Raw genomic sequence first — 69,446 nt, 5'->3', positions numbered from 1 at the left:
AAGTGCAGCGTTTATTGCAGGGCACCAAGCAAGGAATCCAGGGCCGCTCGCTAGTGCTTAAAAGACCTGAACTCCCCGAAGGTTTTCAGGGAAAGGTTTTTAAAGACAGCGTGAGGGAGGAGGATTGTGGTGTGTGTGATCAGCTCATGGACATTCCTCTGATGGGTTGGTGGGAGTGGATATCTTCAACCTTCTGGTTCCAACCGGTCTGGGGTCTATGTTCTTGTGGGTGGCATATAGTTAACTCCTTCCACGAAGAAGAAGTTTCAGTATCTGCAAAACAGCTCAAAGGACCTGGCTCAGAATATTACCTATTGCTCTTGAGCCGGAACTAAAGGTCCTTGACTTTCTTTGTCTTGCTTGACTGTTTTTCTTTCTTTCTGCATTTTCTCACCTCTCTGATAAAATTTATTCTTTGACTAGTTTTTCTACAGACGAAAGGCAGGCAGAGGACGTGGGGGGAAAGAGGGGGAGTCCTGTTCTGGGAAGGCCCCATAGGGTCCTGCTCACTTACATTTTATCCAGGAGGGAAACTGAAGTGGCTGGTGGGAAACATGCTGTCGTCTACTCTGTGATTTGGGCGGCCATACAAAACTCGCCTGTTCAAATATATTTTCCTTTTGTGTGAAATCCCCACTCTTTGGGATGAAGTGCTGTCCAATAAAAGGCACATTTTACAACCACGTACCAAGTTGGTACTATGTGCCAGGCACCGTGTTAAGCATGTTCCACGTTTGTCTCCTTTAATCCTCACAGCAATCCCAGAGGAACAGGTGCAATAAGAATTATTATACATTTGGCAGGTGAAAAAAATGGCCTCTGAGAAACAACAGAAACTCACCTTGGGTGACACGGCTCAAAAAATGGCAAAGCCAGGACTCAAACCCAGGTCAGGATACTAGAATCCGTACTCTTAACTGTCCCTTACACTCCCTTTCATACTTAAGCCTCAGGTGTCTAGATATCTTTTCCTCGTGCTTCTTGAGAGTGGAAGGGGCCATCAGCGGCAACAACTTCTTCCTTTTAGCAACAATAGTTACTTTACTAGGAGAGTCCTGATCGGGGAAATATCACTCGTTAACGCAAGCGCCTGGAGGATACTAAGTTTGTCCCAGGTGGGAAGGGAAATCTAAGCAGGGCCCTGACTTGCTGGCGTCAAGGAGTCCCTCCTCTGGCTGGACGGCGCTGGCTTCCGGCAATCCGAGGGGCCCAGGACCCCGCACTCGCCCACCTGCTCCCGGCTCCGCTCTAGCAGGCTGGTGCTCGGGGCTCCCCCGCGGCCGTCTGTCCATCCGCCCATCCACTGGCCAGGGGCCCAGGGGCGCCAGGGGCTGCCCAGAGCCGGAAGAGGGGAGTGGGCAAATTCCTGCTGGCGAGCCGAGCCCTGAGCTCGCCTGAGCCGCTCTCCCCGCGAAACTGACTCAGCCGGAAACTGCTCTGGGCTGCCCTAAGGGGAAGGAGCCTGTCCTCACCTTTATCCTGAACAGAGACTTCGAGGCGGGGAGAGTCCCACCCTCACCGACCTACCGCAGGAACCAGTATTCCTGCTTGCTGGGCGGGGCAGGGTAGGAGGGCTCGGAGGTGGCTTGGGGGCACCAGGTCTGCCCTCTTCTGGGTCTTAGCAGAGGGGTCTGTCTTTGAGACCCCTCTGGGTCCAGACTGTCCTCGTGGAGGGGCCTCCAGCAGGCAAATGGTCCCAGAGCCCAGTGAGGCCGCTGCTCCACCTTCCTGAAGATGGCCACACAGCTACCCGCGCCCTAGGGAGCCCCCCAAACCTGCGTGGGCCAGAATCATAAATCCCTGTAGGGTGGCAGAGTCCTGTCAAACTCCTGTCCCCTGTCCAGCACACCATCCTCCCCTCCCCCTCTCCAACACACATCAGAGGAGTCAGGCTGTGTGTGACAGGTGTCTGCCTGCACTCTGTAGGGACCTGGCTGCAGCAGGGAAATGAGTGGGCAGGAAGGAGGTGAAAGGTCCTCCTAAGCCTCCACCTGCACCCATGAGGTCAGCAAAGCTGGGCTAGGCAGGCAAGGTCAGAGTGACTCTTTCCAAAAGCTGGGAAGGGCATAGGTCTTTCCTGCCTACAAGTAGGTCAAGGACTGAGCAGCCAGGCCTGAAGCCTTCAGTGGCTTCTCAGAAGCACTGTCTCCTTGGGGACCATTTCTATCCTGACTGATTTTGCTTATAATTTTTTTTTTTAAAAGATGGTGAGTTTGGTGTTTTACAAAAGTGCTGAGGTGTGTGTTTTAGGTGCTTGGAGTCGAGGATGGGGTGGACATCTGAACTGGCCCAGGACATCATGCCAGGAGCTACCACGTGGACATGAGTTAGCGAGCATGTTGAGATTGGCTGTTCTGACAACACCAAACCTTCTGCCTTGCACAACCTGGGAACTTCAAAGGTTTAAATAGAATAAGCCAAGTCCTTTCCTCAGCTGTCGTCAGAATGCTGGCATCCAACCCTCTGCTACTTTTGTAAATATCACCTTTGCCACCTTTCCCTGTGTTTAAGTTTCTGATAGGAGCAATGAGATGTCTCCAGGCCTCTCAAGCTCAGAATGGGTGCAGTGCCACCTTGCTTTGTCCCCTCACTTCTTCTTTTTTTTTTTTTTTTTTTTGCGGTACGCGGGCCTCTCACTGTTATGGCCTCTCCTGTTGCGGAGCACAGGCTCCAGACGCGCAGGCTCAGTGGCCATGGCTCACGGGCCCAGCCGCTCTGTGGCATGTGGGATCTTCCCAGACTAGGGCACAAACCCGTGTCCCCTGCATCGGCAGGCGGACTCTCAACCACTGCGCCACCAGGGAAGCCCTGTCCCCTCACTTCTGACCCACTGCCTCTGGAAGCTGAGGGGTGAATAAATACAAGCCCTGCCTGAGGCTGGAACTCTCTCATCAGGGCTGCCAGAATGCAAAGCATGTCCATAGCTAGGACACATGAGAACCAAGACTCAAACCAGGCCTGCCATCAACGTAGGATGCCAGCCTGGGATCATGAGAGTCTTAAGGAGGTGGTGTCCAGACGTGGCAAGATAGGGAAGGTTAATGTGGGGCTCCTACTCTCGTGGTATGTAGGTTTCCTCACATACACACACCCTCCCCACATCAGCGGAGACTCTTTGCACGTGGTGGGAGTTCAGTAAATAGTTGTTACATGAAAATTTTGCCTGGATTTGGACTTGAAAAGACTCAAAAGCAGGTCATAACCATGTCCCAACCCTTTGCACAATTGTAGGCACCTAATTCCCACTATGCTTTTCTATCCCTGGACCTTATCCTGTGTACTCCTGCTTTCTATACCTGGAATGCTCCCCACCTTTTTCACTTGGCTAACTCCTTTTCATCCTTTAAGTTTCAGTCTAGATCTCACTTCTTCCAGGAAGTCTTTGCTGATTCTCTAAGTCTGGATTCTGTCCCTCTTATGTACCCCCATATGCCTATACTTCCTTCCTGTATTAGCGTATATCACATGGGATTTGTAATTACCTGTTTCCTCGTTTGTGTCCTTTAGACCATAAGCCTTGAGGGCAGTGACTGCACTTTGTTCATGCCCATGCCCCTGTGCCTACCACATAGTAGATGCTCACTAGATATGTATGAGATGAATGTGTTTGGGACACTGATTCTTCTTTCACTTCCTCCCCAGAAGCTGACCTGAAGTTTAACCACCTGCCAGGTAAGACATAAGATTTACAGAGAGAGTTCTATTTTATAAAAAGCCTTCAAGCCCAAAGAAATAATATCGAAAGGTGAAGGCTCAGGTACCTTGGCTGGTTGTAGGGTTTTCCTCCTGTGAGTAACATGTTGGGAAGGTGGTCATCTGTTCAGGGGCTGACGCTGCTAAGAACCAATGGCGGGCGAGTGTGTGTTGAGATGAAATGGAAGATGTTTTTAGGTCCTGAGCAGCCCTTTGGTCCAGCGTCATGTACAGTGATATACTGGGCAACTGGAGAGGCAGAGTGGCATGGATCTGAGTCTGCATGATACTGTGGGGCTGGCAGAGGATCTCTCCATAGCAGTAGCTATTCATGGAGGCCATGTGGAGAAAGGGGAGTGAGTTCAAGAACTTTATTTGCTTCATTGTTCTGTCAGTTTATTTTGTGCTGATTTAATCGCCGAGGTGCTGTGGTTATAGGTATATATGTGTGTATATACAATGTGCTTGAGGTTGACGATTGGGCACAGGCAGATGGTTAGATTACATGTGTGTGTTTCACACCTCTGTGGACACTGGTGTGTCCCTCTGCCTCCAGGTCTGTCATGGAAGTGAGGAGGGAAGAAAGGGAAAGAACATTTATTGAGTACCAGTTCTATACCAGATGCTTTATGATTTTTATCTTGTTTAATCCTCACAACAACTGTAGTGTAGATGTTGCTATCCCCATTTTACAGATGAGGAAACTGAGGCTCAGGACATTCTGTAACTTGCCAAAGAACATGGTAATAATTTGTGGTCCTGATAGTAATGTTCAATTTATGTCTGTTCTACCATTTCTAGGCTGACTCCTAACTCAGTGTTTAAGGTTCGGCATCTAGGACAGGACACAGAAATAAAGCACTGACTGAGCCCAGTTAAGAGGAGAGGTTATGGACTTCCCTGGTGGCGCAGTGGTTAAGGCTCCACGCTCCCAATGCAGGGGGCCTGGGTTCAATCCCTGGTCAAAGGAACTAGATCCCACATGCATGCCGCAACTAAGAGTTAGCATGCAACAACTAAGGAGCCCACATGCCACAACTAAGACTCGGAGAAACCAAATAAATAAATAAGTAAATATTTTTTTTACAAAGAGGAGAGGTTAAGTGTTCAGGCTCTGCGTCAGTTCAGACTGACCAAATTCAAATCCTCCCTCTGCGTCTTCACTGTGTGACTTTGACATTAGAGTGGATGCCCTTGGTGTGTCAGTGCCTTTTTTCCCAAATGCCACAAATTTCCCTTTATTAAGTAGTCAGGTCCGAACAACTTAATAAATATTTTTGTCCTAACAGCATAGCCATTTGAAAAAAATGACACAAAAGTTGAAAGAGAAAATATTTTAATTCATTCTTAAATTACCACAGTTACTAATGGGATATCTATGACTCTTGGGCATTGCCTTGCTTCTCTAACTTTGGAATCAGAGTGACCACCACCAGACTCATTTCCTGTTTCACACTGATTTCATGTTGAAAAATCCAGTTTTGCAAAAAAAGTGACGTCATTGGAAGGCACGTAGCGCCATCTACTGTAGAATCGGTGAGTTGCCTTCAGCTAAGTAGTGCACATGATGCCTAGCAGATGACGAGTAATTTATCCCTGAAATTTTTCAAATAACTTGTGGAACCTCACTGTGACAACTTGGAGCACGGTGACACACAGTTTGGGGATTGTGGTAATAGGGAATATCCAAGGTGAGTTGGGCAACTGACTTATCCTTTCTGTGCCTTGGTTTCCTCACCTATAACGTGGGTAACACTACCTAGCTGATGGGATTGTAATGAGGTTTAAATGAGGTGTTTATAAAGTACCTACACAATGGCGCCTGACACTCTACATTGGAGTCACCTGGGAGAGTTAATGAAACTCATGGATGCCTGGAACCCTACCCACAGAGTCTGATGTATTTGGTTGGGGTGGTGCCCAGGCATGGGAATTACTTTTTAAAGTAGCCCAGGGGATTTTAACGTTCAGCCGAAGCTGAGAATCACTGACCTGTCACATCGCAAATAGGCTATTTTAAAAATAAAAGTAATATTTTTATTATGGTTAGGCAGAAAGAACACAAGCCTAGGTAACCAAAGTCCTGGATTCTAGAACTTTTTCCCATTTAGGGGTAGTGTGGTCTTAGGCAAATCACTTGCTGTCTCTTAACCTCTGTTCTTCTATGTAAAATGACAAAAACTTTTGTCCAGTCTTAATTCACAGGGTTATGACGTGTGAAGTAAAGTGCGTGAAACTGCTCTTTAAACTGTACAGCACTATACTGATGTATCGTGGGGAAGTAGAAAATGTGATCGCTTTCTTCAACGAGTAACAAAACCCCAGGAAACTTGAGGGCCACTGTGTCTGCTGTTCTGTGTCGCATGGAGAGACCTTTAGACCCACAGCTGAAATGATAGAAACACATGGGCCCCTTCTCAGCTGGGGTGGAAGGCCCACAGCCTGCCTCTTTAAGGAATCATTACAGTATTGGAAAATTCCAGAAGGGGGCAGCCTTGTCTCAGCCCCAGATGGGTTTGAGTATAACCATCAGACAGACCCATTTTGTTTTGAAAAAGTTGAAGTGAATGTTCACTGGTTTTATTTATTTTTATTAGCCACTATACCATAATACATAAAGTTTCAGTAATTACAAACTCGAAAATTAAAACCTGAACAGAAATGTAAAGACTGTAAAAGACACGAAAGCTAATTTTTACTTGCTTAAGGCTCTTTGGCAGTAGATCTTAGAAAAAGTTTCTCTAGATTTCTTTTTAATCACCATTTGAACTTTTGCTAATTACATCTCTATTCACATGGGGCTTATATATCAGCCATGCAAATTAGGTGTGCACATGTAATGAAAACAATAACAGTGAAATAGTTATTTCAATAGTTAGGAGACAAAGCACTAGTTTTCACCAATTAACAATAATACTGCATCCTTTCACTCTAAGCATACCCCAAGGTCAAGGGAAATCAAGTCCCAGGCTGCTAGAACTCACTCACAGCAGTCTGACTGAAAATGCACAGAGCTTCTATTTAGCTCTAAGTATCATGGTGATAATAGCTACCTTTAATTAAGCAAATACTATGTGCCAGATGCTTCATTTACAAACTATTCCTCATAGCATGTTAACAGAGGTCATGATCTTCCTCATTTTCCAGATGAAGAAACAACTCAGAGAATTTCTGCTCATGGGCACACAGCTGACGTGGGGGGAATGAGGGAGGCCTTATGTCTGCCCAGCTCACCATAATTCACGTGAGCTGCTCTAGTACGCATACTCAGCTGTTCTAATTCTGGTAGCTTTGGCTTGGAGACTGTCTAAGGTCTAGTCCAAGGACTTAGGCAGGACCATGTAGAGGAGGTATCCTTCCCCACAGCTCCCTGCTCTAGCCCACCTGAGCTGCCCTATAGCTTTATGGCCCTGAGGCTCAGAGGGTACCTGGCAGCTACTCTCAGAATGAAGGGCCTTGCCCATAGTCACAAATCAAGGGGACTTAGGGAGTGGCTGGAATAACAATATGAATCTGAGAAACAAAGTAAGGGGCTGAAGGGTTGGATTCTCAGTCCACTGCTGGGCCTTAATGGAAACTATGTTTATAAGCCATGTGGGCTCTTCCTGAATCCAGGGAAAATATTAGCAGGAGGGCCTGCCTGTGTAGTGGCAGGGCCTCTGCACCCAGCCAAGGCTCTCTGAGGCAACTGTGAAAAGCATGTTGAAAATCTTGGATAAGACTAACCTTTAGAATAAGGCGATGCTTTATATGAACCCCTTTTCATTTAGCGTTACCTTGCATCTTCTGAATGATCAACAATGATCTACAATACATATAGTAGGTATTAAAGCTGTTCACCAAATTTTTCCTCTTCTCTGCCTTCTGACCACATGCCAGGATGGCATTGCCTGGTCCCTGGTCCCTAGTGATTGGGGGTGGCCATAGACTAGGTATGGCCAATCTGGTGGAAGTGGAAGTGATGGTATCACTTCCAGGCTGAAGCATTTAATCGTCTCTGTGAGCCCTTCCGAGCTCTCTTCCCCTCTGCAGAGCAAGTAGTAAAGCTCCAGCTAGTGGCTGCTCCATCAGCCTGAGTTTACAGTAAGGAGGGCATGGAGTAGAGGTCCCATCTGACCCACAGAGGATATGCAGAATAAATGAGAAAGAAACCTTTGTTATTTGAAGTCACTGGGGTTTGGGTTTTGTTGTTGTTCTTACTACAGTGTGACCTAGGCTATTCTGACTGGCAGAGTGGGTTTACCAGCTACTTGCTCTGAGTCAAGGTACAGGAACTGGATTATTTAAGGAGCAGTATGTGTAGAGGAAGGGGAATGGATTTTGGAGACAGATAGATTACCATTAAATATCAGCTCTGCCACTCACTATACATACGATTTTAAGCAAATTTTAAAACCCTCTTCATACATACTTATTAAAATGGCAAAAAAAAGCAAGCAAGCAAAACCCCCTGACCATACCAAATATTGGCAAGGATACAGAGCAACTAGAACTGGGGATGCAAAATGGTATGGCTATTTTGGAAAATAGTTTAGCAGTTTCTTATAAAATTAAACAACACTCGCTGTGTGTCCCACTCCTATTTGCCGAGATGTGAAGCCTTATGTTTACATAAAAACCTGTAACCCTCATCCCTCAGTATCCTCAGGGGATTGGTTCCAGGACCCTCAGCAGATACCAAAATCCACAGATGCTCAAATCCCTTACGTAAAATGGCATAGTATTTACATGTAACCTAAAGCACATCCTCCCATATACTTTAAATCATCTCTAGATTACTTATGTTACAGAATACAATGTAAATAGTTATAAATACAATGTAAATGCCATGTAAATAGACTCCACATGGCAAATTCAAGTTTTGCTTTTGGGAACTTTCTGGAGGTTTTTTTTTTTTTCCAACCAAGCTATCTACCGTTGGTTGAATACTGTGGATACAGAAGGCCGACTGCCCGTGAATGTTTTTAGAGGTTTTATTCATAACTGCCAAACGTCCTTCAGATAAGTGGATTAACAACTTGTGGTTGAAGCAACTACTGATATAGGCAACAGTCTGGATGCATCTCAACTGCATTATGCTAAGTGAAAAAGGTCAGACTTGAAGGGCTACATATCGTATGATTCCACTTTAGGACACTCTGGGAAAAGCAAAGTTATAGAAACAGAAAACAGATTAGGGGCTGCCAGGGACCAGGGGTGGCAGGGGTACAGCTGGCTACAAAGGGGCAGCATAAAGGAATGCGGGGGCTTCCCTGGTGGCGCAGTGGTTTAGAATCTGCCTGCCAATGCAGGCGACAAGGGTTCAATCCCTGGTCCGGGAAGACCCCACATGCCACAGAGCAACTAAGCCCGTGCGCCACAACTAATGAAGCCTGAGCACCTAGAGCCCGTGCTCCGCAACAAGAGAAGCCACCACAATGAGAAGCCTGCGCACCGCAGCGAAGAGTAGCCCCCGCTCGCCGCAACTAGAGAAAAGCCCGCACGCAGCAATGAAGACCCAAAGCAGCCAAAAATAAATAAATAAATTTATTTTAAAAAAGCCCTTCCTCAGACAGTTTCCTCATCTATAAAATGAATATTTCTACCTGGTAGTTTGTCGTGTGGAATGATTTAATATAAGTATAGCATAATGTTGGATGCTCAGTGGACAGTTAGCTCCTGCCAGGATACTAGATCTGGCTGAACCCCTCCATGGGGTCTTGGGAAGACCACTTCACTGAGCCTCACGTTTTTCATCTGCAAAATGAAAGAGTTGGATCAGATGAACTCTCAGATCCCTCGGAGCCTGGCAAGGACTTACGACACTCCTTGATGGTCGGAAGCGCTAAGAATAATAACGTGTATGTGCAGCTCTTGACATTCGTCAAACCTCTTTCAAGTAACTTACTTCACTAGTTACCTCACCTTTTGTTTAATATCCTCCGTCACAATGACAGTCAAGCTTCAGAAAAACAAATGATGAATTACCGGAAGCAGAAGCCGAGGTGTGATGGGCCGGGGAGTGGACACACACGTGCAGAGAGGCCCCCGTTCAGCGTGGCCGCAGCAGCTCCCACCTGCTCGCGATGTTAGGGACACACTGCCCAGGGCTGGGGCCAGGTGCCAGGAACTCACTCCCCATGCCAGCCCCATGCCAGGGCGGCAATGGCAGAACTGCCAGTGAGCTCGGTGGTCTTGTCACAGACACCCCGCTCCAGGGTCCCTCCCCCAGCTGGCTCAGGTTTCTAGGCTGCAGGTCAGTGGTGATGTAAGCTTTCCGAACCACTTCCTAAATATGCTCTCAGTCTTGGGAGGGTTCTTTTTGTTAGCTGGAAGCTAAACAGGGCAGTATCTCCTAGCATTTTAGGACTGCAGATATAACGCCCTTTTTCCTTTCTTCAGTGTACGGAGGGAGAAGGAGCCTAGGGCATCCCAGCACGATCTCACCCTGGCCTGGGGTCCTCAGGCCCACCTCTGTACCTTTGAGGGGGAGAACTGTTGCCTCCCCACCTCACCCCCAAGCTGCCCTTCCGGGTACTTTGGTGCCTTAGCCTCCCCAGCGGCTCTGGGCTGAGGTCCAGCTGCACCTAAGGGAGGGGAAGCCAGTGCTGTGGGTACAGGGCCTGCCTGCAGGTAACCGGGTGAGGCTGAAGCCTGCAAGGGGCCCTGGGGATTTGCCAAGAGGCCCAAGTCTCCAGCAGGGAGCCTGGGCAGCCCTCACCCTGAGGACGGAGTTGGGGTCAGAGCTGGAGGACTTGGGGGCAGGGGTGGAAACAGGAGAGCAGATGATTCCTCTCCAAGCATCCCCTCATAGTGTCACAGAGTGGGTGAGTGGGGCAGGAGGGGGTACAGCCTGTGGGAGCCAGCAGGGTCTCAAGGCCTGGGAGCAGGGTGGGGTGGTGACACTCCCAGTGGTACCTGTGGACGGATTGGGCAAGTGGGAGGCTATGCCTGGGGGTGGGGGGAGGCTTGGGGAGGTGAGGTGGGCATGGGGCTACCACTCCTGTGACTGGGCCCTCCCCCTTGTCTCCCCGCCTCCCAACATCCAGGCCTTCAGTCCAAGGAGGAGGTGGAGGCCCCATTCACCTCTCTCCACTGCCCTCTGTCCCACTGCCCACTGTGACCTGGCAGGAGGCAAGAGGCAGGGACTGGCAGGCAGGGAGGGAGGGGGGCTCTTTCCAAACTTGGGAAAGTTGATCCGCAATGACCCTCCCTCCCTGGATGGGCACATCATCCCCTTCCCGCCTTCAGTTCCCTCGGAGCACCCTGGGGACTGAGAAGCACCCACAGTAGCCACTCCCCGGGCCACACCATGCAATGACCAGGGTAGGGGGCCTGCCCTGACACCCTGGGCCCAAACTGGCCCCACCAGTGCCCTGCGTCCCTCTGCTCAAGCCCCGGGCAAGAGGCAGGAGTGGGTTGGGGTGAAGGCCGGGGTTTGTTGTGGCTGTGATAATGTCAGGGCCTGCCTTCTCCCAGGCAGGAGAAAAGTGCAGTCTGCACATTGCTTACATTTTTCTTATGCAGCCAGGCTGGGAAATGGTTGGAACTAAAAGCGTGGGAAGGTGGACAGACTGTTCTCAAAGACAGGATTTTGGTGCCACCTGTGCCCCTGGGGGTGAGGGGAAGGGCATCTCTGTGGGGATCCAGTGCAGAGGATGCTGTGGGCATGGGCACAAGGAGTTGCTGTGGTCTTGGCATAGATGTTTCCTGGACCAGTGATCTCCATCACCACCCCAATCCACGCTCCACGCTCACCCATGCACCAACCCTGCATGACCAGAACCTCATCCTCACTGGAGATACAAAAGCAATCGATAACTGGGTGACACGTGGCAAAGCTATCAATCTATTTAAGCCCTGGAGGCCAGAGCTGGGGTAAGGAGGGGTGAGGGAGAAGGTTCATGATGCCGGCACCGGGGTCCCGCTTCCTCCCATGGACCCCATCCTTGGATGTGGCTGGCCGGCAGGCGTGGGAGTGAGACCCAGGTTTGGGGCTCTGCCTCCCGCAGGACCTCTCATCTAATCTCCAGCGTACTCCTTCTCCTCTGACCTCACCCCCTCCTCCTCAATGTTTAGGGCACAGGTGAATGATTCCTTGACTCTGCGAAGCCTGTAGCGGCCCCTGGCAATCCACTTGGTGCTTTCCCCAAGTCCCAGGCCCCGCATCATCTCAACTAGCCTAGAACAGCTGCCCTTTGTTCTCCTTTTCACCCTTTTCTGACCCTGTTCCCAGATGCTTTGCCTCCGGGTCTTTTCTTCCCTAAATGTACACTGGAGAGGAAAGACTCCAGGTGGTCAGAACAGACTCGGGAAGGGGGGCTTGTGATGGTTCTCCAGGACCCTGGACCCTCCCTCCTCAGATCAGCATCGGCCTTTGTCCTCACAGCACCTTGGTCTAGTCTCCTCGGAGTGTCTGAGTGGGAAACTCCTGGTTCTCCCTTTCCCTCCACCAGGTGAGATTTTCTCCCCATTTCATCTGCTCTGAAGACCTACCTAAGACCTACCTGTCCCCGCTCCTTGCCCCCCGCTTCCCCGCCCCCCCTCTCCCGGGCACGGTGACCATGTGACAGCACCACAGCCAGCCAGAAGCTGCTCTGTTTCTATTGAGCACCTGGCTGCTCTTCCCCCAGCTAGTCTGTTGACTGACTATTAATTTTGAGTTTGTGTTCTTTAGAACGTGATTCCATTTTCTACCAGCCTTTCTCTCCATTTCTGGCTTTAGAAGTGTGTGAGTGTGTGTGTGTTTAGATTTCTACAGGGTGTCCTTTCAAATAAAGGAATAGTGATCTTCCAGAGTAGGACAGCTGGATTCAGGACAGAAGGAAGCTTTTGTTTGGGTGATGCGTCTCATGGCAGATACCGGTCCAGGGTGGGACCGTGGCTCAGGTGAGGGGGACTACGGTGGAGAAAGCCCAGGGCCCGGGCAACAGGAGGACTGGCTTCTTCTCCAGCTCAGAGACCATCACAGGATCTGCTCTCAAGCTTTCTGTGCTTTGGTTTCCTCATCTGTCACCTGGAGATGTGACACCACCAGCCTGACCCAACCCCCAGACTGTGGAGTGGAGATGATGCTCCATCCAGGATGGCCTGCTCACTGTTCCAAAAACCTAGTTCACCTCACCCTCAGCACTTTCGCCCATGCAATATTCCCTCCTCAGAATGTCCCCTCTAGGCCCCCTCCCTTCCTAAATCCTAACTCCTTCAGAGACCCAGGCAAGTCCTTTTTCCTCTGTGAAATTGTCCCTGATTACTCCAGCTATAGCGTTGGGTCTCTTCTTGCAACTTCTCTAAACATAGTTGGCATTACCAACGAGAATGTAATTGCTTTATATTGGGGATTCTCAACCTCAGTGCTATTGACATTTTGAGCTGGATAATTCTTTGTTGTAAGGGGTTAGCCTGTGCATTTTAGGATTTCAGCAGCATCCCTGGTCCCTACCCACTGGATGCCCATAGCACCCCTCTGGTTGTGACAACCAAAAAAACCAATTGCGTAAGTATTATTCCAGAACATGCAGGAGCATCCCTAACCAAAAAATGTCTTCAGACATCTCAGAATGAACCCTGGGGACAAAACTGTCCCCAGCTGGGAACCATTACTTTATATTGTTATTTAGCTTTTAATATTTCATTTTCCAGGCTAGATTCCTTTGTGTGCCCTAATGTGCCTAGCACACTATTACACACCTCAAGTGCTCCATAATTATCTGTTGAACAAATCAATGCACACTTTACAAACATTAAACGTGAAGGAGAAGTTATTATGATAGCTACCTTTTGGCCTAAGTTACGCTTTTATGGGTTGGAGATATTCATATTTGCTTCTAAAAGGTCAGTCCACTTTCTTCCCACCATCAGATCTTGAGGAACAACTGTTGGCAAGGAACTTTGCTCTATCAACTGCAGAAACTTTGTTATAATAAATGGAACCCACAATAAAAATATTTCCACGCTAAACTCCACTTATTTCAAGTGATACTTAGATCAAAATCTGAATCGCAAAATAATCTGAACTATTTTTGAAGTCCCCTGCGATGGGCTACGTACCTTGTATTAGATTCTCCACTGATGGTGTCAGGTTCTGTACGAGGGAAGAGAAGGTGAGTTACTAGGAAGATATTTAAAGCCTCAGGTGTTGGAGGAAACAGGCCCAGGGCCTTTGCTGGGTCCCACCAATCATTGCTCTCTGCCTGTGGACAAGCTGCTTACCCTGCCTGAGCCTCAGTTTCCCTGACTGAAAAATAATAAATAATGGGAAGTAGGATTAATGAGAAAAGTATGCCAAGTGTCTGTCCTAGTGTCTGATGCGTATATACTCAATTAATTTTGGTCTTTGATTTGGTCTTATAGTTATCCTTGCTTTTTCCCCCCTCCTACACTGTAGGTAACTCTAGGGCAAGAGCTGTATCTAATTCCTCTTTGCACCCCTCTAACACCCAAGCACAGCACCTTGCCCATAGGTGTTCCATACATTTTTTATTTTTTGGCCGCACCGCACTGGCATGCGGGATCTTAGTTCCCTGACCAGGGATTGAACCGAACTCATGCCCCTTGTAGTGGAAGTACAGGGTCTTACCACTGGACTGCCAGGGAAGTCACATTCCATACATTTTTTTTAAAGATTTTTTTTGATGTGGACCATTTTTAAAGTCTTTATTGAATTTGTTACAATATTGCTTCTGTTTATGTTTTAGTTTTTTGGCCGTGAGGCATGTGGGATCGACCAGGGATTGAACCCGCACCCCCTACATTGGAAGGCAAAGTCTTAACCGCTGGACGGCCAGGGAAATCCCTCATTCCATACATTTTTTAAAATGTAATTTAAAAAATTTTATTTATTTTTGGCTGCGTTGGGTCTTCGTTGCTGTGTGCGGGCTTCCTCTAGTTGTGGTGAGCAGGGGCTACTCTTTGTTGCTGAGCGCAGGCTTCTCACTGTGGTGGCTTCTCTTGTTGGGAGCACGGGCTCTAGGCGTGCAGGCTTCAGTAGTTGTGGCACAGGGGCTCAGTAGTTTTGGCACACGGGCTTAGTTGCTCCGTGGCATGTGGGATCTTCCCGGACCAGGGCTCGAACCCGTGTCTCCTGCACTGGCAGGAGGATTCTTAACCACTGCTCCACCAGGGAAGCCCTCATTCCATACGTTTTTGATGAATGGATTATGCACCTGACTTCAGGAAGTCTGGAAGGTAAGGAAATGCAGACACACTAGCACCTGGACTGACCACCATCCCTCAATCTTATAGCCCCATGTTAATTGCATCCTAATCCTATAAATGTATTTGATTCATAAACTTTCAAACTGGAAAGGACTTCCTACAAGATCAAATCTAATACTCTCATTTCTCAGATGAGGAGGCCCCGTGAGGATACATAACTCTTTCACATACAAAATGCCAAAACAGTCCATTGTCCTGTGGCTTTAGGAAAATTAAGTAGTTTTTCTTTAGTTCCCGTTTCTTCAAATAGTTCCTCTGGACCAGAGTCTCTCAATATCAACTACTGACATTGGGACTGGATAATTCTTTGTTGTGAAGGGCTGTCTCATGCACTGTAGGAGTTTAGCAGCATCTCTGGCCTCTACTCACCAGACACCAGTAATATACTCCCTACCCCCCTTAGTTATGACATTCAGAAATGTCCCCAGACATCACAAATGTCCTGAGAACCACGGTCTAGAAATTACTACAGGTAAAATCCCTTCATATGACACACTGAGGCCCTCAGGTTACGTGATTGTTTTAATGAATAGTTTGCTGGTAAATCTCATTTGTAGCCAACAAACTCTGGAGAGAAGACAGAGCCACTCTGTAAGTGAGACCAGGTCTCAGTCACTGCCGGGGCCCACTCACCATGTATGTGTGTGTCATTTATTTTTCATATTCTGCCTACCTCCAGGGATCTTTGAAGTGGACCCTGACCCATTTATTTCTCAGAACAACTGGCTATGTTCTGTGTGTTGCCCAGGAGTCTGGGCTGTGTGGAGAGGGGTCCTCCCCTGTCAGAACCCTTTGCACATTGTACTCCCACTGCCTGTTTGTCTTTCTGCCCCAGGGGACGTTAAGGCCCACGGCAGCAGAGACAATGACCATCTTGTTCAGCATGCACTCCCAGTTGGCACATAGGAGGTGCCCAATGAGCATTTATTGAATGAATATGTAACAGAAATTATAATACATTGCATTTAGTTGTGGGTCAAAAGCGTAGAACTTAGCCACAGCTTACTTAGCTTAAAATAATCATTGCTTCTGTTTTTTTTTTTTTTTTTTTTTTGCGGTATGTGGGCCTCTCACTGCTGTGGCCTCTTCCGTTGCGGAGCACAGGCTCCGGACGCGCAGGCCCAGCGGCCATGGCTCACGGGCCCAGCCGCTCCACGGCATGTGGGATCCTCCCGGACCGGGACACGAACCCGTGTCCCCTGCATCGGCAGGCAGACTCCCAACCACTGCGCCACCAGGGAAGCCCTGCTTCTGTTTTTTAAGAGCCTACCGTGAGCCAGGAAGTTTACCTGTGTTATGTCACTAATGGCAAAGCAACCTTATGAGATACATATTGTAACTCCATTTGAAAGATGAGGAAACTGAGGCTCAGAGAGAGATTGTGACTTTGGTAATTATATAAGAATTATATATAATATAATATATATAAGAATTATATATAATATATGTAAGAAACACAGATTTGGACCAAGGCCCACCTAACTGCCAATCCCAGTCATCTTTGATATACTACCTCTCCTGTTTACAGTCATAAACCTGTGTTTTGGCTCTTTCTGTGTCTAGAATGATCAGTTCACAAATAGGGACCAGAAAAATGACTTCATCACTGCGTACAATTTAGATTAGTCTTAGTCTGCCCTTGCCCCTTTGCGATACCTGCAGGAACATGGTAATAATTTTTTTTTTTTTGCGGTACGCGGGCCTCTCACTGTTGTGGCCTCTCCCGTTGCAGAGCACAGGCTCCGGATGCGCAGGCTCAGCGGCCATGGCTCACGGGCCCAGCCGCTCCGCGGCATGTAGGGATATTCCCGGACCGGGGCACGAACCCGTGTCCCCTGCGTTGGCAGGCGGACTCTCAACCACTGCGCCACCAGGGAAGCCCAGAAGTGGATTTATTTAGAGAGAAACACACTCCACAGACAGTGGGCCATCTCAGAAGGTGACAGTGGCCTCAATATATGACTTTTGAGGAAACACAAACATTCAGGCTGTAGCAAAAATAATTGTCTATAATGGCATTCACGTGTGGCTGAGCTGTTAGAAAAATTGTTTTGATCTCGAATCCGGGGAGTGGATGTGTACATGTATAGGAAAAGGTACCAGGCAGGATAAAATCCAAGATCTTACCATTGCGTAAATTCAATTTCCTTTGTGAAATAGTTGCTGAAAAGTCTGATCCTTAACTCTGCCTCCTTAAAATGCATCTTAGTCCACAGTCGTTTAGTGTTTACCATTTGCTCCCTCAGATTGCCAGATTTTTGTGAAAAAATATATATAGTATGAGAATTGTCAACTGTTTATTTTCTATCTATTCTGTCTCCTTAAAGAAATTGCCCGAGGGCAAGGACTCTTACTTGCCAACTCTGCTAGGTGCTCAATCACTGTTGCTAGTCATAACAATTATGAAAGAGGAAAAAGTATGCTTTCTAGTCAGTAGATGAAGAAGTTTGAGCACCTGTGTGCTCAACCCCACTCCCTGGTTATGGGGTACCCCAGGCAAGGGAAGAGAAGGCCCTTTTCCTTAAGAAGCCTGCAGTCTTATTTGTTCTTTCCTCACGTAGTGGCAGGTAAGGGCTAAGGAAAATCTGTTTTCCTCCTGTCTAAAGGAGTGTGTTGAGCAGGCAAAGGGGGCAGTAGGCAAAGGAAGATGGATAATCTCCCCGCCTATCTTGCCCTAGCAAGGTAGGTCTGCAGCTGGCCGGTAGGAGGTGATTCAAAGGACCGTGCCTTCGTTCGCAAGAGGCAGAGGCGCCCACACAAGACGCGAAGACAACTCTGGCCTCTGATAGTACTCTGCGCTCTTTTCTGGTTTTCCTTAGAAGGGGCCAGGAGAAACTGGAAGGTCTGGACGGCGGGAAAGGGTGGAGGGCCTCTGCAGTTCCACTTCCGTCTCCCAGTATCCTGTGGCTGATCAGGGGATGGGAGAGACGGGCTGAATCTGGGCAGCCGCGTAGAGTGGCCGGTAGGAGAGCGTTGCCAGCGCGGAAAGCCCAGCGGACTCCCTCCCGCGAGCGACCAGGTCCCCGGCACTCGAGTCCCGCCCCCGGCACGCAGGCCCCGCCTCGGCGGCCCCGCCCCTTCCCCGGACCAGACTGGGCTGCGCTCACTCCCTAGCCCGGGCCGGGGAGCCTCTAGGCGGAGGGGCTCCGGCCCACCCGCCCTGAGCCGCGGCGTCCGCATGGAGGAGCCGCGCGCTCCGCCAGCCGGGTCGGGGCCGCTTCCACCGCCGCTGCAGGGAGGCGGAGCCGCCGATGTTCCGGAGCTCGGAGCCCGGCAGCACCCGGGACACGAGACGGCGGCGCAGCGGTACAGCGCCCGCCTGCTGCAGGCCGGCTACGAGCCTGAGAGGTGACGCCCAGGGCAGAGCGCGCGGGGCGCATCCGGGGCGGGCGCGGCGGCTCTGGGAACCAGGCAGCGCTGCGGGGGAGGGGAAGAGTAGGTCCCACCACCCATGCCTTCTTACCGCCTCAAGCTCTCACTTCCTGAAACCGGGCTCAGACGCCCCGCACCCAGCTTTGGTTGGGGGATGCAGGCAGGCAGTGTGGAAAAGGTTCAGTGCTGTGTTGCACCGGGGAGCAGGTCGGAAGAACGATCCCTAAAATTTTAGTCCTGGATCTGACCTCAACTACACACCCGAGCCAAGTGGCTCCAACTCCTGGGGTTCAAACCGAGCCTATTGGAGTCCATGTCCAACTTTGCTTACTCCTCCTTAGCCGTTTCCTCCTCGAACTATCTTCAGAGTCTTCCTGGCAGGTGTAGGTGTCCAGATGGAGGGCCTCCTCGGAGTCGAGTGAGGACACCGTCCCCTCCTCACCATTCACTGAGGTCTGATGAGGTGGCCAGTGCAGCTCACCCCAGGGTCTCTCCTAAGATTCAAACCCCCCTCTGCCCTTACCCTGCTGGGGTCTGTTAGGGTCACTGGAGGAAGAGTGGAGGTGTTGATCTGGGCCCCCGGGGACTGACTGAAAAGGAGACAGTGGCTAATCTCTGGATTGTATCGCAGCTTGAAATGCAATCCCACTGTCCTTCCGGTCCAGAGGATTTGGACTTCTTTCCCTGTCCCATCTGTTGGTGCTTAGCAGCTTGGGGAGGTGACCTGGAAGCTGGGTTTTGGGGGGTGGGGTGGGCGGTGGTCTGGGGGAATTAGCCCTGCAGCTCTGCCCAGGGGTTGGCCTCTTATGTAAGAACTTTTAACGGCTTAAGGGGCTGCTGGGTGAAGGCTGGCCCCTCCTGCCCCCGCAGGCTGGCTCTCTAGAATTGACAGTGGTTCTGGCAACTGTATCCTTCCTCCCATCCTAGAAATCCAGCTACTGGGGCTCAGGGTCCAGGACAGTAGAGAGAAGCTACAGGAGGTGAGAGAGTGTGCTGGGGCACACGGGACCTTGATGGAAGCAGTGCCTTGGTTGGAGAAGGTATTGCAAAAGTATCATTTCCGAACACCAGGAGCATCCCTTCTCCAGATTGTACTTCTGCACCTGTACTATCCCCACACCCCCACCAGACTCTGAAGAGTCTGTGAAAACCTGAGACCCAGCCAGGTGGTGTAATGAGATTCAAAACCTGCTGGCTAGACCTCCATCTGCCATCACTAGCTTAAAGCTGTGGGAAGAGGACAGGGTTCCATGAGAAGTCTAGGTCTGAGGCCAGAGTTATTGCTCTCTGGCTTGAACTTGGGCAAGCTCTGTCCCCTAACCCAGGTCAACAATGTTATTAGCACTCCCCCACCCCACCTCTCCCCTCAGAAGTGTTTTGAAATCTTGTCCCTTCAAATAGCCCCAGACTAGAAAGAGACCTCTGGGCTCCCTGCCTGGTTATGGGTGCCCCCCCCCCGTCCTAAGGAAGGGGCTTGAAGGGGCTTGGGTCTGTTCTGTTCCGTTGCCCTCGCAGCTGCTAGGTGTGGAGCCTCAGGGGACCAACAGCCCTTCCTCGAGCTGAGGAGGCCACTGCTTGCCTGGTGTCTCCTCCCCATGGAGGAAGCAGCGGGGGGGGGAGATCAGGAAGAGGGAGGAGGAAAGCTGGGGGGGGATTAACAGTTTCTGGAAGAGGACAGCCTAACCCAGGGCTGAGCTCAGCAGCTTACAGTAACGAGGAGCCCTGACGACACAGGTCAAAGCAGGAGGAGATGGGCGTGGGGCTGTGAGGTCTGTGGCCGCCAGGAAGAGGACTCTCCCCACAACTCAGCCTGGCAGCCTCCTGCTCTGGTTCTGAGTTCTACGCTGGGGCAGGTGTCATGCTAAGGCCAACTGAGATGGCAGGACCCAGCTGCTGTCCTGGGCCCCAGCCCTGGTGGAACCCTGAATAGTACCCTAGTTGCAGGAGATAGTGACCCAGGGCAGGTCCCTCAGAGACCCAGGGAGACCACAGGGGCAGCCCGTGTGCTGTGCCTGCAGTGCTATCCTAGCCCCATCCTTCTATGGCTAGAAAGGTGCCCAGGACAGCCCTGAGTGGCCAGGTGCTTTCTGTGGCTGGTCTCACTGCTCTGCCTCCGGGTGGCCAGTAGGAGGTCCTAGTGCTGGTCCCCTCAGGATAACCCTCCTCCCCATATGGCTCAGGCCCTCCGGATGAGTCTGTGAGTGCTGAGGGATCAAGTACGTCCCAGGCATCCCTAGCAAGTTGGCCCCAATCCCCACTCAGCAAAGAACCCCAGCAGGCCCTCTCCCCCCTTCTCAACACCAGAGGGCCTCCAGAGGCCCCCAGCAGGAGCCTCCTTGGGGCTCCCTGGGTGGAGAGGGAAGCTTGGGCGCCTGTGATTTTTCTGGTCCCCCACAGTAAGAAAGAGGGCACTGTGGACATCTGTGAGCCCCCTGCAGCACTCTCAGCCTCACAGGCCTCATCACCCCAGCTCTGTGGGAAGCCTCCCCTCCCCTCTGCACACAGATGGAACAGGCTGTGTTTTCCTGGCAGGGTCCCGGGGCGTCACTGGGGGGGCTGGGCATCCCAGGGAGTTTCCCTTGGGCCTGGCTGCCACCACACTGGTGAGAGGTAAACAAACCCAGCCTCGAGGGCTGGGGATGGAAGGAGTACCACAGACAGCCACCTTGCCAGAGAGAGGACTGTGTCCCTGGCCCAGCTTTCCCTCACTTCACCAAGAAATGAGCCGTAGGGACCATAGGAGGACAGAGGGAGGAGAGCGAGGCATTTGGGCCTGGGGCAGAGGATGTGGGGGAGGGGTGGAAATCACTTTCTGGCTTTTGGTCAGGCAGTAGCGTTAGTAGTTCTGGTCACGCAAAGGAGGAGGGTCTGCCCGCTGACACCCCACCTCCTCCCATGTGAATCAACTTGCTACCTAATCTTACTACCTTACTACCTTCTTACTACCTTCATGTAGAAATCTGGGTCTTGCTGGGCCCAGGGCCACCAAACGTCTGCTTTGGGAAATTCTCAAAACTTCCCTAGCCTTTGCCCTAATTTATATGTATACATACTTGCCTAGGCCAGGCCTGTGATCCTCCCTCACCTTCCCACCACGCTACCCTCCCAAATAAAAGCAAACTTTCCCCTCTGGGGTTAAAACCTACGGTATCCACACTACTTTTTGATCTGGGGATGAGACAGGACGTAAGACTGAAGCATTGGATCAGGGGTAGTACCTGTCTCCAACCCCTCCTGAACTGTAGGTTTTGCATCTGTAAAGCAGGGGTGGGGTGGGACACCTAATAATTGGCAATTAATAGATTGTAGAGTAAATGTGATCATTTATGAAAAACTCCTGTAAACTGCAGAGGGCTCCAAGGCCACCCAAAGGTCAGGGATTGTCATTGTTAAGGGTGCCTGACCCGTAGGACTGATGCCCGGTTGTGGGGAGCACGGGCGGGTGCACTGCCCGGAGGGTACAACCTCAAACTGCTGCGTTGGGGAGCTGTCAGCCCAAACCAGTTCCTCAGGGCTCCAGGCCCTGGTTAAAGTCTGAGCCTTAGTCTTGGGAAAGGTAAACCATGTGAAAGGTAACCCTGGGGCTGGGGAGTAGGGCCAGGGGAGACTCAGGCCGGCGGGGTCGGACGGCTTGGGGTGGCCCAGGATGCTGGCGGGCCTGCGGGAGGCGCTGCGGGGAGCCTAGGAGGCGGGACGTGGGGCGGTGGAGGGGGCGTGTCCCGGCCTGGCTCAGCCCCCTCCTCCCGTTGGGTCCACACGTCCTCCCCCGCCCCGGTCCCGAGTGGCCGCTGTGCCACTGCAGGCGGTCCTGGGCGTGCGCGCGGCGGCGGCGGCTGGGCCGGGCTCCGCGGGGCTCTTTGTGCTGTTCCGGGCGGAGGAGGCGGCGGGCTCCCGGGGGAGGGGCGGGAAGGGAGGGCGGCGCCCTGGGCCCGCCCCGCCGCTGCCGCAGCCCCCGCCCCCGGCCCTCCCTGCCCGCGGCGGCAGCGTGGCCGTGGCGCGGCGTCAGCAGTAGCAGCAGCGGCAGCAGCGGTAGCGGGGTGGCCCGCGCGGGTGTTTATGTCGGGTCGCGGCGTCTTCTGGCAGCATGGCGGACTACCTGATCAGCGGCGGCACCGGTTACGTGCCCGAGGATGGGCTCACTGCGCAGCAGCTGTTCGCCAACGCCGACGGCCTCACCTACAAGTAAGCTCTGGGGGCCTCGGCCCTACCTGGGTGCGCTCACTAACGCACCGTGATCCCCCCCCGCCCTTCCCGGCCCCGGCCCTGCACGTGCACAGCTCCCCCCTTGGTGACGCCCGCGTCCCCGGCCCGATTCGAGCGACTTGGGGGGAGGGCGGGGGGGGGGGGAGGGCTGGGCAAGGGAAGGAAGGCGGCCCGCGCCGAGAGCAGACGGACGTGGCACAGCGACATCGCGGCCCTCGGTGCCATGCCCCGTTTCTGGCTAGATCCGGGTCCGGCCTGCCCGCTTCCTCCTCTCACGGGCATCTTGGCCGCATGGAGGGGCCTTGGGGCGTGTGGGAACGCGAGATGTGGGAGTAATGGAGACTTTTCCCAGACCTTGGTCCACGACACCCTCTCAACTCCCAGCGTCACCACGAGGGCAGAGGGGGCCCTGGAGCCCAGCTAAGGCAGCTGCTTGGGTGTTGCCCCCAGGAGATGCCCAGCTGGGCAGTTGGGATGGCTCTTTTTTTCCACCGTCCAGTCCAGCCGTCTTTCCACTTGTGCCCATGGCTGCCTACAAGTTAGTACTGGTGCCCCCCCGGGCATGAGTATTCTTTGACTATCACCCACCCAAGCCCACCTCACCCAGGATTTTTGAGGAGGACAAGACCTATCCATTTGCCTCTGGCGTAACGTGCTTTTCCGTGGGCCCTGGGCCCGTTGTCCTGTTGGCTGCAGGCCTGGCACTAGCTCTTCTGTTGGCTGCAGGACTGTGATGCCAGGAAAGAGCATCAGGACCTGGGACTGGGGTGGAGTGAGGATGCTGGTGAACCAAGAGCATCCCTGCCCCGTCTCCTGCCAGTTCCTGCCTTTGCCTGTAAGCACTCCTGCTTGGCAGGCGGTTTCCCTGGACACCAGGATACCCAGTCACTCCTGAGGAGTGTCTCCTCTTCCTTGTCAGAGTAGCTGGGGTGTGGGCCAGGTGAGGGGTGTATATAATACCTAGAAAATGCCGAGAAGCCCAGACTCCAGCATTTCTTCCCTGCCTCTAAGTGAGCCACAGAGGCCTCTTCACTGTACAGAAGAAGGGCTGCCAAGGGACAGGGGCAGTGAAGATTCTTTATTTCTTTGGTGGTCTTTGATGAGAGGGGATAGAGTATCTATGATATAGTTTCCGTGGAGTCCCCTAGGGAAATTGTTCTAGGCCTTGGGGCAAATTAAAGACCCCACCCCTCCCGTCCACCCCATAGCTTTTCCTTCCTGCCCTGGGGTGCCCGATGGCTTTGCTTAGTCTGGTTGGGGGTGTTCCTGAACACCATGTGGCATTTGCTTTTGGTTGTGTCTGTCTAGGCCCTGTGATTTCAGGGAAATTGAACCCGTCAGGGCTCCTGGGCAGTGACACTGTGCTTTGCCTTACCCATGCAGGCCTGCATTCCCTTTCCGCGCTAGTGTTGGCCACTGCCATGCTTTGGCTGGGCCCCCAGCGTCCTGGTCCTAACTATAAGGCCCCTTCCTCTCCTTTCCCATCCCAGGCCATGTCTGTTGGCTGCTCCCGTCCAACTGGGCAAACCTTTAGCAATGCCTGCTCTGTCAGAACATGCCCCGCACTCAGCCCCCTGGGGTCCCTCTGTGCTGTTCTGAACCGTGTGTGACTCAGCAGCCCTGGCACTGGGCCGTGCAGCTTGTCCTGTGCTGTGTGGTGTTCATGCCATGCTGCCCTACTAAACTGTTCTCAGGTATATTCTGTGTTTATTTATTGTCTCCCCCTCTCAAGATCGAGAAGTTTTCAAGGGCAGGCACCATATCTGCTGTGTGCAGCCTTATGGGTATGTCTAGGTTCCTAGACGAACTCTGAGCCCTGAAGGCAATGGACATTTGGGGCCCACTGCCTTGGTGGCGCCCTAGGACCACAGAGCTTACGCTGCCTTTGGCTCTAGCTCTCTGGGCTAAAGTCAACAAGATGGTAGCGAGGGGCGTGAGGGTGGTTCAGTCCTGACATGGCACGGGGCTCAGAGGCTCTGCCCGTCTCCCCACCCCCATGCTGCTTCCCCTGGCGTGGCAGGCCCTGCCCTTTTCAGGGACCCCTCCTCACCCAGGAACAGTCACTTTCCTCTCTTCACAGCGATTTCCTGATTCTCCCAGGATTCATAGACTTCACAGCTGATGAGGTGGTGAGTACCTCTTCCACTGATGGGGTAGAGGGGCTGTGTATGTGGTGCCAGAGGCTGATCTCTTGCTCAAGGGCAGGGTGTGGGAGAGACTTCTTCTTTCTGCCTTTCTTCCTTCCTTTCTTCCTTTCTGTGTTGGGTCTTCATTGCTGTGCGTGCGGGCTTTCCCTAATCGCGGCAAGCAGGGGCTACTCTTCGTTGTGGTGCGTGGGCTTCTCATTGCGGTGGCTTCTCTTGTCGCAGAGCAGAAGCTCTAGGCGTGCGGGCTTCAGTAGTTGTGGCACGTGGGCTTGAGTTAGTTGTGGCTCGCAGGCTCTAGAGCGCAGGCTCAGTAGTTGTGGCGCACGGGTTTAGTTGCTCCGTGGCATGTAGGATCTTCCCGGACCGGGGCTTGAACCCGTGTCTCCTGCACTGGCAGGCAGATTCTTAACCACTGCGCCACCAGGGGAGCCCGACTTTTCTTTTTTTAAAAAGCTACACCTTGCCTCTTTTGCGGCTTGTGGGATCTTAGTTCCCCAACCAGGGATTGAACCCGGACCCTCAGCAGTGAGAGCGCAGAGTCCTAACCACTGGACCACCAGGGAATTCCCGGGAGAGACTTTTCTTGGGAATGTGGTGGATGTAACCTTCAGCGCTGTCAGAGAAACTGGCACAGTCAGTGGATTATGCCTAATGGGTTAGAGGCAGCTATGGGGATTTGGGGATATCCTGAGAGGTGGGCCTGGCCTGAGGCCAGAGGGCTCACTGACAGAGCCTGAGGTGAGGTTCAAAAAGGCCCAGAGAGGGGCTTCTCTGGTGGCGCAGTGGTTGGGGGTCCGCCTGCCGATGCAGGGGACGCGGGTTCGTGCCCTGGTCCGGGAGGATCCCACGTGCCGCAGAGCGGCTGGGCCCATGAGCCATGGCCGCTGAGCCTGCGCGTCCGGAGCCTGTGCTTTGCAACGGGAGAGGCCACAGCAGTGAGAGGCCCGCGTACCGGTTGTGGGGGGAAGGCCCAGGGAGGAGGTGGGCATGCACGTGGGTGTGGCTGCTTTATTACTTACTGGATTTTGTCTGAAGTGCTAAGCAAAGACATCATAGAAGCCAGTAAGATTATGGAGACTTTGGAAGAGGCAGACAGACTTGTTTGTGGATCCATGATATATAAGAACTGGCAAGAGGGTTTGAAGAAGTTAGATTGTGGGGCTTCCCCGGTGGCACGGTGGTTAAGAATCTGCCTGCCAATGCAGGGGACACAGATTCGAGCCCTGGTCCAGGAGGATCCCACATGCCACGGAGCAACTAAGCCCGTGCGCCACAACTACTGAGCCCGTGCACCACAACTACTGAGCCTGTGCACCACAACTGCTGAGGCCCATGTGCCTAGATCCTGTGCTCTGCAACAAGAGAAGCCACCGCAATGAGAAGCCCACACACTGCAACAAAGAGCAGCCCCTGCTCACCACAACTAGAGAAAGCCTGTACACGGCAACGAAGACTCAACACAGCCAAAAATAAATAAAGAAAATTAAAAACATTAAAAAAAGAAAAAGAGATGAGGTTTAAAAAAAAGAAGAAGAAGTTAGGTTGTGGACAAATACAAGGAAACAGTGCCTCCCTTAACTGGAGGGGCTCAGCAATAAGCCAGGTGAATGACCAATGTCCTTTACACAATTAACATATGACAAACCTACAGGAGCCCAGGGGCTAATACTGATGGGTGTAAGTCATTTCATGGAAAAGTTAGACTATTCTATCATAAATTAATACACATTAAAAAAAAAGTTTTTCTGTTGCTGTTATCATTGATATGTATTCAGGTCTGATTCTCATGAAATGGCAGAGGGCCCGAGTGTCCCTGGATCACTTATACGTTGGGGAAGCTCATGTCCAGCCTGTGTAGCCAGTGCTGACCCAGACAGATTTTTCAGGGGGAAATGAGGACTATTCTGGATATATTCCCCTTGTGACAGCAACCAGGAAACCTTCTTGGTTTGGCTGTTCAGTTTCTGAGCACCCTGGCTTTGTGTCAGATCCTGGGCAGGGTGCAAGGAAGAGAGGGATGGGAGAAGCCCCCCTGGCCATCAAGGGTCTCCCTGTCCTATGGCCTATGTCAGGAGGCTGTGGCTCTTCTCCTGTGCTAGGATCAGAGAGGAAAAGGGGCAGTTTTCTAGACTGCAGGGCCAGGGTTCTCAGCCAGGGTCTGGGAATGGACCGCAGGGGCCTTTGTGTCTCCGAAAAATTATATAGCAAAGTCTGTGTCTGAGAGTTTTGAGGGCTAGGATCCACAGCTGTTGGCCTGAATCTCAGAGGAATCTGTGATCTGGCCTTGGCTGCCACTCACAGGCAAATGCTTCCTGAAAATCCTTGCAGTCCTGAGCTCTCCCTTGAGCTGCAGACCCTTAGTCACCTACTCCCCTGGATTGGATGTCTAATAGACTGCTTCCCACGCCTCCACATTCCTAGTGCCCAGCATCTCCCACCTGGACCTGTCAGCAGCCTCCCTGGTGGTCTCTCTGTTTCAGGCCTGGTCACCTAGAATCCCATCTCCACATCGGAACCCGAGTGACCTCTTTAAATCAGATCATGTCTCTCCTCCGCCTGAGGTCCTCCAGTGGATTCTCATCTCAAAATTGAATGCAAGCTCCTTTCAAGGCTGCATATCCTTGACCTGCCCCCTGCCTCTGAGCCCTCAGCTCCTGCCTCTTTCCCTTCCCTCCACTCTACTAGCTTTTTCTTTCTTAAACGCACCTCAGGGAGAATTGGAATCAGAGGCGGGGTTTCACACACAGCTCCCTCAGCCTGAAACAACAGTCCCTCTCTGGGGACTTTCACTTGATTAGTTTTCATCTGTCGCCTCCCAAGAAAGAGGTTTCCCTAATCCCCACATTCTTTCTCCAGCGGTCACTTTGCCTCGTTTGTTTCCTTTGGAGCCATCATCCCAACTGGAATCACCTTGTGCACGTTTCGTGTGTGTCATTTTTCCTTCCGAGTATAAGCTCTGGAAGAGGTAGCAGAGACCTCATGCACCTTGCTCACTGCTGTATGCCCAGGGCCTGGCCTGGTGCCAGGTACATATAGCACCTCAGTAAATGTCTGTCGAATGAATGATAAAACTTTTCACATAGCCTGTGTCTCCATCTTCAGGACCTGACTTCAGCCCTGACTCGGAAGATCACGCTGAAGACGCCACTCATCTCCTCCCCCATGGACACTGTGACAGAGGCTGACATGGCCATCGCAATGGCTGTGAGTTGAGCACCTGGGTGGGGACCCCAGGGCCAAGAGGACCAAGTGGGGTGGGCGTCAGGAGGAATTGGAATCAGAGGCGGGGTTTGCAGAGTGAGGAGGGTTGGCCCCCTGGCTCTGACCATTCTTCCCTTCAACCCCAGCTGATGGGCGGTATCGGTTTCATTCACCACAACTGCACTCCAGAGTTCCAGGCCAACGAGGTGCGAAAGGTCAAGGCGAGTACCAGGCCCATCATGAGAAAGAAGATGCCCTCTGGCAGCCTCCGCCTCACAGGCCCTCCCAACCTCCCATTGCCAGCTCTGCGGGCCGGTGCGCTCCCTGGCTGGTGGCTGTGGGGTGTTGTCTGCCCTTCTCCACAGTGGAAGCGCAGGGCTCAGCCCTCGTTTCCCCACTGGCCTCTTGCCCCATGGTGGGCCCTGGCTCCCCTGTGGCACAGCCAGGAGACCCTCGGCCCCCTGTGGCCAGACTGTACACACCTCCAGCTTTCTTCCAGCCTTTTCCTTCCCCTGTCTCTGCCCGCAGAAGTTTGAACAGGGCTTCATCACGGACCCTGTGGTGCTGAGCCCCTCGCACACCGTGGGTGACGTGCTAGAGGCCAAGATCCGGCATGGCTTCTCTGGCATCCCCATCACTGAGACGGGCACCATGGGCAGCAAGCTGGTGGGCATTGTCACCTCCCGAGACATCGACTTCCTTGCCGAGAAGGACCACACCACCCTCCTCAGTGAGGTACCCGCGGGGCAGGGAGAGCATGGCTGGGGCAGAGAGGACCACACATCCCGGGGCCTCAGGCCGGTGCCTGTGACCAGGGACCAGAGGGAGGCCTGGCTCCCTTCTCTCTCACCTGCCAACCTGCAGGCAAATGTTCCTTGCCCCACAGGTGATGACACCGCGGAATGAGCTGGTGGTGGCGCCAGCGGGTGTGACATTGAAAGAGGCAAACGAGATCCTGCAGCGTAGCAAGAAAGGTACCAGGGAGGAGGCGGGAAATGCAAGACCCCCCCTCCCCCAGCCCGGCTCCCTGTACCCCAGAGCCCCCTGTTCCTTCACAGCCCTGCAGGTTGTCCCTGCAACTAGGCTGGGCCTCAGGGAAGGTTTGAACGATGTCAGGCTGGAGCGTGACTTCTGAGGTCTTTATCCTGGCTCAGGAAAGCCCATCCCTTATTTGGCATCTTCACAGTATATTTCCCAAAACGACTAGTCCTGTGAAACACTCATCATGAAAAAAGGGCTCCGTGTTCTTACAAGTCTGAAAAATGCTGCTTTTCTGTATTCCCCATCTTGCATAAAGAATTGTACGTTACTTTATCAAAGGCTCTGAGAAGTCTTGTGGTTAAATTTATTTGACATTGAGGCTGTTGACATAATATTCATTAGGTCCCTGTGGGACCCACTGGGAAATGCTCCCCTGGCCCGTACTGGATTGTTTTCTGGGGTGGTGTTGGGCAGGACACACGTACGTCCCTGCAGGATAGCCTCGTGTTTGTGCCCTAGCTAGGAGTTTTTTGACCACTGTGGCCTGTGGCCCTTCAGGGGAAAGGCTGCCAGTGCTCGGGGGCTGCCCACTGAGCCTGGCCAGGCCACAGGGCAGGAAGAGCTCCAGGAACTGGGTTTCTTTGCTTCCTGTTCCTTGGGCAGAGAGCCAGGTCCCTAGGAGCGCTTCCTGGGTGGGTGCTGTCACCTAGTGGTTGGTTTGGGTACTGCAGTGGAATCTCTGGCCTGGTCCATTTTCATTCTCACTATCCCCCTACCCCACCCTCAGAAGCCTGCTCCTTCAATTCACCCCTGCGTTCCTTGTCAGGGAAGCTGCCCATTGTCAATGATCGAGATGAGTTAGTGGCCATCATTGCCCGCACTGACCTGAAGAAGAACCGGGACTACCCTCTGGCCTCCAAGGATTCCCACAAGCAGCTGCTGTGCGGGGCGGCCGTGGGCACCCGTGAGGATGACAAATACCGCCTGGACCTGCTCACCCAGGCGGGCGCCGACGTCATAGTGCTGGTACGGACACTGCCCTGGAGCAGGGGCTGCTCAGTAGAGTTGAGGCTTATGAAGACCAGGTTCACCTCTAATTAAGCCCGGGGTCAGAATTGAGAGGGTCGCTGGTACTCTGACAGCTCAGAACAAACTGGACCCCTCTGGGGCCCCTTCGCACTCATAACTTGGCCCCAGTAGTTACCACTCACATTCAGTGAGCACGTCCCACTTGCCAGGCGCTGCACTAAGGTGTTTATGCAGATGAAGTCAGTTAGTCCTCACAACAGCCCCCTGAGGTACAATCACCATGCCCACTTGTCAGAGGGGGAAACTGAGGCTCAACAGGTTAAGTAATTCTGTTTGGTTCGTGAGTTGGTGGGAAGTGGATACGACTGCAGGCACCATCTCTTTGCTGTGAGAACCAGTCCATATTGTGGGTATGAAAAGGCTTTGTCTGCTGTGAGACTATATGTTAGGGGTGCTTAACCTTTGGGGGAAGGCAGGCCCCTTTGAGACTCGGCCGAGAACTGTCCATTGTCTTCCCAGAAAAAGACAAAGGTGTATTCTCGTTTATCTTTGATACAGTTTCAGGATTTGTCCACTTAAGACCCCCTCCCTCAGTGAGGATTCTCTGCCTCCAAGCCTAAGCTTTCCTGTCCCCCTTCTCACAGGACTCATCCCAAGGGAACTCTGTGTATCAGATCGCCATGGTGCACTACGTCAGGCAGAAGTACCCCCGCCTCCAGGTGATTGGGGGGAATGGTGAGTGCTGGCCCTTGCCCCTCACTGTGTAACCTTTCTCTGTCCTTTGGCATTCCCTGGTGATGGCATCGCTCTTGGCATGGAGGGGCAGGGAGCTGAATGAATGGGCTTTGGTCACAGTAGGTGAAGGGGAGGTGTAGACTGGGGTCCCAGGAAGCCCCCGGGCAGGGCAGGGGCAACCCATCCTCACACTGTTCCTCCCCTCCCACTCCCCCTCCCCGCCAGTGGTGACAGCAGCTCAGGCCAAGAACCTGATTGATGCTGGTGTGGACGGGCTACGTGTGGGCATGGGCTGCGGCTCCATCTGCATCACCCAAGAAGGTGGGTGTCAGTAGGAGAGTGAGTGACTGCCACTTAGAACGCCCCGGTCACCCTCCACAGGCCCTGGGGCCTCAGTCTCACTCCACAGATGCACGCAGCATGCTCAGCCAGCCAGGCCCCTTTCTGGGATGGTGGGTTCAGGGGTGACCCAGGCTCAGACTCTGCCTGTCTAGCCCACTGACTTGGGGGGAGGCAGGTGTAAGATGAGGTTACCGTGAGTTTGGGGTGTGTGCCAGTCTGCTTCTCAGATTCTGGTCAAGGAAGTCCAGTCTGCAGGCCCAAGACTGGCGTATCTGGCCCCTTGGTCATGTCTGGTCATGTCTCCCAAATGCTGAATGACCCATTTGGTCTTCTCTGCCCAAAACATCTTCCCATTTTGGTCTCTAAGCCTCTGCTTTTAACTGTCTACCTTCGCATTAGCTGACCCCTAAGGTGAGATGTGGGCCTTCTCCACAAATTAACAAATGTTAATCGAGGACCTACTGTGTGTCAGGCGTTGTTCTAAACCTTGGGGTGCAATAAGAACAAAACAAATGTACCACCAGAGAAGTCTTCTTTTCTCCTTTATCCAGCCTTGCATCCATCCTTAGATAAGTGCTGGTTCCTTAGAATTCTCGCTTAGAAATGTAACACTTGAGGACCTTGGACAATTAAACTTAAAGAAATGCAAGCCAATATCCCAAAGGAGGCTGTGAGTACCTAACTCCAGTAACTTTGTAAGGGAGCTAGTACCTGGAGAGAGGTGAGGCCGAGGCCAGTACTGATGCTGCCGCCGGAGTCCCTGTAGTGCTCTTGTAGGTGGGGTGGTCCAGGTTCCTGGAGTGCGTTCACCTAGTGTTATTTGCTACTTATTTTTTTGCCACATTAACATCCAGCCCTGTCCCTTCTCCCAAGTGGAGGCAGGGCACAAGGAGAAAGCGGCCTGTACTGCACCTGGCTCCCCTTGCTCTTGACGCCTTTATCTTGTGTACTGTCCCCAGTGATGGCCTGTGGTCGGCCCCAGGGCACTGCCGTGTACAAGGTGGCTGAGTACGCCCGGCGCTTCGGGGTGCCAGTCATAGCCGATGGTGGCATCCAGACCGTGGGGCATGTGGTCAAGGCCCTGGCCCTTGGTGCCTCCACAGGTGAGGGGGCAGGTCTGCCGGGGATCGGGCAGGCCGGTGGGGGGGGCGGTGGGAGGGCCATGGGGCTAGAGGCGCTGACCCCCCGACCACTGCAGTGATGATGGGCTCCCTGCTCGCTGCCACCACGGAGGCCCCCGGCGAGTACTTCTTCTCGGATGGTGTGAGGCTCAAGAAGTACCGGGGCATGGGCTCGCTGGACGCCATGGAGAAGTGCAGCGGCAGCCAGAAACGCTACTTCAGGTGCTACTTGAGGCAGATCAGCTCCCAGCCCTTCAGGTCCACCCGAGCCTCTGACTGCCCAAGGTGGCACCCAGTCTCCATATTACAGTTCTGGAACCCCAGGCACAGGGTCCAAGTTGCAGACCTGGGGTGGTGCCGGGGCCACCTGACTCGGAATCCATGCTTATTTATGCTGTAGCCCAGGGAGTGGAGGCTTTGGGGGTCCTTCTGGGTGGTAGCCCCTCTGCTGGTACCCTTGAGAGGTGGGGTGGGGTCCCCTGAGCCATGGGTGGCGGGGCTCAGTCTTCCCGCCTTCCGTGCAGCGAGGGAGATAAGGTGAAGATCGCGCAGGGTGTCTCGGGCTCCATCCAGGACAAAGGCTCCATTCAGAAGTTCGTGCCCTACCTCATAGCGGGGATCCAGCATGGCTGCCAGGATATCGGTGCCCGTAGCCTGTCTGTCCTGCGGTGAGTGCTATGACTAGAGGGGCAGCGGGTGGGGGGCATCAGGGAGGCTCCTGGCGCCCCCGTATTTCCCATTTCCTTTCTCTCTCTCTCTCTCTCTCTCTCTCTCTGTCTCCTCCACCCTTGGTGCCCCTGACCTGCACCACTTCCCTGCCTGCAGGTCCATGATGTACTCAGGAGAGCTCAAGTTTGAGAAGCGGACCATGTCAGCTCAGATCGAGGGTGGTGTCCACGGCCTGCACTCGTAAGTGTGGCAGCCTCCTTGCCCCAGCTGGCTGGCACTGGGTCAGGCAGGTGGGGCCGTGGTTCAGAGGCTGAGCCGAGGTCTCAGGGACCCCGAGGACCATCTGCACCAGGGATGGAGGCTGCTGCAGGATGACCCCCATCACCCTCTCCTACAGGGCCCAGCCCATCCTTGAACCCTGTCCTTTAGTCCCCACGCAGGCAGGCCCTCCCATCCCCTCGGGCATCTCCCCCGAGCCGGGCATGGGAGATGCGGCCTCCAGCCCCTCCTGGGCTCCCCAGCCCTTGCTTGCTCAGAAGCTTGGTGGCTGGTGGCAGGGGCTGGCGGTGCTGGGCTCTGGCTGGTGGCGGCACCAGGCAGGCAGGTGGAGGCTGGGGGCATGAGCCCTTGGCGGGGAGAAGGGCAGAGAGACAGATGCCAGGGCCGGCGCTGGGGCGACCGTGGGCGGGGGCAGTGCTAGTTGGCAGCAGTAGTTGCAGGCATGCGGCCCCGCCCTGGTCGAGAGGGCCTGTCCCCCCAGGCATAGGCGGGCATCTAACCTGTGTCTCTTTCTGCCCCATCCTCCCGTAGCTATACCTTTCTGCCGTGTAAGTAACCGCGCTGCCCGGGCCAGGCGTAGAGTAGAGCAGGGGCAGTCTGGGTGGGGCCTGGGCCGGGGCGGGGCGTTGGGTTGGGGGCGTGCTGGGGTGTAATCGTGGGACATGGGCCCTAGTACTAGCATCCTGCTGGGGGCAGCTGGCGGTGGCCCCTCCTCCGGAGGAACCAGCCCCTCCCGGGGTGCAGAGAGACGTCCCTGACCACAGGCCTGAGGCTGTCCTGTCTTGGACTGGACCCAGTGACCACAAGGGACCTAGGCCACAGTGCCTTCAGGGGTGGGGTGGAGACATGGGAAGCAGAGGCTCAGATTGGCCTGACCTTGCTCTGTGAGGATGGGCCGTGCCTTCCTGAGCTGTCTTTCCACCCCGGCACTGAGGACAGTCCACCAGCCGCGGCTGTGGCCAGAAGGAGCATGGCTGTCCCTGGGCCTGGCATGGTTCTTCCGGGAGCCTTGGCCTGAGGCGGACAGAGGCACGTGGCCTGCTTCTCATTCCCTCCCGCCCCCTGTGGCTGACAGGCAGAGGCTTCTGCAGCTCACTGCCTCTCCTGAGTCTGGGGGCCACCTGGCGGCCCAGGGCTGGCCTGGGCAAGGGGGTCTGGGGTGGTGAGGCCACCTTCCCGCATACCCACTCGCAGTTTCCCTCTTGCCTTGTGCCCACAGTTATGAGAAGCGGCTGTACTGAGGATGGTGGTGGAGGCCCAGGCGGCGGAGGGGTCATGCCCCAGGGTCCCCCTTTGGGTACAGCCTCGCTCCATAACTGAGTGGTCCACAGATTTGCACTACTGGTTCCCCAGCTCCTTTCCAGGGAGAGAGGAGGGGAGGCCCTGAGGGTCTGCGGCCCCTCCCTGGGCTTCCCCCGCAGAGTCAGGACTGCTCCCAGGCCGGGCTGCCCTGGGAGCCCCCCGGGTTCCCCCTTCTTCAGTCCCCCTGAGCCCAGCCAGCCTGGGCTCTCAGGCCCTGCGCCTGCCTCAGGTCTTTCTTGCTGCAGCCTGCTCCGGCCCGGCTCCCACCCCTGGGACACGTGGCCCCTCCTGGCTTCTGTAGGGCACCTCCCTCCCTAACCCCCATCCCAGAATTGGTGCTCTCCTGGCCCTGCCTCTGGCCCCTTCCTGGGCTGCTGCCCCCTCAGCCATGTGGCACTTCTGGGCTCCTGACCTAGGCCAGAGGGAGGTCTCTGCCCCCTACCCCTGGCCCTGGCCCCGGGGAGGAGGCTGCCCGTCGTTCCTGGCTCGCCCCCACCCCCAGGTCGACCATCCCTGCCCTCTCCTCTCAGCTGTGGACTATCCGGGCCCTGCTCCTCAGGCCACCCCGTCCCTGGCCCTGGGGAGGAGGCGGCCCGTCGTTCCTGACCCGCCCCCGTCCCCAGGTGGACCGTCCCCGCCCTCTCCTCTCAGCTGCAGTTGAAGGCTTTAAGTTTGCACACTTTGGGGTCACAGTTGCGTCATTGTATGTTAAATAATCTGAATAAATCAAGAGGTTTCAACGCCTCCGCCATCCTGTCTCTGTCCCTTGTCCACTGGACAGCGAGCCCCTCCCCTGGTGGTAAGCTGGAGCCCAGAGCCCCATCAGAGCCGGGCCGCGGGGGGCGCCAGGCCGAGCCTCCCTGGGAAGGTGGTGGGAGTGCTGCGGCACTCCAGGGGGTGCTGGCGCAGGTGGGCCGCGTGGCGCGAGGTCCCCCAGGCCTGCGCCCACACCGGCTTGCCCAGCTGGCCAGCAGCTCCTGCAGGCAGGCCCTGTCGCAGAGGGGGTCGTCGTGGCTGTAGAAGACGAGCGTCGGGGGCCTCACGGGCGGCTGCCAGAAAGCGCTCACCGCAGCCTCGTAATGCCGAAGGGTGCAGCCCGCGCGCAGGTGGAAGTAGAGCATGGCTGTGGCCCTGACCACCGGGCCCAGGGCCTGTGGTCTCATCAGCTGAGACACACCTGTGGGTACCAGGGAGAGGGGGCTAGTGCCCATTGTCATGTGCGGCTCAGGACCCGCCTTCTGGTGGGGACAGCACTGACACATGGGCTGCTGAGTATCCCTAGAGTTGGGGGTCCTGGGATGTTCACATTGCCTTCTCTGCCTCTGTTGTAGTTGGGCAGCGGGCACCCAGCTGTCCCACCAGGTACAGACACCATTCAGGGCAGAAGCAAGGAAGATGGCCTGGGAATGCTCTGGTGGCAGGAAGCAGAGGGGGCAGAAGGCCCTAGTTGTGGGTAGTGAAGAGCTGGAAACATCCCCATGACTGCCAGGGAGGGGCTCCCTCAGCCCACTCTTGGCATCCTGGGCCGGTAACTGCCCTCTCCCAGGCCCCTCCTAAAAGAGCCACGTGGCCTGGAGTCAGCCTCTCTCTGTGGCATTTTCCAGCTTTGTGGCATCTTCAGGGACAAGAAGGAAAGCGCTGGACTGTTGGGTGGGTTCAGAACTGGTTCAGCAATGGCTCCAGGAGTTGTTGCAAAGTGACTGGGTCATCGAGAGTCCCCAGAGGCCTTGTGCCCTGGAATCTGTGGCCTTGGTGAGCACCTAGGAGTCTGAGGTGACCCAGCTGGGTGGGAGAAGGATGTCTGGATACCAGGAGATTGTAAAAGATGAGAGCGGATGGACCAGAACGAGGCCATGTTTCATGGTTTGTCTTGCACACTGCTTTACAAAAACCATACAGGAAGCAATTTGACCAGCAATTGAGATGGAAAAGATCTAAGGATTTTTAGAGAAATTCCCAGTCACTCTGCATGAGTTTTCCTTTTGAACTAGATGTAGTTGGTCAGTTAGAGCTGAGGAACAGAATGGGTTACTTTGTAACAATGACCTTCCTGTTACTTGGTATGTTAGCATTAGTTTGGTCCTTCTAGAGGAAGTTAGAGCACCGTGGTCCTCAAATTGTGGTGGGTATCAGAATCACGTAGAGAGCTTAAAAACCCAGAGGCCCAGGCTCACCGAAATAGGATGGGGTCTGGGCCTCTGAATCATCACTCAGCACCAGGTGATTCTGATATTTACCAAAGTTCGAAAATCACTGTTTTAGAGGAAACCTGTGTGCATCCAATTACAGTTGGCCCTTGAACAACGTGGGGGTTAGGGGTGTTGACCTTCCACGCAGTTGAAAATCGCATATAACTGTATAGTTGGCTCTCCATAGCTGCATATCTGTTCCACATCTGCAGATTCAACCAGCCTCAGATCCTGTAGTGCTACAGTACGTATTTACTGAAAAAATCCCCACATAAGTGGACCTGCGCAACAGTTCAAACCCGTGTTGTTCAAGAGTCAGCTGTACCTGATTTCTGAGACTCTGCAAAGCATGTGTCCTAAGAAAATTTCAGAAGGCACGGCACCTACTTCATGGCCTCACTGTGGGGATTATGTGAGTGAGTATGGAAAGTTATAGGCGCTTAGTAAATTAGCCTTAATAGAGGCTGCAGATAAAGGCATGCCAGGCTGGACCCAGACAACACCGATCACTCTGCGTTGTAAATTCAGCCACAGTGGGGGAGGCCCAGATGGGGCAAAATGACAGATGCTCCGGGTAGGAAGGCCACGTCGGGTGGACGGTCAGAGGAAACCCAGAGCCGCGTTTGGGACAGACGCAGATCACAGACCCCTTGGTTGGCAGAACTGCCTGTCCGCCCAGAGTCCAGCCTGGTTTGTGTGGCCCAGGTGCCCCCTCACCCTTGCCCCGCACACTCACCCAGCGCCATGCGGTCCAGGCTGTCGAAAATACGGCACCTCAGGCACTGGGCCACGCTTCTGTGGCGCCCCAGGTCCTGGCCCACGAGCAGGGGCATCTGTGCAGAGGTGTAGCCACCCAGGGAGAGGGCGTGCATCACCAGTGGGCGGCTGGCCAGTGCCCCAGGCCCTCACAGCAGCGCCAGCACTCGGGCAGCTTGCCCCAGGCCCCGGTGCACAGCTCAGCGTGCTCTCCACGGCCAGCACGTCGCAGCCGCAGGCCAGGTAGAGCTGCAGGTACTTGGCCTGGGCAGCGGCCTGCGCCCCCAGCCATAGCAGGAGCAGAAGCATGGGGCAGGGTCCCCGGGACCCTAGGGGGCCCGGCTTGCAGTACAGGTGGATGGAGCAGGGGAGTTGGGTCGCCGTCACATCGGTGGGGGTAGCAGCGGAGCCGTGGCTGGTGCACCCTGGAGGACAGATGAAGAGTGGTGGTTGGCCCTCAACTCTGGCTCCACCTTTCCCCACACATCGCTCTCTGATGGCACGACTGGGTAGCTCAGGAGAGGTTGGATTAGCCCTCTGAGGGCCCTTTAAGCGTCTGTGGTTCTAATGCCAATCAGGAACTGGTCAGCCAGCCCAGAGAGGAGGGGTCAGCACCCCAGCTGCGTGCAACTCAGCTGCCCTCAACCTTTCCCTCCACCCACTCCCCTCACACCCGGAAGTGCAGTCTGGAGAGGAGGCGGGACCAGCCCCGGGGGCTGGTGGGGAGGCATCGCCCCCCTCCACTCTTATGAAGAGCTTTTTGCTCCTTCAGGATCCCTCCAGGCTTGTAGGGCCACACATGCCCCAACTCCAGCATCTCTGGTCCCCCGCCCTGCTTTACCCACAGGCTGCCCCCCATCTGGAGGTTGAGGGGCCAGTTCTATCCACCCCAGTGCACCCCCAGCAGCCCTTCTGCCTGCAGCTGAGGGGAGTTTGGAGTAAGGGCATCTGGTCAGAGGGTAGTGCCAGGGTCAAAGGATGCAACTTCTCCCGGGCCCCTGCCCTACTACCCCCACTCGCCGTACCTGTCGTCCTCAGGGCAGTGCCCCTCACCTGCAGGGTTCGGACTCACCTGCATCAGCCTCCTCCTTTACCACCTGGCAGCTCAGCTCAGGAGGGAAGATGGGTGGGGTCAGGGAGACCTTGGTCCCCAGCCTGCCGCTCCACGCCCTCTTAAGCCCGTTGGCGACCTCAGCTTCTGGGCTGGGAGCCAGGGTGTCTGGCTCCCAAGGCATCCACATCCCCAGCTCAGTTGAAGTCAGGGAGGAGGCATGTGGGTTGCAAGGTGCAGTATTACCCTGGGACGGGTAGACACCAGCCTTTCCCTCTCTGTGTGCCTCTGCCTGGGTTTCTCCACTTGTGATCCTAACCGGGGAAAGAGGAGCACCCCCCCAGGCACCCCAACAGCTTCCTGTCTCTTGACCCCACACGTCAGCTGCTCCACCTCACCCTTCACCTTTCAGGGCAGGATGACCTCAGGATGGCCAAGCACAGGGGCTGCCTCAGGCAGGAATCCAACCCAGGAGACCTTGTCTCTCGTAGCAGAGGGCTTTTTGCTTCTCCCTCTTCTGCCCCTCGCCCCCAGGAGTTCCCTCTGAGGCAGGATGATCTGAGGCTCCAAGGGGTTTGTCTGACATGCTGTCAAGGTAGGTAGGGAGGTTCTCCCCAGAGAAGAAAAGATAAGTCAGGACTAGGGCGTCAGGGGCTGAGCCGCTGGAAAGGAGGAGGGAGCCAGGAGGGGATGTTGCGTAAGGACCTGGCTGTGACCCTGCACGTCACTCTCCCACCCCCAATTTTAACCTCTTCCTCCCCACTGCTCCCTCTTGGTGGAAAGTGGACTAATGAGAAACAAAACGTGTGTCTGCACTGCGGAGTCCGAGCTTCAGGAAATCAATTAAGGGGAGGGACTTCCTTCGGACCCCACACTACCAGAGCCCTCCGGCGTCCTCGTCGTTCTCCGGGAAGGACGTGGCTCCCACTCCTCCCTGTGGTTCACAGTGCTTCCAACTCCTTTCCGTGCCTCTGGCCTCTGGGAAAATGTAGGGACAAACAGTAAGAAGGACCTTTTATGGTGGAGATGCTGTGAGGAGAAGAGGGGCGGGACAGAGAGTGTTCTCTGCTCGGGGATGCGGGACTCCCGGGTCTGGGTGCTTTAGGAGCAGTGCGGCACTGCATCCAGCAGGTGGCGCGAGAACCCAACGACCTGTGGGACCCCAGGGAACCCCGAGTTGGGTAGTTTCCTGGGCGACCGGCAGCCTTTCTGAAAGCCCTGCCCTTGGCAACCATTCCCTGGCTGCCCACGTCCATAGTAAAATTTGGCTTCTGAAGGACAGGATGGGGGTAAAATAATCTAATCTCTCAGAAAGGAGAGAGGCTGGCTGGGGGGTGGGGAAAGGAGTCTGAAAGACCCGCCATCTGCTGTCATTTATTACTAAGCAACAGCCACTGTGGTAGGTGCATCTTACCCTCAGCAACCCTATAAGGCAGTCACACCTATCCCTTTGCTATGGATGGGGAAAATGAGGCTCAGAGAGACAAAGTGTCCCACCCAGGTCACCAGCTGTTAAGAGGTACACCCGGTTAGGAAGCTGGGCCTGCCTGGATGTCCCCCTCCATTCCACTGCACCTCCTGGCGGGTGTGAAGTGTCCAAGCCCCCAAGGGAAGCTGGCATGGGGGGTGCTGGGGGCCAGAACTTGTTGGGAGACCAGGAGAGCATCCACCCCTGCTAGCCCGGCTGTCCTTTCCTGGCCTGGGTGGGGAACCCCTCTGCTCAGGGCTCCCCTCACCTTGCGGGGGCTCCCCTCTGTCAGAGACCACAGAGTTGGGGAGGGGAAGGGATTTAGGGCTTCTGGAGGTTATGTGAACCCTCTGGAGAAGCCAAGGACAGGAGAGCTCTCCAAGCAGGACACAAAGCTGGAGCCCAGGGCTATTCTGGGGAGAAGAAGCAGGAAAGGATTCCACTTCAGCAGTTGTGCAGAGAAAACCGGCCTCAGCTGGGTCAAGGGACAGAGATCGGGAGGATTCAAATTCAGTTCGATGATCGGATCTGGTCTCAGTCCCCGTGATCTCGTGTCTCTGCCTGTTCCATGTCTCCACCAGGACACTGACCAGGATCTCGTGCTGAACATAACCAACACCCGACTTCTGACTCCCTGTGTTAGTCCTCCAGAGAAACAGAACCAGTAGGAGGTAGGCACACTATATTTATTTATGCCTGAGAACAGGAGAGCCATCCAGTCTGAGTCCAAGTCTGGAAGCAGAAGATCCATGTCCCAGATCAAAGACTTAGGCAAAGAGAGCAAATTCTCTCTTAGGCTTTTTTTGTTCTATTCAGGCCTTCAGCTGATGGCCCACACTCAGGAGGGCAATCCACTTTACCCAGTCTTACAGATTCAGATGTTAATCTCATCCAAAAACACCAGCATGAATACCCGGAATGTTTGACCAAATATCTGGGCACCCCATGGCCCAGTCAGGTTGACACATAAAATTAACCATCACACTCCCTCACTATCCTCCTAGACCTTTCCTCCTTAAATCTACCCTGTCTGGAGAATAGCAATTCCATTCTATAGTAAATTTCCATAGTAAAGCCTGGTAAAATCCAGGCTTTACTATGGCCTGCAAGGCCATGTGTGATCTGGCCCCAACTATGTCAGACCTTGTTTTCTATCCCTCTCCCCTCACCCATTCTGATCCCACCACACCAGCTCTGCTGTCCTCGAATGCTTCCACCAGGCCTGAACCCTCCACTTCCCCAGAAATCCACAGAGCTCACTCCTTCACTTCCCTTGGGTCTCTGCTCCAGCAGCATCTTGTGAGACAGACCTTCCCTGACACCCTGTACCAAATAGCAAACCGCTCCGCTTCCCCCTCCGCTGGCACTCCCTCTTCCTGCTTTGTTGTTTTTCATAACACATCACAAACATACTCTCTCTTCATATGCATACGGTCTGTTTTCCCTCATATGTCTTCATCATCGAAAGCAGTGTTACACATAAGTACTCGTTGAATGAGTGAATGAATGGGGGGGGTAATACACACCAGTAATTGTAGCAATGCTGAGATGCAAAGATAGGCAGGACACCATGTTCCCTGGAGGAACTGGGCACCTAGCAGGGCAGATAAACTTGATGTTCTATCTGTGGGCAGTAGCGTGTACACATGTGATAACACAAAGAGCAGCTGCACTTAGAGGCTTTACGCTACGCTGGGCACTGTGTTGTGTCATTTAATATAGCCCTGTGAAGTGGAGACTCTTTCCTCAATTCCAGAGGAGAGAACAGGCTCAGAGAGACGAGGAGATTCACCCAAGGTCACCCAGCTACTCAGCCACTGGGCTGAGATTGTGACCCCATCACTTGCTCTCTACCCCCAAGTCCCTCCTCCTCCCACTTTCCTAGGGGAGCCCAGGGGTGGAGAGGGAAAAAGAAGAGAGGAAGGGAGTGCTTCGTGTCCCACAGGAGAGAGGTAGAGCAGATCGAGCTGGCAGAGGGCCCTGGGTGACAGGGCACCTTGCCAGCCCCTGCTGGCCTCCCCCTCCACTGCTGTGGCCTCTGCAGCCCCAGGGACTGACTGAGCTCCCTCCCCTGGCACCAGCCTTCTTTGCCACAACCCCACCCTTGCCTGGGGCCTGGCTACACGGGGATCCCTTTCTGGCCCAGTGAGGCATATAACCTCGGGTTGACAGGCGTCCGGATGCCAGGACAGCCTGGCTGGCCAAGGGTGAGGTCACGGGCTGAGCACTCCATGCCCAGCCCCTCCTCCCTCCCAATGCAGTCTCACTCCTTGCCCTGCTGGCTGCAAAACTCCCCCTCCGGCCTCCCTCCTGCACCACAGCCTCGCCCCAGCAGGCTCTGGCCTCCCCTGGCAAGGCCTGGTGTATTAGTTTACTGTGGATGCTGTAACAAATGACCACAAATTTAGCCTCTTAAAACAACACGAATTTATTATCTTATAGTCTGGAAGTCAGAAGATGAAAATGGGGACTTCCCTGGTGGTCTGGTGGTTAAGAATCGGTGCTTCCACCAGGGGCGGGGTGTGGGTTAGATCCCTGGTTGGGGAACTAAGATCCCGCATGCCACGCAGTGTGGCCAAAAAAAACAAAAACAAAACCAAAAACAAACAAACAAAAAACCAAAACAAAAAAAGAAGATGAAAATGGATCCTCCAGGCTGTGTTCCTTCTGGAGGCCCTAGAGGAGAATCTTTTCTCTTGCTTTTCCCAGCTTCTAGAGACCACCTGAATTCTCTGGCTCTGGACCCCTTCCTGCATCTTCAAATCCAGCAGGGCATCATCTTCAAATCTCCCTGCCTTTCTGACCTCTGCGTCCATTGTCACATCTGCTCTGACTCTGACACTCCTGCCTCTGTCTAGTACGGACTCTTGTAATCACTGAGTCCACCTGGATAATCCATAATAACGGCCCCACCTCGAAACCCTTAATGTGATCTCATCAGCAAAGTCCCTTTTGCCATCTAAGGTAAGAGAGTCACAGGTTCCAGTGCTTAGGATATGGGCAGTTTTGGAGGGCCATTATTCAACTTACCGTTCCCAGCTGGGCCAATGGCACGTTTACCTGAGCCTCGCTCCGCGCTAAATACCATTGACACTATCCTACGCCATCCCGGTGAGGCGGTCATTGATCTCCACTGTATAAATGAAGAGACTGGCCGACTCCAGAGCCTGTGGGCTTGCTGTGATCCCAAGGCTGCCTCCTCAGATTGGAAATGAGCCCCTCCCTCCTGGGAACTCCCACATGGGCCCCTCTGCTTTTGCTTTGAGTCCCTTGGGTGTGCATCTTGGTCTGGCCTGCAAGCTCCCAGAGGCAGGGCTTGTGTCTTAGCTCCTGGGGCCCTGGCATGGTGCATGGAGGAGTAGGTAGGTGGGCAATATCGGGATGGGAAGAAGAGAGAGGATTTTGTGGGTTGGGGTTCATGGATGGGCTCTGGCGGACCCCCTGCCATGCGTGTCAGGTTGTATGTCTATTTTTCTGGGCAGCGGGAACAGAATTTCCACCAGATTCTCAGAAGGAGTTCGACCTCCAAGGATCAAGAAACCCTACTCTGGGGCTGGCCCTCACCCCCCCTTTCCGGGGCTCCCTTCTCTTAACCGGACTGTTGCTGACGCACTCAGCACCAGGGGCCAAGGCCAAGAAGGCTGTGAGGTGTCACTGGGATGAGGGCCTGGTCCACGGTGCACACTGTGAATGGCACGGGTTTAGAGGCTCCACCTGCGGTCACTCCTCCCCTGCAATCAGTCAGTGATTCAGTATTTTTTAATTAATTTATTTATGGCTGTGTTGGGTCTTCGTTTCTGTGCGAGGACTTTCTCTAGTTGTGGCAAGCGGGGGCCACTCTTCATCGCGGTGCACGGGCCTCTCACTATCGTGGCCTCTCCCGTTGCGGAGCACAGGCTCCAGACGCGCAGGCTCAGTAGTTGTGGCTCACGGGCCCAGCCGCTCCGCGGCATGTGGGATCTTCCCGGACCGGGGCACGAACCCATATCCCCTGCATTGGCAGGCGGACTCTCAACCACTGTGCCACCAGGGAAACCCTGATTCAGTATTTTTTGAGCTCTCACAGTAGGTCTCTCTGCCCTCCTCCCACGTCACTCCCTGCCCTTCCCTCCCACTGGCTGTGAGGGTCTGAGCGGGTGCAACCCTCCCCTCAGGGCAGAGCGCAGCCTTGCCTGGGGCCGGGATGAAGTGGGCTGTCCTCACCTCAGCAACTCAACTGCCCACCTCTGCCTTCCCTTATCGCCTCCCAAGCGCCTGCGTGCCCTGAATCTCCCCAGGGGTCTCCGCCCTCCAAGCTTTTCCCGTTCTTGTCCTGCAGACATGACCTCACCCTCCTATCGGCAGCGGTCAGGCCCTGAAAGAAGAAGGGTGAACGTTCTTCTCAGCTCTGCCCCGGACAGGACTGGAGCGCGGGTCTCCCGGTTCCCAAGTGAGGCTGCTTCAGACACGTGATTATTTATTACTATTGCTGTTATTGGTAGAGTTTGATGAGTGGCTTATTTCACGTAGTAAAACAAGAAGCGTGTTATAAGCGATCTGCTCCAACCGCCTGAGGCAATAGTGTTTCTGGTTCGCTCCCTCACCCGTGCCCTTTTTCCTAGAAAAGTTTTACAAGGGGCTCCGCCAACCCCCCTCCTACAGGCAACCAGATCAGGTGGGAGTAGGGCCCGGTAGAACACAAGCCACTGGTACCCATGGCCTGTGATCCAGGGGGAGGGGATGTGAGGGCGAGGGAAAGGACCCAAGGGCATCCAGAAGGGCAGCTCAGAGCCCATCCCCTCCCTCATTCCCCGCCCAGCCCAGGTGCTGTGGTAGGTGAGGTAGAAGCCTGTCCCCAGCATCAACTTTGCCATTTACATAACGAAGGCATCAGGTCTCAGGAAACTGGGAAGAGGGCTGAGATGAGGACCGGAGATTGCTGTGAGGTTCCTCCCCAGCCACAGGAGGAGGGAGGCCTGCACAGGTAGCTGGGGGAGCCAGCCCCTCGTTCGGCCTGCTGGCTTCTCCTCTGGCGATAGACGGAGAAGGGGGTGCCTACCCCCACCTACACCCTGACCAGGCCGCACATGGGTGCTGCCGCGGTGGCACTTGTCATCCTCCCTCAGCCCCGCAGGTCCCTCAGCTGCTCCAATCTGTCCTCCCAGCACCTGAGGGCTGGGGGCAGGATGGGGAGGGTCGTGGGCAGAAGCATTCGGGGCCGCGGGTCTCTGCTCGGCTGCTGCGGGCAACAGCTGGGTTCTCTGGGCACTTGTGGGAAGACGTCAGGTTGTCAAAAGCCAAAGCCCAGCCGAGCTTTGTGTGGGAGGAGGGGCAGGGCCCCCAGTGTAGCCCTCAACCTTTTGCCCCATTCCCCTCTTATTCTGAGCCTGGGTGGTCCAAGGGTCTGGGCAGGATGGGAGGAGCAGGGCAGGGACCTCTGCTCTAAGCAGGGCATGTGCTTTTTCACCGGGATGTGAGAACCAGGACACTTTTCCCTGGGGCCGACTCTGTCCTATAAAACTTAAACAGATCAGCCTTGCAGATGGTATCACAGCTCCTACCAGCCGCAAGCTCTTTACCTCTCTCTGCCTGCTGGCTAGAGTGCACCGCGTAGCCCATCCCCGGGTAGGAATCTTCCTCTCCTAGCCACTTCTGTCTCTTACTTATCCCCACCCCCTCCTGGTACCGCACCCCCTACGAGCCTCTTCTGTACACTGCCCCCAAACTTCACCTCCTCCACTCACCCCAGAGGCTTTATTTGTCACTCCTGGAACCATAATACCATAGTAATATGGTAGCAAACACTTCCATAAGTATTTCAATGTGCCACTTCTACATATTCAAAGCATTTTGTATATATGGGCTCATCTAGTGGTCCCAGTGACTCTTTCGAGGAAGGATTGTTATTATCCCATTTTGCAAATGAGGAATCTGATACACTGGAGAACAGTAAGGTAGAGTTAAGTCTAAGGACTGCAGAAAACAAGGAGATAGAGGCCCACAAAGCAGACATTTGGGAACAGCTGCCCTTGTCAAAAGATTAAAGCACCGTTCTTCTTTTTTAAAAAAATTACACAGCAATGTATGCAGCAGACCTCCCTGACCCTTGCCCTATTCACTCCCAATCTTTGAGCTAAAGCTTTGTGTCTTTGAGCTAAAGACACAAAGAGATGAAACACAGGGACTCCCTGGAGGGACCCTCTGCCAGCTTACCCCAGCTCCCCCACCCCAGGAGCCATCAGCAGGAGTGTCCCCATCTCCGTTCCTCGAGACTCCTTCCTCTTACCACTCTGCTTCTCATTCACCCCCATTTTTCTTCATCTCTCTTGGAGAGAGCAGGCAGTCACCGGTAGGCACTGGCCTTCTGGGTGCTGGGGAGGTGTTCTGACCTCCTGGGAGAGGGCAGCCCCACACAGCTGGACTGAGGAGCCCTCATCCCAGACCTGACGCCTGACTCTTCTCACTGATTCTTGCCATGGCCCTTCCACGCTGCCATTTCCCTCCCTCTGCCTCTCAGGACCAAACCAAACTCCACTCTCAGGTGGCTGGTTCTTGCTGCTAGGAGTATCACTGGAATGTGGCCTCATTCTCAGACCTGGGAGAAGGGGCAAGAAGCCTCAGAGCATGGTTGAGAGGAAGTGAGAGAGAACAGCTGAGCTCAGGAAAGCTAGACAGGGCAGTGGCTGAGGGAAGATGCTAGCCAGGCCACTGGGAGCAGGTGAGGGGGATCCTAGTGTGGGACTCAGGGAGATCATAGGATTCTTGGGTGATGGAGGTGTTTAAGGTGTCGAGGCACTCGCCTGGGTGATGTGTGTTGTGTTGAATCTGAAGAGCTCTTTTTTTTCCTGATTAAACAGTAGTATTTGGACAAACCACAGGCAGAGAGAAAATACTTGCAAAAGACATACCTGATAAAGGGCTGTAATCCAAAATACACAAAGAACCTTTAAAACTCAACAAGAAGAAAATGAACAACTCAATTTTAAAATGGGCAAAAGATCTGAAAGACATCTCACCAAAGAAGATGGTAAATAAGCATAGGAAAAGATGCTCAACATCATATGTTATCAGGGAATTCCAAATTAAAACAACTATGAGATACTATTATGCATTTATTAGAATGGCTAAAATCTGAAACACTGACACCACCAAGTGCTGGTGATGATGTGGAGCAATAGGAACCCTCATTCATTGCTGGTGGGAATGCAAAACGGAAAGATAGTTTGGTGGTTTCTTATAAAACGAAACATACTCTTACCCTATGACCTAGCAATTGTGTTCCTTGGTTTTTACCCCAAAGAGTTGAAAACGTATGTCCATACAATACCTGCACATGAATTTTCCTTTTGTCCATTGGTTGGTTGGTTTGTTTTGGCCACGCCAGGCAGCATGCAGGATCCTAGTTCCCCGACCAGGGATGGAACCCGCGCCTTCTGCATCAAAAGTGCAGAGTCCTAACCGCTGGACTGCCAGGGAAGTCCCTGCATGTGAATGTTTATAGCAGCTCTATCATAGTTGCCAAAACTTGGGAAGCAACCAAGATGTTCTTTAGTAGGTGAATGGATAAATAAACTGTGGTTCATCCAGACAATGGAATGTTATTCAGCACTGAAAAGAAATGAGCGATCAAACTGTGAAAAGACATGAAAGAAGCTTAGATACATGTTACTAAATGAAAGAAGCCAATCTGAAAAGGCTACAAACTATACGCTGTCAACCAATTGACACTCTGGAAAAGGCAAAACTGTGGAGACAGTGAAAGGATCAGTTGCCGCCAGGGGTTGGGAACAGAAAGCAGTAATCTAGGTGAGACAGTGATGGCGGCAGACAGCAGTGAAGAGCATGGATGTGAGAAGTCTTTTGGAGATAAAGCTGCCTAGATTTGCTGATGAATTCGATGCAAGGGTGAGGGCAAGAGAGGAATCAGAAACCACAGCTAGATATTTGGTTAGTCAACTGAGTAGGGAAAAGTAGTAGTATTACATAAAATAGGAAAGAATGAGGGAGACTGGAGGAAAAGTTCTTTTGGTGGAGAGGTTGACTGGTTTTTCGTGGGAAATGATTGGGGGAAAGGGTTCTTTTTTGGACATGACAAGTTTGAAGCATCTCTTAGCTAAGCAGAGAAGTCAGGTAGGTGGTTAGATAATACGAGACTGAAGCTTAGAGGTCAGAGTTGGTATTTAAAACCGTATTACCAGGTGAAATTGCCTAGGCAAGACTATAAGTGGAGAAGGCCAAGTGGCAAAGGAGGGGAGCAAGGCAGGTGCAGTGTCTCCAGAGCCAAGAGGAGTGAGCGATAGAGGAGGGGTAAGTGATGGAGGGTATCTACTGCTTCAGGAAAGTCAAGGAAGAAGATTCACGTCTACTGCAGTTGGCAACCTAAAGTCATCGTGACTTGACACACGGCTTGACAGGAGCTGTTTTAGTAGAGCAAGGGGATGGAAAGCCGGGCTGGAGTAGGAGGTAAAGAAGTGGAGACGATGGTGCAGACAACTGGAGTTCTGCCGTGAGGAGTAAAGAAATGGGCCAGTTGCTTAGCTAGTGCTTCTTCCCACTGCTTTCCCCTCCCCATTGATTCTTGTGCCAGAATCACAGTTTAAAAAAATCATTGTGTATCACTTATATGTGGAATCTAAAAAGTACAACCAACTAGGGAATATAACATAAAAGAAGCAGACTCTCAGATATAGAGAACAAAATAGTGGTTACCAGTGGCGGGAAGTGGGAGATACAAACTGTTGGGTGTAACATAGGCTCAAGGATGTATTGTACAACACGGGGAATACAGCCAATGTTTTGTAGTAACTCTAAATGGAAAGTAACCTTTAAAAATTGCATAACAATAGGGACCTCCCTTGTGGCACAGTGGTTAGGAATCCGCCTGCCAATACAGGGGGCACGGGTTCGATCCCTGGTCCAGGAAGATCTCACATGCCGCGGAGCAACTAAGCCTGTGTGCCACAACTACTGAAGCCCGCACGCCTAGAGCCCGTGCAACTGCAACAAAGAGTAGCCCACGTGCAGCGACGAGGACCCAACGCAGCCAAAAATAAATAAATAAATTTATAAAAATAAAAAAGAAATCATTGTAGCTTTGTACTATATTTTAATATTTATGTAAATCAATACACACTACCTAAGGAGCAAGTTTTTGCCATACATCCCGTCTGCCACTCTTTCTCTTCTTGTGCCTGTTATTCTTACAGACGGGCTATGGAATAATTATTTCAAATTAAAAAAAACTCATTGATATTTTAATTGGAATAGTGCTCAACATACGAATCAAGTTGGAACGAATTAATGATCTTATAAAATATTGAGAGGTTCTATCCAGAAACAAGGTTGATTTCTCCATTGATCAAGGCCTCTTTTATTTTCTCAGCTTTATTAAGGTTCAAATTGACAAAACTGTAAGATATGTAATGTGTGCAATGTGATGATTTGACACATGTGTACATTGTGGAAGGATTTATCAAAGTCTCTTATATCTCTCAGTAAAGTTCTGTAGTTTGCTTCACATAGGTTCCTTTCATTTTTTAATAAGTTTATTTCTTTCTTTAATGCATTTTGCCTATATCGAATGGGATATTTCTCCCCATTCTTGTATAGAAAAACTATTGATGGGGATATTTAGCTTTAACCTAATCACATTTTTTTTTCTAATGGCTTTCCAAATGTTTCACAATATAATGATATTTTGGCTTCTCCTTTACTCTTTTTTTAAATACATTTATTTATTTATTTATTTATTTATTTAAGGCTGCGTTGGGTCTTCGTTGCTGCGCACGGGCTTTCTTGTTGCAGCGAGTAGGGGCTACTCTTCGTTGCAATGCGCGGGCTTCTCACTGCGGTGGCTTCTCTTGTCGTGGAGCACGGGCTCGCGGGCTTCAGTAGTTGCAGCACACAGTCTCAGTAGTTGTGGCTCGCAGGCTCTAGAGCCCAGGCTCAGTAGTTGTGGTGCTCGGGCTTAGTTGCTCTGTGGCATGTGGGATCTTCGCGGGCATGTGGGATCTTCACGGACCAGGGCTTTGAACCCGTGTCGCCTGCATTGGCAGGTGGATTCTTAACCACTACGCCACCAGGGAAGCCCCTCCCCTCCTATATTTTCTATCTCTTTGTATATTTGCTTTACTTTCCAGGGAGATTGTATCAACTTTATCTGCCTATCTCTGTGTTGAATGTTTTTTTTTTTTTTTTTTTTTTTGCGGTATGCGGGCCTCTCACTGCTGTGGCCTCTCCCGCTGCAGAGCACAGACTCCGGACGCGCAGGCTCAGCGGCCATGGCTCACGGGCCCAGCCACTCCGCGGCATGTGGGATCTTCCCGGACCGGGGCACGAACCTGCGTCCCCTGCATCGGCAGGCGGACTCTCAACCACTGCGCCACCAGGGAAGCCCCTGTGTTGAATGTTTTTGTTTCTGCTGTCATGATTTTAGACATAATTGTTGCTTTTGCTACAAACATCTTTGGATGTTCCTTTGTAGAGCATCTTGTTCCTGTTTCATGGATGCAGTATCTTTTATCTCTCTAAGGATATTAACTGTGGTCTTTTTGACACTTTCTTCTCCCTGTGTAACCTGTTTCCTCCAAGTTACTTTTTTTCTGATTGTTTTGTGGCTGTCTTCTGCATTAGAAAATTTCCTGGATGTCTGGTAACACTTGGCTGTGATTAAGGTCGTGTAGGTGGGAGGGAGGCTAGTCAGAAACTCTGAGCTCAGAGGTTGGGTTTGCCACCGTAGGGTGGGCTGGCTGGGCTGTTTCTTATGTCAGTATCTTTAGGTCTTTCCTCGTGCACTGGTGAAATACCCCAGAGTAGTGTCTTCCAGTTTCCTGCCTAGGTCCTGCTCCCAGCACTTGGGGACCCTGATGGTGTCAGAAAGCTCAGCATTCAGCATTCCGCATTCCATATGGCGCGGTCACTTAATCCCTTTGTTTTCAGTATTTTTCAGTATGGTATCTCCATGCACAACTGTGCTGCAACCCAGACACCTTGTATCTTACATTCTTCAGAGGAAAATCTCCCAGACTCTGGCTGGCATAGGGGAGGGACTGTTGCCCAGGGGCTTGGAGCTGGGGGAGAGATGGAGGGATCTAACTTCTCATCCTGGTCCTTATCTTAGCAACCTGTTCCACCTTTCACCTCTGGGAATCCAGAGGTACCTTGGACTCCCAATTTCTGTGCCTCTGAGAACCTTGCCATGTAGATCAAGTTGGCTCTCAATTTTCGCCACTGCCAGCTGAGATGTCTTTTTCCTTGGGGCTGGTAAGTCAGTAAATTACCAGATGGCTGGTCTGGCATCCTGCTTCAAAAATTTTGTGACTGTTGTCTTTTTCCCTGTTCTGTCTATCCTTGTAGGTTTATCTCTTGATTTAAAAATCTCTTTATGGAAGTTTTAGTGGGGTTTTAGGAGGGAGTGAAATTAGATGTACACATTCAATTACCATCTTAACCCAGAACCCTAACTTCCCTTTTAAAAAATATAATTAGGGCTTCCCTGGTGGCGCAGAGATTGAGAGTCCGCCTGCCGATGCAGGGGACACAGGTTCGTGCCCCAGTCCGGGAAGATCCCCCATGCCGCGGAGCGGCTGGGCCCATGAGCCATGGCCGCTGAACCTGCATGTCTGGAGCCTGTGCTCCGCAACGGGAGAGGCCACAACAGTGAGAGACCTGCATACCACAAAATAAATAAATAAATAAATAAATAAATAAATAAATATATATATATATATATATATACATACATATATAATTACTGGGAGGATTGTTATTGGTCATGGAGGATTGTTATTTTAATGTACTGGGGCATGTTTATTTCTGTCTTTTCATTTAGAAGTCTTTAACTGAACATGATTAGCAGGAAATGAGCCTTTCTATGAGGAGGATTCAAGGAAAACGTCTCTAGTGGGATAACTTTTATTTAGTGGGATAACTTTTATTAAGTATATGAGAGAAACCCAGAGGCTGGATCCCAGTATGCAGCCTCCAGGCAGCCCCTAAATGACTAGGGCGATTTCCTACTAGAGGAGGGGCCCTATAGTCATCCCTGAGGGTGCATCCAGGGAAAGCCCTTGGCAATATTTTGTTTAGAGACCCAGAATAAATCCCAGACTTCATCGTTGATGTTTCCTGGAGAGGGGCTCAGTTGGTGGCCTGAGTTTATCTTACATCAATTGGGGGAATTCTGTGATAAGAAAGTGAGTTCTGGATGCCTTTCTGAAATGCAACCCATCGCCCATTTGGGCCCTAGATTCATTCATTCATTCATTCTTCACTTTGCTAATATTCATTGAGCATGTACCTGGGCCAAGTGCTAGGCTAGCCATTCTTGAGACAGATCTGCCCTAGGTAACTCTTTTTTTTTTTTTTTTTTTTAACGCGGGCTCTGGAGTGTAGGCTCAGTAGTTGTGGCACTCGGGCTGAGTTGCTCTGCGGCATGTGGAATCTTCCCCGACCAGGGCTCGAACTTGTGTCCCCTGCATTGGCAGGCGGATTCTTAACCACTGCGCCACCAGGGAAGCCCCTGGGTAACTCTTTAAGCACCCTCTCCCCAACCTTGCAGAACAGCAAGGTAGGGGGATCAGGGTAACATCCAAGGCTGTTACCTGGTGACACTCATTTTTCTCTCTGTGTGGCCTATGATGAGGACTAAGTGAGGAGACACCTAAGCATCCAGCATGGTGCTCGGCACACAGTAGAATGTCTGGGATTTTGGGGACAGCTTTGTATGGTGCAAGGAACCTCCTGTGTTTTATGTTCGCCTGATACTTTCAAATACTAACGTTTGGGGAGGGATTTATTTATTTATTTATTAGAAATTTCGTTTTTTATTTTTGGCTGCATTGGGTCTTTGTTGCTGTGCACGGGCTTTCTCTAGTTGCCACGAGCAGGGACTACTCTTCCTTGCGGTGCGCAGGCTTCTCATTGTGGTGGCTTCCCTTGTTGCGGAGCACGGGCTCTAGGCGCGTGGGCTTCAGTAGTTGTGGCACGCGGGCTCAGTAGTTGTGGCTCGCAGGCTCCAGAGCGCAGGCTCAGTAGTTGTGGCGCGTGGGCTTAGTTGCTCCGCAGCATGTGAGATCTTCCCGAGCTCGAACCCGTGTCCCCTGCATTGGCAGGCGGATTCTTATCCACTGTGCCACCAGGGAAGCCCTTGGGAGGGATTTAGAGATTCAAGTCAGCGTAAACGAGCCAGTACTACTTAAATCAGTCACTGTGACAGCACGATAGGGTCCACGAAATATCCACAGTGACAGCCCTGCTCTTTAGTTATCTTCAACACTGGCCTGCGCACTCTTATATTCCTGGCCTGCGCACTCTTTGACTTCACTGTTCTCTTGCCCCTTATTGGAAACAAGTTGTAAGCCGCCTCTCACAAGGTGAGAGACATTTCTGAAACTCTTCAGTATTTTTGAGAGATCAGTTTTAGCAAAAAGAAATGTTACACACGGATTGACACTTGGTGGTTCACCTGTGAAGTGTTGGAGGCACTTCCAAATGTTGAAAGCCACCAGGTGATGGAGAAAACTGCAGAGGGACTGGGTTCAGGTTGACCAGCTTTGTAATCTTGGGCAAGTTAGTGAGTTTCCCCACCCACCCCGGGCCTTAATTTACCTGTCTGTGAAATGGGGACACCCACAGGGTTGTGCTGAGGACTAATGAAATAAAGGGTGCAGACGTGCTTATTACACCTTCCACTCACGGCTTAATAAACATAGTGGTTCTTCTTGCCGGGGGTGCCATCCTGGGCAGGCTGCCGTGTGTGCGCGCGCGCGCGGTGCTTTGGCCCGCGGTGTTTCCTGGGGAGGGCGTACGAGTGGATGTGTGTGATGGGCCGCCCTGGGAGCGTGCGGCTGCGGCGCCAGGCTGAGAACGCGGTGCCCGCGCCTGCCGCGGCTGGGCGGCAGCGCCGGGTGAATGAGCGCGCGTGGGGACGCGGGCACAGAGGCGGCGGCGGCTCAGCGCTGCGGTGCGCGCCCGCCTGCCTGCCGGCCAGGTTGGGGGCGGACCGCGAGCCGCGGTCCCGGGGAGGAGGAGGGGAGAGGGCGGGCGCGAGGGGCGGGAGCGCAGAAGGCGGGGAAGGCGGGCGGTCAGAGCGCGGCTGCCGCGGAGCCCGGCGCGCGGCTCTGCCGGGGAGCGAGGCTCGCAGCCTGGAGGCGGCGCAGTGGGAGGCAGCGCGGAGCCTGAGCCGGGCCGGGCCGCCTGCCTGGGGCCAGCGCTGCGGGCCGGGGACGGGTCGCGCCAGACCCGGGGCAGCGCGTCGGCGAAGCCGCGGTGGCCGGGACGAGCCAAGGGGGCGTCGGGCGCAGAGAGAACCGACCAGAGTCTGTGGAGAATCGCCCAGCGGGGCGCCTGGGCCGCCGCGACCGCCCCTTCTCGGGGTACTTGTCGGAGGAGACCCGCCTGCGGGAGAGAGCAAGAGGAGCACGTCTGCCGTCAGGGCAGCGGGAGAAGGAGGTGTGTGCGCGTGCGCGCGCGCGCCTGCCTGTAGGGGCGGGTGGGTGGGTGTGTAGGAATGTGCATGTCGGGGGATGACGGTGTGTGCTGTGTGTCTGTAAGGAACGTGCGAATGTGTGTGTAGGGGTGTGTATGCCTCTGTGTCGGTATATACTGTGTGCGTCTGTGAGGTAGGGGTGTGTGTGTGTGTGTGCCTGTGACACAGAGCAGGCTGCGAGCTCACAGAGCTTGGGTCTGAACCCGTGTAGAAGGGAGGGGGCTCGGCAGGACCAAGTGTGTGTGTGTGTGTGTGTGTGCGCACTTACGTGCAGGGGTGTGTGAAGGGTGAGTAGGTGAGTGTGTCATGTGTGCTAGGTGTGGCCGTGTGTGTGATGTAAGGGTGCTGGGTGCACCTCCGTCCCTGGCTCACCCTCCCCTTCCCCTACCAGATGTAGGCGCCTGGGGGCCGGGGAGTTAGGAGTCTACTGTAGCAGCCCCTTGTCCAGTTTGCCTACCTGGCCATCTTCCCCCTGGAAGCCAGAGATGGCCAAGCTGACCCTCCCCCCGATACTTCTAGGGTTAAGGGATGGGGAGCCAGCCAAGCCGCAGGAAAGAGGGAAAAGGCTGAAGGGACAGAGCTTCTGCCAGACCAGGGCACCCTGCTTCCCTGGCCAGAGCTGCCTTCGCCATCTCTGCCAGATCACTCACCCTGTGCTTCATCCCTCCGGGGATCAGTGCTCCCAGGGTCTGAGTGAGAGGACAAACATCTTAGAGGGGGCCGGAGCTGGGGTGGGGATGTGTTGAGGCTCATCTGTGAGGGCTAGCTTTTTCACAGCTGTATTACCAGAAGGGTGCTCAGCACATAGTAGGCCTCAACAGATATTTGAGGGAGGAAAGAGAGAAGAGAGGGAGGGAAGGGATCTGAGTCTGGGAGCCACGTCCACTCACTTGCTCTGCTGTCAGTCAAGGATGAGGGCAGCTGGATGCAGTCAGACCCGTCCCCAGACTGAGCAGGTGGGGGAGGCAGGGGCTTAGGGAGAAGGAACCTTGGCTGGGAGAGAAGGGAAACTGCAGGGAAGAGATTTGTGCTGGGGCCTGAATGTTCAGGAAGAAGCTGGCAACTCTCCTTGGGTGGAAGCCTTTGTGTCCTATCCCCACCACCTGCTTCTCTGGGATCAGAAGTCTCTCTGGGGCATCAGATCCCAGGCAGCCAGAGCTCATAGCACCTCTCCTCTCTCCAGGACCTTCGTGCTCAGAGGTGCTGAAGACCTGAGTCCCCTGCCTACCCAGGCCGCCTGAGGCCAGGAGGGGCCATGGCAGGGTATGGCTTTCTGGGGCTGGGGCTGTTCTACTGGGTCCTGCTTGCTGTCCCTGTGGGCTCTCAGCCTGCCTCCTCTGTCCCAGGTGCCCATGTCACCACTTTGGCCCCACCACCTCAGAGTGAGGCCTCCGTGCTGTCTCTCAACCTGGGGCTTAACTTCAAATTCCACCTTCGGAGACCTGCTGCTGCTTGGGGGAGCTCTGTCACGGAGACCCAGGCACTTTCTCCTGGGCCGAGCCAGGAGCCGGAGGAAGAGGTGGCCGGTGGGCTGAGGACTGGCCCCCTTTGGGAACTACTGGTGGGCTCTCTCGGAAACTCCCCCCCCGAGCGGGGCTCAGCTGAAGGCAGCTCTACTCCCTGGGCCTCCTCCTGGCCTCTGGAGTCCACGTCCCTCCTCGCTGGGCCCACTGACTGGCCCACTGCTCCCTACCAGCCCAGAATGGGCACCATGACCTGGGATACTGCTCTGACGGCTACAGCACCTCCATCCAGTGCTCCCAGGCTCCACCAGAGCGAGCTGGAGCTGAAGTTTGACATGGCACTGAGAGCAGGCGTAGCCCCAACGCTTGGACATCGAACACTGCCCCTGCTGCCCAGCCTGCGGGCCAGCCTGGCAGAGATTGCTGGGCGCCTGGGACCCTTTGGTGAGTACCCACCCCAACCCAAGGAGAGCCCCTGCTGGGCAGTCTGTCAGGTAGGAGGAAGCTTCAGCCTGGACTCCTTTTGCAGGGTTCTTTGGCACTACTGTGTCCCCACTCCGGAACTTATCAGGCCTGAGCCCCCCGGACCCAGTTGCATCCCCAAGCTCTGCCTCTGGAATTTCGGGTTCTCCAGGTGAGTGTTTATTTCACTGCAACAAGCATTTATGGAACACCTCTAAATGCCAGCACCTCCTTTTTCCTTTGACTCAAGGGCAGCTCGCATTCCTTCTCCCAGGACCTGGGATACCAGCCACTGCTCTATGGGGAAATGCCCTCTTTGCCATACTAAGTCTGGTTTGGTCCTTGTAGCTTAGCTTCTGGTATACATGTGGCTACAATTCCTGGGACAGTGGCTCCCATAGGTCAAGCTCTGAGAAAGGACAGGATTTTCTCCAAAGCTCCAGAGGCCAACGCTGGCTGGTAGGATGGCAGTCTAGCCCTATGTGCTCCCTTTGCAGGGTTCTTTGGGACCACTCTGTCCCCGCCCCCATCCCCCCAGGAGACAAAGCTCCCAAGTCCAAGGCCACTGGACCCAGCTGCTTCCCTAAGCTCTGCCTTGATTGCAACAGCATCACTAGGTAAGTGTCCAATTCATTTAAACTTGAAAATTATTTATTGAGCATTTACTACATGCTAGCCACTCATTGGCATTCTGGGATCCTTGTATTTCACTGTCATCACCATTCTCTTCAGCACCACTATGGAAATATATATTAATGGTCTGAGAACAAGTGTTGCTGAGGATGGTCCCACACAGAGTTAAGTAATGGTTCTCTGGGAGTTTTACAATCATAGGCAGAGCAGGATGTAGACAGATGTATCAGGGGCAAACAGACAAAGGAACTCCTTCATGATTTCCACAGCCTCAGCACTAACCTCACCCTCTACTCCAGTCTGCCTGGCCTGCCTCCCTACCCTCCCACTCCGACCTTGGGGCCGTCTCCTTTGCCGTCTGATCTGACATGACATGCTGTCAGATATAGGCAGAGTTGGGCCCCTCATTGGGAAGACGTTAAAGAGAAGACCTTGCGCAGACAGATGCCATCCTTGTTCAAGGGAGCCTTTCAGAACACGCACATAGACAAGCTGGTGGTGCAGAGGAAAGACCAGGGGCTCTGGAATCCTGAGACTTGGCTTTGAGACTTGAATCCCAGTCCCCTTCCTAACTGGCTGGTGACCTTGGACAGGCTATTTAACTTCTCTGAGCCTAAATTTTCTCCTGTATCTGGGGTTTAATAATAGTGCCTATTTTGTTATTGTAAAGCTTCCACATAAGGTAATGGGCACAAAGTATTAGCTCATTAAATAGTGTCTGTTAACCTTGCTTCTTTCCCCGGTGTGTCCCAAGTACATTCCAGATCTACCTCTCAGACACGGCAACCGTGGCCCCTTAATGTGGTGGGACAACACATACCACAAAAGGCAGAGGGCATGCTGCTTGGGGAGAGGTTCTGGTAGGTGAGGCCAAGGGGGACATGCAAAGGGTTAACTGTGGCTGGGAATCCTCTCAGCCACTCCACGCTAGGAACTGGTGCAGCAGTGGAAATCGCTGGTCCCCGCCCGAGCTTCTTCCAGCTCCAGACTTAACGCAGCACCTGCCTGTCGCTTCTTCCCGAGCGGACTCAGCACTCCTGGGCGTGTGGGTGGGGAGCCTGCCGTCTCCTCCCTATCGAGCCCAGTGTGCAGCAGTGGCAGGATCTGCTGTGGAGTTGGGGGCAGGCTCTGTGGCCTCAGGGGAACGATGCTGGGTGGCGGTCTGCCAGCCTTGGTGACAGCGCTGGCCAGGCAGGTTTAATGAGTCTGGACAATATCAGAGGCAGCCCAGCGGCTGGGGGCCCCGCCCTCCTTCCCCCTCCTCTCTACGGCTGCAGGAACCCAGCCTCTTCCTGGCTGTTCCTCTTGGATAAACCCCGGAGGGCTGCAGGCCTCCCGGAGAGAAGGCCAGAGGGCCTTGTTCCTGCCAGCACCTTCTGCGGGGACTAGTGGCAAGCAGTTAGGGGATAAAGGGAGTCTCTCTGTGTCTTCTCTAGGAACTCTCTAACCTCGGTACAGTTAACCTTTGGGCCTAGGGTTTCTCTTCTCTTGCATTAGGTCTGCTTCACCTCGGACAGAGCTTGCATTCAGCCAGTAAGGGCTGAACAGTTGTGCAGGTCGTTAACATGGTTAAAGACTTCCATACCAGTTGATAACTACCCACTCTCCTTAGCCTCCTGAGCGCCACTCCCCTCCCTGACCACCTGGCTGGCAGCTGTTCTGATTCACCTGAAACAGTGGTTAAATATTTCGAATGTCACCCTTACAAGGAGTACCAATCCTCTGTGATCCTGGAGGTGGGGCTGGGGGGAGGGATGGGGCCAGGCCACTGATCGGGCTGCAGCTTCAGGCATCCAGAGTAGAGAGTGATTCCCCAGCCCTTTGATCTGGGCAGCTAGTGGACTTCTCCATAAATTGAGCCGGGCCTTCTTTGCAACTCCTCCCCAATCTGCTCTGGCTTCACCAGTTACTCACATTGACATCCCATCTCCTCTCTTGCCCCTGAGGTCAAGAGGAGTCACAGGGCCAGAGTGGGACCACCTTGTAAGGGAGGCCTGTGCAGGAGAGGGATCCTAGGAAGTCACTACCTTCTGGGGGAAACCGAGGGCCCCTTCTGTGGAAGCCTCAAATGGGGAGACAGAGGATGAGGTCAAGCGGACCCATCAAAGACAGAGGCTGGGCCTTCTTCACCTGTCCCCACCCATACCTGGCCTACCCTGCCCCCTGGGAGCAGTGCTCCTAGGTCAGAGCTCTCTCCTCTGACACTTGAGCTGGGCCTGTACTCTATTTCCTGGTTTTCATTTTTTTTCTGGCTTCTTAGGAATGTTGCAAGTTGCTCTAGTTGCCATAATGCTTTGGGCCAGAGGTGAAAGATGGGGTCTTCTGTGGCCATCGAGTGAGAAGTGGAGCTGGAAGAGGGTGAGGTGGGGCAGCTCTCTGAGAGCTGCACTTGTCTGTACAGTGAGCGAGGAGGAGGCATGAGGGGCGACAGGTTGGCGCAGGCCGTGGGCTCCTGGCTGGGGTCTCCTTGCCTCTCTGCAGAGCCCACCAAGACCGGAAAGACCAAGGAGACTCGTCCACTTTGCAGAAGTGGTTTGGGCAAGGGTACCTGAGGGGACCAATAAATGAGGGGTGAGGGAGAATGTTTGTGTATTTGATCCCACTGGTGTTAGACTGACCCTGTCCCCCCACCAAATCAGCAAGCCGTCAGTTCCCAGCTGAATGATTCCTCATTTAACTCACGGCTGTGTCTTCAGTAGGTGTTTGGGGATGGTCAGTCCATCTAAATGGTGTTCTTTAAACAGGGTTCACAGAGAGACAATGCGTTGATGTTCACTCATTTGACTAATTGTTGACTTTCTAAGGGAAGACAGCCTTTTGTTAGTTAAATCGAGACTTAGTTTGAGGCCAGAAATGGTCACACTCACACAGACACACACCGATGACTGACGGGTGATAAACAGTAGCCCATAATGATCAGACCAACAACAGTTGTATATCAAATGCTTACGATGCACCAGTCTCTCCAAAGAGCTTTGCGCACACTGGCCATGTATCCTCATAACAGCCGTGTGCAGTAGGCGCTCTTCCCCATTTTAGACTTGAGGCATATGATGGGACAGGAACCAGGGAACATGCTGCCATTGGCAGTAGGCAGCCAGCTGTATATATGTAATTTTTTGGCAGCTCCCTCTCTGCCCTCCCAGTTGCCCAATTCTACCTTCCCCTCCCCTCTCTCCAGGGCTGCTTTCTGGCCCGCTCACTCGTTTTCCTTGTTCTTAGGATTGCTCTGTTTTCCATGTCCCCAGCACAAGCTGGCACTGCCTGGGGTAGGGATGGGGGTGCGCCTCGAGTCTTCCTGTTTTGTCCTGCTGAGGCATGGCTGGGTATGGCCAGGCAGTTGGGGCAGGAGTCTGCTTGTCAGGAGATCCTCCCCGCCTCATTCTACATCTGTCTCCCGTGCATTTCCCCATCGCCAGATGGCTCCTCCCATCCTTCTCCACCATCTTTCTCCCTCCATCCTTGCCTGCAGCTGCGGTTCTGCTAAGCCTGCTAGATGGGGGAGGGAGGTCCAGCGTGAAGCATCTTCCCTTGCTGCCTGGCCATGGAAAATCCTTGGGTCTAACTCTTTTTCACCCCTCTCTAGCTCCAGGAGAGTAGAATTAGGGATCTTAGTCCTCACACTCTCTTACTTGACTTCCCTTTCCTCAAGGGATATGGGGAAGATGTTAGAGCACAGGATGGGGCTGGGAGCCTAAGTTAGCAAACCCCAGAGCACCTGAGGGGCTCACTCGCTAAGCTGTGATCCCCCCAAATGTTCCTCCCTCAGAGTTCAAGGGTAGTCTTGAGACACAGGGGAGTCCATCTCAATGTCACCTTCTGTAAAAGGGGGTGAGAACCAAAGGGGCATTGTAAGAGCCTCAGACCAATGTCTTTGTAGTTGAGTTAGGATGGGGACCATAGCCATGGGTAGGCCGAGGTGGGAGGTGTAGCAGGCAGGAAGGCCAGTGAATAGGGAAGGCTGTGTTTTCTCAGGGTGCTGGGAATGGGAGAGTCATATCACTCCCCCTGCTGTGTGTGGGGGGGTGGGGGGCAGTGCGGGGTGGCTTTTCCTGACGAGACAGGGAGAAGGGGGAGCAGCTGAAAAAAGGCAGGGCAAGCTTCTTCTAGCACCAAGGTGGGAGTTGGGAGTCAGGGGTGCAGAACAAGAGATAAGCAAACTAGTATTATGAAGCGCCTCTGAAATCAAGGAGAGGGGCTCAAACTGGTGCTCAGATCTGGATTCTAGTTGCAGCTCTGCCAATTTGTAACCTTGGACAAGTTACTTGGCCTCTCGGCAGAGCCTCAGTATCTTCATCTGGCAAATAAGAGGATTCACTTCTTCAGCGAATATCTGCTCAGTGCCCACTCTGTGCCAGGCAGTGTTTTAGGTGTGGGTATTCAGATGTGAGCAAAGCGATCCTTGCTCTCACGCAGCCTCCTTCCTGGCGGGAGGATTGAACTAGAGGGGGCTTCTACAGCTCCTTCCACTTGTAAAATTCTGTGACTTCTTAAGAAAAACCCTTTTCAGTGGAATCACAGGGTAATGAACAAAGCAGGGAGCTGGGGGTAGATGGGGTGGGGGAGGGGAGGGTGAGGGGCTGCGAGGTCACTGAGTCTCAAATTTAAGACAAGTCCTTCCTGGAAGCTATGAGGACTCTCCGATTGGCATACAGGCTACTGGCTGTAGGGTGGGTAAGGGGAGGGCTGCACGGAATGCCTCACACAAACGTTCTTTGCCCACAGACTCCGCCACTTCCACCTCTGGCCTGGATGACCCCTCTCCCGCCAGCCTTGGGAACCTTTCGGTGCAGCCAGAATGTGGGCCAGGGTCCTGCAGTATCAGAGAACTGCCTGAACGAGAAGCGCAGCCTCCTGCGGCCCCACTGCCCCTCTTCTTCCTGACCCTGGAGGCCGACTGGACAGAGGCCAAGGCTCGCTGGGGTTTGGCCTGGGAGGCCCATGTGTACGGGGTAGGCGCGCTCTTCGGCCTCGTGGCCCTGCTGGCGCTGCTGGCTCTGGCCCTCTTGCCCTGGCGCTGTCCGCCCGGCGCCCCCTGCCTGGCGCTGCTGGACCTGCTCCTGCTCTCCGCCGGGACCACCCGGGCCTTCCCGCTCTTCTACGACGCCTACGGGCACCGCGACCGGTTGCCGGCGCTGGCCTGGCTGCTGCTGCAGGACCTCCCGCTGCCCTGCCTGGCCGCCGGCCTGGGCCTGGCCTGCCTGCTTCTGGCCCGGCCGCGCCCGCCGCGCTGTCCAGCCGCCCTGGCCGCGCTGCTGCTCCTGGGGCTGGGGCTGGCTGCCGCCGCCGCCCTCGGGAGCGCCGCCCATCGCCCGCTGCGGGCCCTGCGGCTCGCCTCCCGCGGGCTGCACGCCTTCCTCGCCGCCCTCCTTTCCGGGCTCCTGCTGGCGCTGTCCTGCTTGGGGGGTCGGCGGCGACGGGCCGGAGCGCCCCTGGGAGTGTCCGGCTTCAAGGGCGCCACTCCTTACCCGCAGGCGCGCAGCCCCTTCGGCCCGCTCGAGTCCTGGCGGCGCGCGGCGCGCACGGCCCCAGTGGCGGGCACCTTCGGGCTGCTGAGCGGAGCCCTGCAGGGCTACGAGGTGCTGCACGCGCTGGGCTACGGCGGCCAACCTGGCCTGGAGGGGCCCTGGCCCTGGTGGGCCTTCCAGCTCGGCCTGCGCCTGGGCGAGGTGGGCGTCGCGCTCCCGTTGGCGCTGCTGGGCCTCTACCCGGCGCTCTGCAGCCCCCGCGTGCCGCCGCGCTGCTGGGCCAAGCTCTTCCGCTTGTCCCCCGGCCACGCCGCCCCTCTGCTGCCCGGAGGCTGGGTCGCCGGGCCCCCCGACAAGAAGCCCCTGGGGAGCGCTATCGCGCGTGGCGACGCGGAGCTGCTGCAGCTATGCGCCCTGGCAGGGCCGGGTCCCGACCTCCTTCTCCAGGGAGGAGGCTGCCGTGGCTTCGAAGGCGCGGCCGCCAACCCGGCCCCTTCCCCGGCTTCCTCCCCATGCAGCGATTACACCGTGGACTTCCGCCCGCCCTCCCCCATCAACCTGCGGCGCAGCATCGAGGAGGCCCTCTGCAGCGAAGCCCTGCTGAAGCCCGGCCTCTTCCAGGGCCCGGCCTTCGGGGAAGCCCTGCAGGGGCTCGGCCTCTACCGCACCGCCTCGCTGGGGGCGCAGACCGGGGCCGGGCCCACTGGGAGGTCTGGGGAGGCCCCTGGTTCCCCCGCGCCCCCCGAGCTCCCCTCTCCCGGGGCCTGGCCCGCGGGCAGCAGCGCCTCATCCGGCTCGCTGTGCGGACTGTCGCGGGACAGCTCGTCCATGCTGCTGTGCTCCAGCCCGGACAGGCCCCCTCGCTGTCCGCTGGTCTGCGTCCTCAGTCCCCCGCGGCCCTCAGGAAGCAGCCCTAACCTCCCGGCCTCAGGATCCTACCAGGCCCTGTCCCCACCCTCCCGCGACTCCCCAGAGCCTCCTCCTGAGCTGCAGGCCGAAGAGGCCTTGCTTCAGGAGCAATTCCTGGACGCCTGTCGACAGATTGACGAGCTGAGCCTGGGCAGCGACACCATAGACCTGTGAAGATGTGGGCGCCTCGCCGCCCCGACAATACGCCCCCTTCTGGCGCCTGTTTTGCCCGAGACCTGCACACTGTAACCCTTCCCCAATCCCGCCTGGCTCAGATACCTCTCCCCGCTTCCTTTCCCATCCAGGGACTCCTGGATGGGTGAGTCAGCAGCCAGGTTCTGTTGATTGGGAACTAGTGCCACCTTCTCTGGAGCCCTGGGCACTGATGCCCTCAGCTGCAATTCTAGGCTGGCAGGGGTCCCACTTTTCCTTGGCATTCACCAGCAATAAAGCTCCAAGGTGCTCCATTCCAGACCACCACTTCCCACTCTGGTGCTGAGCGAGAGGGGCTGTCCTCAGCCGACCTCAGGACTGGCCTCAGTCCCCACACTCACCTCTGCCATGCCCGGGAATCCCACCCCTGCGTGAGTGAGGCTCCCTGTGCTCCACATGACCCTTCCTCATAGAAGGGTCCATGGCCCATCTAGGAGACTCTACAGCAGTAGGGTGGGAGGTGAGCGCTTTCAGAGTTAATTTATCAATAAAATATTTTCAGAGGAGAAAGGTCTCACCTTCTTGGAAAAGCTTAGCTGAGGCAATAGCAGCAATGATTCTGCCAGAACTGGAAGAGAAGCAGTGTTTGGGTGGGGTGGGTCCATCTCAGACCCCAGTGACCTTCACTCCTGACTGCAAGGGGTCTTGTCCTCCGCATGACCTTTCCCCATAGACGGGTCCATGGCCCATCTGGGCTGAGTGAGGGTCCTGGGAGTGGCCCCTTGAAGACCCTTCTGACTCCCTGGGAAGTGGCTTTTCAGAGTTGGATCACTGCCCTGAGAAATGAGGCGGAAACTCTACAGTCGTTGGTGGAAAGGTCTGCATTCCTAAGAAACTGGCTTCAGGTCCTGATGGACAAGTGGTTAGGGACTAGCTAGTGTCAAAATCCTTCATGGAAATGTTGCTACACATCTCAAGGGCTTGATCACTTTGAGCTGGGTTTTGCAGCAATCTCCCTGCCACGTGCCCAGAGGAATTCACAGAGGAAACTACTTGCTCCACCTACCAGCAGGACCTCTTCAAGTTTGGACTAACAACTCCCTTCCCCCGGAGAACATTCATCTCCCACAGGTGCAGATCCTCCCTGGAGAAAGCCTGTCTTCCCCAAACCCCAGCCCCATCCTACACACCAAAGCAGAACTCACAGTGCAGAGACCCATGAATACATCCGGCCACCAGGCACTCTGTAATCCCTCCCTTGTCCAGAGCATTTGGCTGTAGTGTGCATTTGTCATTTGGCTAAAATGCAGTAAGTTCAGAGTGGCACTAAAACAGAGTCATAGATTTGAAAACTAAATTCTGGCAGTGTTTTGGCAGGGAAGCCTACAGGGGCACACATGCTAGGCTTGAAGTGGAAAAACAGGAATAGGAATGGTTTTTCTTCCAACTCTGCCCATCAGCGTGTGCGGATTTGAGAAGGGAAGCAAGGGAGGCAAGAGGGAAGCAGGGAGGCCGGGAGTGGAGGGGGCCTCACCAGACCAGGTCCAATGCACTAGTGGAAGAATTAAAGCACTGCTCTCCTCGCCCATGAAGCTCTGTCTTGGCTGAAAGGAGCACCCAGAGTCTGGAATCTCAGAAGGAGGAGGGAAGCCAATGATGCTTGGGGCAAGTGAGGGTCATCGTAGGGAAGAAAATGAGAGGAGGGTGGGGCAGGCACAGCTGAGGAGTGGGACTGGAGTGGTTCTGATTGTGTCTCATCCATCACCTGGCTCAGCTTGGCTCAGAAATTCTTGCTGCATTGTCACTCTGGGCTGAGGCCCAGAGAACTGCCATCTTCCTAATTACAGGCATTTCTCACTGGTGTCGTAGTGGCTGTAGAGGCCCCAGCACCAGAGCTGCTCCGAGAAATTGTTTCCTTTCTTGCCCACTTACCCTTCCATCTGCCTCTGCTCACACTCAAGTCCTCTCTGACATCTCTTCCTGGTCCTAAACCTTGCCAGCTCATCTCACTCACTCACTGTCCCCATCAAGGGTCCTTGGGTTCAGGCACACAGCTCTTAGCAAAGCAGTCCAAGCCCCACATACCCCCAGTCAGTCTCTCTGTATGTTTGTCTGTCCGCCTCTCTCTCTCTCACAGAAGCGGGCACTGGTGTGCATACACACACACACACACACACACTCCTTTTCTGTTTGGAAGCTCTGAATGGGGCTGGTGAGATGGGGAGCGGGCAGGGGAATACAGCTTGTTACTCACCAGCTCCAGCACTTCTTTGATTTTCCTCAGCAAGAATCGCCTAAGCCCTCTGACTTGATCAAGAGGCTGAGACTTTCGTGAGACAACCCTTCCCTTTTGTCTCATGCCTCAGCCCTTCCTCACGCAAAGCAGTTTCCCAGAAGAGCCCGGGTAGACCAGGGTGTAATATATACGCCCTCAGTTCCAATTCTTAGTACTGTAGGAGACTGAGAAACAAACTCACCTTCATTCATTCAATCTCTTTAAAGCATTTTATTGGATGCTTACAATGTGCTAGGTGATGGGGGTAGACAGGTGAACTAGGTGGACGACAGCCCTGAACTTATGAAATTGAAGGTCTTTTGGGGAAGGCAGACATTAAAGAGTTAATCAGACAAATTACAATTACACAAGTAATTAATTACATTTGCGAGAAGTGCTAAGAACAAGAAGTATGCGGTATTATAAGAAGGTTTGGCTTGAAAGTGGGAATGGAGCCAGAGGGATGGGGCTTGGGAGAGGCTGGCTGAGCACAGCCCACGCCTCTCTTACTTCCTTTCCAGGCTCCTGCAAGTGATGGATGAGAAGAGGCCAGCAGTTTATTTCCCCTGGAAGCCACGTTGCCGATGTGGTGCAGGGTACCACGACTCCTGCTGTTTAATAAAGAACCCTGCATGTGTCCTGGTTAGATGGATGAGCAAATGTTCCTGATTGAAGAACCACATGGCTTCCCTGTTACAAATGGATAGGAGGGGATGGGGCTGAGGCTGAGGCTGGGAGACTGAGATGGGGAGCCAGGTCTGAAAGTAGGGAAGAGTACAAAGGGTCAGCTGCATTGCTACACTCCCCTAGGGGCAAAGAACTCCTCTGTACTGTGGGTGGCTGCTGCCCTCTGATGGGCACAGGGACACAGTTTCCTTTTGTTCTATAGGGAAGGTTTGGGTCCAAGGTATTTCCAACTGAGCATTGTAGGGTGTGTCCCAAAGGGATGTTGGAGCAGCCTTCTCAGGATTCTTTCCCCAGTGCACACTGCAGCCAGGACTGGGAAAGCCTCCATATAGCTAGGGCCCTGAAGCTTGCAATTTAGACTTTGGGTATGAAATTTTGATTTCTAAGGTGATGAGGGCGCAAGAGAGGAGGAGAAGAAAGAGAGAGGAATGTGGAATTCCAAACCAACTGTATTCAAATGATCCATCCCATTTCCTTTGTCTATTTGTCTCTCTTTCTCCTGGATGGAATTAACCCATGGCCTTAAAAATCTGTTTTTTATTTCCATAATTCCTCTGCTGAGTTGTGTGTTTAAAGCTAACTGTGGCATTTTCTTTTAAGCGTAGAATAAATGCTTAAAAGCTAGGGTTTCATAAATCTGATGTTAAACGTTCTCCCTTTCCCCCTGTCACTATCAAACATTCATCCATCCAACCAAAATGTGCTGAAAGTAGATGGGGTTTGAGGAGAAAGGGAAACACTTTTCATTGCACCTTTTGTACTTTTTGAATTGTCTACCTACCCTGTGTTCAGATTATGCCATTTAAAAGTAATTATTTAAAAAAGGCATTGGGTACTTCTGTTCTGTACAAATGTTCTTCAGGGTGCTGCAGTCCTGCACACAGGTCAGTTCCTGGGCCCAATGGGATGGCAAACACTGTCTGTGTTCCAGGATCCAGGAGCACCCAGATCTCCTGGCCAGTGAGATTCCTCAGCCTTGGTTCTGTCTGATAAGCTGACCTGAGGAACGATCTCCTGTCTCTGGGAGGACCTGGGTACTAGGTTTGTGTGTACAAGCTGGATGTCATGTTCGTTCTGGGTGTGTTCTCACGTGATCTTGCATGGTGCAGGCTATGATTTATTTGTAATTTTAAAAAATAAATCTATATAGTTTTATTAAGACAAAAACTGACAATGTTGGTCTGAAGTTTAACATTTGAACAAAAGTTTTCACAGAAACCTAACCCGTGCCTAAAAAGATTTTACAAGGGAGTTCTAGATGAAGGTCTAGATGATGTCAAGAACTGATGGATCTCATGATTCAAGGCAGCATTTTGGGTTTTAGTTAATTCTTAGGATTAAAAACATTTGTTTTGTTTTAAAGTGAACCACTGCCCCAGTATGAAAATTTAATCTTCTCCTGAGACCAGGGCTTGTAAAATCATTCAGTTCTTGAAGTGATTCAGTGAATTTGTGCTATCAGTGACTGAACCCTGCCACCAATGGTTTCAAAGTTCAAAAAACAGAGGCTCCAAGAGTTTTCCAGCTAAGAGCACCAGACCTTGTCTTTGCCTCCTCTCCCACCTCCTATACCACCCTCTGCCCTTCCCCAGATACTTCAGCCAGTGGCTTGGATGGAGAAGCTGATATTTATAATTTCATAACTGGAAAAAAAGGGTCTTCTTGTCAATTTCAAGAATTAGCACCTCTAAGACAGAATGATCTGTCTGTGTATACACTCCCATAAGACTTTTCCTCCTCAACCAGTTTCCATCCCTCAAATGGCAGCTTTGGTAACTTCTTAACAGGCTTAGTCCTTTGTTGGGAATAGCATTAAGCTCAGGCAGGGAACACCTTGGCTTCTAAGTTTCAGGTATTCACAGCTTTCTTTTTCTATTTTTTTTAACATCCTTATTGGAGTATAATTGCTTTACAATGGTGTGTTAGTTTCTGCTTTATAACAAAGCGCATCAGCTATACATATACATATATCCCCCTATCTCCTCCCTCTTGCGTCTCCCTCCCATTCTCCCTATCCCACCCCTCTAGGTGGTCACAAAGCACCGAGCTGACCTCCTTGTGCTCTGCGGCTGCTTCCCACTAGCTATCTATTTTACATTTGGTAGTGTATATATGTCAATGCTACTCTCTCACTTCGTCTCAGCTCACCCTTACCCTTCCCTGTGTCCTCAAGTCCATTCTCTATATCTGCATCTTTATTCCTCTCCTGCTCCTAGGTTCTTCAGAACCTTTTTTTTTTTTTAGATTCCATATATATGTGTTAGCATACGGTATTTGTTTTTCTCTTTCTGGCTTACTTGACTCTGTATGACAGACTCTAGGTCCATCCACCTCACTACAAATAACTCAATTTCATTTCTTTTTATGGCTGAATAATATTTCATTGTATAAATGTGGCACATCTTCTTTATCCATTCATCTGTTGACGGACACTTAGGTTGCTTCCATGTCCTGGCTATTGTAAATAGAGCTGCAATGAACATTGTGGTACATGACTCTTTTTGAATTATGGTTTTCTCAGGGTATATGCCCAGTAGTGGGATTGCTGGATCATATGGTAATTCTATTTTTAGTTTTTTAAGGAACCTCCATACTGTTCTCCATAGTAGCTGTATCAGTTTACATTCCCACCAACAGTGCAAGAGGGTTCCCTTTTCTCCACATCCTCTCCAGCATTTATTGTTTGTAGATTTTTTGATGATGGCCATTCTGACTGGTGTGAGGTGATATCTCATTGTAGTTTTGATTTGCATTTCTCTAATGATTAGCATTCACAGCTTTTAAACAGTCTCTCGCAGTCCTCATTTAGGTTGCCAATGACATTTTTTGAAAGGATGAAATATTCTGGACACAGAACCAAATCATTATTAGTTGTTCTTTCCTTTGTTTCACCATTTCCACCATCAGGCCCCAAATTTTAACAAAAATTATCCTAACCCATCTCTCTTCTTTCCCACCCCATCCCTCCCACCCCAAATAATACACCAGTAATAGCCAAAAACGACATACATGCTACGCTGTAAAAATGCAGAGTTAACACTATTGGGAAGAAGGCTGTGGGTTATGGAGATGCTCTTTTGAAGATCTACAGTATCTTTTGCTCTCCCACATCCCATTCTGCAAGTTTTGTCCTTCATAGAAGGCCCTTTGCTTTTCTCAGCAAAGTTCAGAATGGGTTGCCTTGAAACACTGACC

At 53.4% G+C, this 69,446-nt stretch overlaps 2 protein-coding genes across 5 annotated transcripts; both read left to right on the top strand.

Moving 5' to 3' along the window:
• The first annotated feature begins 18,067 nt into the window (after window positions 1–18,067).
• Window positions 18,068–34,209, top strand: IMPDH1 (inosine monophosphate dehydrogenase 1). Of its 4 annotated transcripts, XM_065883406.1 has the most exons (16): window positions 18,107–18,237; window positions 18,603–18,679; window positions 22,345–22,443; window positions 24,545–24,593; window positions 27,714–27,815; window positions 27,959–28,033; window positions 28,341–28,547; window positions 28,699–28,786; window positions 29,620–29,819; window positions 30,467–30,557; window positions 30,783–30,878; window positions 31,859–32,002; window positions 32,098–32,242; window positions 32,545–32,688; window positions 32,846–32,929; window positions 34,188–34,209. In XM_065883406.1, exons 2-16 carry the CDS (start codon window positions 18,657–18,659, stop codon window positions 34,207–34,209), a joined length of 1,569 nt encoding a protein of 522 aa, XP_065739478.1. In that variant the 5' UTR covers window positions 18,107–18,237; window positions 18,603–18,656. The 4 variants fall into 4 exon arrangements, with proteins under 4 accessions (XP_065739474.1, XP_065739478.1, XP_065739475.1 ...); XM_065883402.1 differs by lacking the exon at window positions 18,603–18,679 and having other exon boundaries at window positions 18,068–18,237; XM_065883403.1 differs by lacking the exons at window positions 18,107–18,237; window positions 18,603–18,679 and having other exon boundaries at window positions 22,346–22,443; window positions 27,959–28,018.
• Window positions 34,210–55,456: 21,247 nt separating this feature from the next.
• On the top strand, window positions 55,457–63,310 carry PRRT4 (proline rich transmembrane protein 4). The gene is made up of 4 exons (XM_065884365.1): window positions 55,457–56,108; window positions 56,194–56,298; window positions 56,624–56,743; window positions 61,485–63,310. The coding sequence occupies exons 1-4, from the start codon at window positions 55,457–55,459 to the stop codon at window positions 63,308–63,310; spliced, it is 2,703 nt and encodes a 900-aa protein (XP_065740437.1).
• Window positions 63,311–69,446: the final 6,136 nt, after the last annotated feature.

Source organism: Phocoena phocoena, chromosome 9 (assembly GCF_963924675.1).
Source record: "Phocoena phocoena chromosome 9, mPhoPho1.1, whole genome shotgun sequence".
Lineage (NCBI taxonomy): Eukaryota > Metazoa > Chordata > Mammalia > Artiodactyla > Phocoenidae > Phocoena > Phocoena phocoena.
This window is presented reverse-complemented; position numbering and strand designations above follow the sequence as displayed.

Excerpts from the sequence above, each read along its gene's own strand:
- IMPDH1 (XM_065883402.1), top strand. The coding sequence starts at position 18,068 with ATGGAGGAGCCGCGCGCTCCGCCAGCCGGGTCGGGGCCGCTTCCACCG. Across the intron at positions 28,787-29,619 it reads CCTGCAGCGTAGCAAGAAAG|GGAAGCTGCCCATTGTCAAT; the intron begins GTACCAGGGAGG and ends GTTCCTTGTCAG. Across the intron at positions 30,558-30,782 it reads CCAGGTGATTGGGGGGAATG|TGGTGACAGCAGCTCAGGCC; the intron begins GTGAGTGCTGGC and ends CCTCCCCGCCAG.
- PRRT4 (XM_065884365.1), top strand. The coding sequence starts at position 55,457 with ATGGCAGGGTATGGCTTTCTGGGGCTGGGGCTGTTCTACTGGGTCCTG. Across the intron at positions 56,109-56,193 it reads TGGGCGCCTGGGACCCTTTG|GGTTCTTTGGCACTACTGTG; the intron begins GTGAGTACCCAC and ends CTCCTTTTGCAG. Across the intron at positions 56,744-61,484 it reads GATTGCAACAGCATCACTAG|ACTCCGCCACTTCCACCTCT; the intron begins GTAAGTGTCCAA and ends CTTTGCCCACAG.